The sequence below is a fragment of the Nicotiana sylvestris genome, chromosome 3 (assembly GCF_000393655.2).
Source record: "Nicotiana sylvestris chromosome 3, ASM39365v2, whole genome shotgun sequence".
In the NCBI taxonomy this organism is placed as follows: domain Eukaryota; kingdom Viridiplantae; phylum Streptophyta; class Magnoliopsida; order Solanales; family Solanaceae; genus Nicotiana; species Nicotiana sylvestris.
Window position 1 is genome coordinate 11956319 of NC_091059.1, and position 72089 is coordinate 12028407.

General features: G+C 38.5%; 3 protein-coding genes across 3 annotated transcripts; 2 read left to right on the top strand and 1 right to left on the bottom strand.

The window, feature by feature from the left end:
* The first annotated feature begins 5936 nt into the window (after positions 1-5936).
* LOC104226682 (pumilio homolog 4-like) lies at positions 5937-12640 on the top strand. Its single transcript, XM_009778710.2, has 11 exons — positions 5937-6034; positions 6421-7060; positions 7805-8432; positions 8515-8953; positions 9035-9176; positions 9252-9359; positions 10108-10320; positions 10399-10509; positions 11445-11639; positions 12006-12180; positions 12291-12640. Exons 2-11 carry the CDS (start codon positions 6479-6481, stop codon positions 12347-12349), a joined length of 2652 nt encoding a protein of 883 aa, XP_009777012.1. The 5' UTR covers positions 5937-6034; positions 6421-6478; the 3' UTR covers positions 12350-12640.
* Positions 12641-32554: 19914 nt separating this feature from the next.
* Positions 32555-34712, top strand: LOC104245652 (large ribosomal subunit protein eL38-like). The gene is made up of 3 exons (XM_009801287.2): positions 32555-32643; positions 34145-34328; positions 34504-34712. Exons 1-3 carry the CDS (start codon positions 32641-32643, stop codon positions 34524-34526), a joined length of 210 nt encoding a protein of 69 aa, XP_009799589.1. The 5' UTR covers positions 32555-32640; the 3' UTR covers positions 34527-34712.
* A 2285-nt stretch (positions 34713-36997) lies between these two features.
* Positions 36998-40454, bottom strand: LOC104245650 (ycf20-like protein). The gene is made up of 3 exons (XM_009801286.2): positions 40267-40454; positions 38894-39075; positions 36998-37629 (listed from the first exon to the last, which is right to left on the bottom strand). Exons 2-3 carry the CDS (start codon positions 39070-39072, stop codon positions 37185-37187), a joined length of 624 nt encoding a protein of 207 aa, XP_009799588.1. The 5' UTR covers positions 39073-39075; positions 40267-40454; the 3' UTR covers positions 36998-37184.
* Positions 40455-72089: the final 31635 nt, after the last annotated feature.

Consider the following 72089-nt stretch of genomic DNA (forward strand, 5'->3'; position numbering starts at 1 on the left):
TAATGCTCTTGCTAGATCATTTATGTTCTGTGCCTGCAGTATAGTTATTATAAATCCAATTATTCTCTTCACCATCCAACTGGCTTGTTGTGGTATTGGCATATCTTGTAACTGTTGTTTGATATAATATGCATTGATCCATCTTATCCATTGTTTGTCTTGTTTATGTGCTAAGTCCCAGCAGGTTTTGGCAATTGTTGCTTTTTTCCACAAAGGAAGATTGATGAGATTAAGTCCACTAGCTGACTTGGGAGCACATATCTTTTCCCATGCTGCTAAGGCCTTCCTGGTTATTGTGTTAGTTCCAGACCAGGTGTAACTTCTACAGAGTGCCTCTATCATTTTCAATACCTTAGCAGGTAAGATAAACAATTGAGCCCAGTAAGCTTGGATACTAAAAATTACAGACTAAACCAGTTGCACACGACCAGCATAAGATAGTTTTTTAGCAGTCCAAGAAGAAATCTTAGTTGTGATCTTTTCAATCAAATGTTGCTACTGTATGAGAGCTATTTTCTTTGTAGACAAAAGAATTCCTAGGTACTTGAAAGGTAAGGATCCATTTTCAAATCCCAGGTGAGCCAATATCTGTTCCTTCACATCTTGCTTCACCCCACAAAATACACTGCACTTTTTCCCATATTAGCCTGCAAACCTGATGCTTGAGAGAACTGAGAGAAGCAGTTATATACTATGGCACTGAGGACACGTTATCCTTAGCAATAACAATAAATCATCAGCAAAACTCATATGAGTTATGTCCATCTTCCTACATCTGGGGTGATATTGGAAGTTAGGCTCCTTCTTAAGCTCATGTAGAGATCTACTCAAGTACTTCATCACTATTGCAAAAAGGAAAGGGGAGATAGGATCTACTTGTCGAAGACTTTTGGCAGCATTGAAAGGTTCTGTGGTTTCTCTATTCACAAGGATGGTATAGTTGACTGTCTTAATGCACTCTATTATCCACCTGATAAATCTATCAAGAAATTTAAGCTCCTCCATCACCTGTTGTAAGAAGATCCATTCTACTGAGTCATAAGATTTTTGGAGATCAATCTTTATCATACGTCTGGGCTGTAGTGTAAGATTTGACTAGATCATGAGCTAGGATGACATTGTCAGCAATCTTTCTGCCAGAAATGAAGCTTGTTTGAGCTTCACAAATGATGTAAGGCATGACTTTCTGCAATTTGGAAGCCAAGATCTTAGAGATCATCTTTTATAGGATTGAACAACATGCTATTGGTCTGTACTCTTTGATTGTGGTAGGTTTAGTCACTTTAGGAACTAATGTAACAGTGGTGCAGTTTATAGCCTTATAGATCTTTCCAGTTGAGAAGAACTCTTTTACAACATCTATGATCTGAATGTTGATAATAGATCTTTCCAGTTGAGAAGAACTCTTTTACAGCATGTATGATTTGAATGTTGATAATGTCCCATGCTTTTTTGAAGAAAACTGCATTAAAGCCATCAATACCTGGAGCTTTATCATCACCAATTGCTTTAAGGCTCTCAACAATGTCTTGATTAGTTACTTCTGCACAAAGATCAACTCTTTGTTGATGAGATAGTGTAGGACCATTCTTCATGTACATTCTGTTGATGGCAAGCAAGGAAGTGGCAACTGGTCCCATTAGGCTTTTATAGAAATCAACAATCTCTCTTTTGATAGCATCAGGATCAGTCAACTTGTCTCCTAGTAAAGTTGTAATTTCTATGATTTTCTTCTTTTGAGTTCTATCCTTCATTATTGTTGTGAAGTACTTAGAATTCGAATCTCCAAGTTATATCCATCTTGCTCTGGCTTTCTGTTGCAAAATACTCTCTTCAATTAAAGACCACATCTCAAGATTCAGTAGTGTTTTCTTCTCCATATCTAGTAAAGCATCAGTGCAATCTTGTGAGATTTTCTCTTGGATATCCCTCATTTCTATTCTAGCCTTCTCAATTTTTTGAGTGATGCCCCTGAATTCCTTAGAGTTTAAAGAAATATCGAGCAGCATAGAAGCCCTGACTTCAAGCTTAGGTTTTTTTTAAAAGGGAATTAAGGCAACTTTTAGGTGCAGGGAAAGAAAAAGGCTAGCGTCCTATTCCTTAAGGAGTGATCTGGAATTATGCCACGTGGCAATACCCGCCAAAAGAAAGGGGGCCTTTCGTACGAATTGGAGTACAAAGATAATTATTCAGCACACTAAAATCTAGTGGATAGGATTCCAATCAGGTTTCAGGTCTTTCAATCTTGCCCAAACTGATTTCAAAGTATCTTGTGTACTATGTGAATTCCACATGCTAGCAACTATTTGAGAAAAGTCTTCATGTACTTCCCATATGTTAAAAAATCTTAAAGGCACTCTACCTTTCCATGTGGAAGATGTCGGGGTTAATAACATAGGAGCATGGTCTGAAATTTAAGGCAATCCGTAATTTATTTTTACATGAGCCCAAGACATCATCCATTCATAATTGTCAAATACTCTATACTATTGACCTTACCTGCTCCAGGCAACTTATTAGACCATGTATAGTATTCATCCTTCCAAGGTAGTTTTGTCAATATAGTGTGTTGAAGGCAGGCAGCAAAGTCTTGTATTGTTTAGTAGCTTACTAGGATACAAGACAGTCTGTCATTGGGGTATAGTACTGAATTAGAATCTCCAGCTATCATCCATAGTACTTCTATACTCAGTGATAGTTGTTGTAAGTTATCCCAGAGGGCTCTTCTTTGTTTCAGCCCATTATGGCCATACACTACTGTGAGTAAGCAATCAATATCATCTCTTCTACTTTTTACCTGATAATGTATCATTTGAGCATCATCTTTAATACCATTAATAATCAAGTTATTGGTATCTCATAATATCCAAATCCTTCCATTCATGGCATCCCTGCAGTTTGTTAGTACATTCCATCCAGATGCAATAGCTTTTGCAATCCTTTAAGCATTCCCTTTCTTCACTTTAGTTTCTATAAGTCCTACTAGCTTGATTCTATTTCCCCTAATATACTCTCTAACCTCCTTTTGTTTATACATTTTATTTACACCCCTTATGTTCCAGAACAACCACTTCATCATTGTTGTATGATATTTCTACCTCTATCCCTAGGTGGAATGTGCTCCTCATGTCTACTTATTGATACAACTTCAAATCTATTCTTCACTGGGATGGGAGTTAAAGGTGGGAAGTTGGTGAAGTTAATTTCAGGACGTTGCACTCCTTTGCCTCTGTCATCCTGCTTCTCCTTTGCAGTTATAAGTATCATGTTGTGTTGGTCATTAGTCCCTTTAGGATCATGCAACTTTGTTGTTCCTCTTTGATCAGCAACTTCCACTTTGTTGCCTTCTTGTTGTTGTTCCTCAGATGAAGTTGCATTCTGAGATTCAGTTGCATTAACTATAGGCCCATTGGTTCTCCATTCTTGTGTGATAACTTTGTTACTCCTTGTTCTCCTTGTCTGATTGGGTTGGTGTATTACAGGTCGTGCCTGGTTAGTGCATTTGTGTCCCACAACCAAATATTTATCATAATAAGTAGGTTTCCCGTCATAGGTTACAGCTTGTAGAAACTTCTTTCCATAAGGGTCCATAACCATGATTTCAGTGGGTAATTATTTTGTAATATTAACTTCAATAAGCATTCGAGCATAGGATACTCAAGTCTGTTTAGTAGTACACTCATCAACAAAGACAGGAGTCCCAATTACACTGGCAATTCTGCTTAGAGGGCCAACTCCTCAGCACGACATAGGTAACTTAGGAAACTTTACCCACAGTGGCATAACACTAGGGAATTCTTTTGTGAAATCAAAATCAGGAGTCCATGGTTTTAGGATGATATGTTTATTAGCAATTGAGTAAGGGCGAGTTCATAATATCTCTCGAGCATCTGTTACAGATTGAAATCTAATGATATAATAGCTTTCATCATGGTAGAACAATTTAGGTTCAGGGACATGTGACCAATGCAAATTGATATATCGCTTCATTGCATTATACCCTGGTCCATCACCTATGATATATGTTATCAACGCAAATCTCCATTTGTTCTCTTCCTCTTCTACCTCTAAGTTATCCAATTGAACCATAGGTTGGCCATCAACAATTTGTGGTGGAATATAGGGTAGTGACATATCATTGGTGGCAAATCTATTCTTCTAAAACAGAGTTGTCCGTGGAGCTTTAGGTCTAGTAGCCTCATTTGTTATCGCCACCTCTTCCACTACTGATTTCTCCGATGGACCTTGGATACTTACTTGCTTTTGAGCTTGGTTGGAATTTGCTAATTGACCAATTGTCACTAGGGTACTTATATTTAGCCTCTTAGAGATACCAAAATTTGTCGATGAAGATCCAAATTCACATGCAACGCCTCCATTTGTTGCTGGATCTACAATTGAGACTGACGGCGGTGGAGTTGTTTCTTGCGTTGGTTTCTTCATTGGTGGTTGATTACAAGTTACCACCGAGCTTACAAAGGTAGCCAATGGTTTCTTCTTAGGTCGTCCACGTCCTCTGCCTCTCCTTTTCTCCATGGCTGACACAGGCGGCATAGGTTAATTAACGTGCGCCGAGAGCGTGAGGAAGGAGAGCTCCTGAGGCATTTTTACCATGTGACAAAAGAATTTTTTATTATTACCTTATTTGAATTTACGGAAAAGTTGCAAATCAGAAAAGATTCCTTTTTTTTGGTCGTCAAAAGAACTTATGTTAATTAAGTAGTAACATTATAAGGAGCTAGTAGAACACTATTACAAAAGGAGTTATCAAAATATTGACCCAGTGGATGGTCATTTGCCAAGGCTGACGGGTTGTAGAGCAAATCCATTGCATTGCATGGTTTGATAAAATGCCTGTAGACAGTCCCTTCTTGATCAGCTAATAGTTGAGGTAGCAAAAAGTCTGGTGGCTGAGTGAAGGTAGTTGTGATGTCCCGAGCTTGAGTAATTGAGCCTTGTTGAGCTAGATAATGTGTTGCGTAGTTTTGCTCTCTGTATGTGTGAGTGATGAGTGGATTACCCAGCTGTTGGAGTAAGTACCTGCATTCCATTAGAGAGGATGAATAGTGGAGATTATCATTATTAAGCATTGTTATTACCTCTGTAGAATCCACATTTACTTCCAGTGGTGTGAGTTGATGTTGTCGTGCAAGTTGTAAACCTTGTAGCAAGGCTTTTAATTCCATGCGGAATTGCCTGTTGAGGATAAACCCATGAATCCCATTAAACATTAACCTTCTGAATTCCTGAAAATACCCCCAAGACCATTGATAGTAGGGTTTGCTTTGGCCGCTCCGTCTGTGTTAAGCTTAATTGTGCCCACCACTGGGGGATGCCATTTAATATACATTGGAGTACCTATGTGTTTTGTCAGTTGATCTTTTGGGTTTTGATGAATAAGGTAGTGGAATTCCACTGTTTGGGAAATTAATTGCTTGGTAGAGGGTGGCGATTTGGTGTATTGGCGATTAAAAACATAGTGATTTCTTAACTTCCAGATGTGTCACACTATGTGAGGGATAAGAGTGACTGATGGTAAGTTATAAGGTAATTCTTTTGCATGTTGGATTATGTAGTGGATTGCTTGAATAGGTTTTAAGAGGTGAGTGTTGCAGTGTTGAATGTAAGGTTCTAATCCTAGTTGAGTTCACATGGCATTTGTGCGCGAGCAGTTGAATTCCTTAACTACAGTACTACTTTGAAGGAGAATTTCTTTCCAAAATTCTCTCCTCCTCCTGAAAAAGTCTTTATTTTTCACGTGCTTAATTATTTTATTATTAATGTCATCACGTTTTTCACGATTAGTATATTTCTTTACAACAACATAAAAAAAGGCCCTACCCCATGCACGTAAAAGGTAACACCGTCATAAAATTTTCCTAAATCTTAATCCAACAACCTTAATTAATCATAATTAGCGTTTCAATAAATATTCGTTTTTCTTCCTTCCCATAATATATATACACACACACCCTTTACGTCGCTAGCTCAAAACGCATCACATCACTTGTTTCCCTTCCTCCTTCCCTCTCCGGTGAGTAATTTTTGTCTCAGCCCCAAATAATTAAAACACTAATCTTTATAATTTCAGATAATCTATGATTTTCTTTAATTACATCTGATTTTTCAAGATTAAGCATATGTGATCATCTTTACGTGTCAGCATTGTGTTAATGCCATTATATAATGTGATTATAATGTTGGTAGAGCCTGTTATTGATTTCTTTCTTTGAAATCAATTTGGGTGCGAATACATTGTAAAAATTGTCGCTCTTTTATGTAGATTCATGGTAAAAGGAGCTTCTTCTTTTTTCAATTTGCTGTGGTAAATTGATTTATTGGAATGTAATTCTGTACTACCATTGATATAATTCTGTTCATAATTTTAATTTTTGATGATTTTTCTTTCTGGGTGAATAGGGTTAGTGAGAAGGAGTGGGGAAGATAATATTATCATACAGTTTAATGTGAAAACAAGATGGTAGGACCAAATTCAAATGGGAATTTAGAGGGGAAGAACAGTATGGAGAATGAGCTTCAGTTATTGCTACTAAGACAGCAACATAGCCGTAATTTTGGCGGCGTAAGGGAGAGTGGAGATTTGAACATAATTAATAGAAGTGGCAGTGCTCCACCTACTGTAGAAGGAGCATTGAGTTCAATTGGAGGTTTGTTTAGAAATCCCAATTTTCAACAGTTTAGTGATAATGGCAATAGTAGTAATGCAATCTTGACGGAAGATGAAATTCGATCACACCTGGCTTACTTATCGTATTATTATTCGCACGAGAACGTTAATCCAAGATTGCCCCCGCCATTGTTGTCTAGAGAGGATTGGAGAGTTGCTCGGAGGGTTCAAGCGGGTGGAAGTGTATTAGGTGGGGCTGAGGGATGGAGGAGAAAGAATTTGACGGATGAAGGTGGTAGTTCATCCTTGTTCACAATGCAGCCTGGTCGGGCAGAAGATGAATTGATAATGTTGAGGAATACTGCTAGCTTGACGGGAGAACTAAGCTCTGGATTTGGTGTTAGGAGAAAGAGTTTCGCAGACATAGTTCAGGTGACTTCTCTTGTCTTCTGCTGGATTATGTACTTCATCCCTGCCCTCTTTATCATTGCTCCGGTAGTCTATTTATGTTCATTCAAATGAATAATGTTGCTGATATTTTGCATCTCTTAATGTGTACTTGTGTTATATATTACTCCCTCCTCCCATGTGGCGGTGTTTAACTCGGAACAGAGTTTAAGAAAGTAAAGAAAACTTTTGAAACTTGTGTTCTAAAACAAACTATAGATATTTGTGTGGCTGTAAATCAATTCATTAAGGGTAAAGTAGAAATTCTAAAGATAAATTGTTTCTAAATAAGTAAAGCTGACATTCTTTCCGGGACTGACTAAAAAGGAAAAAGTGACACATAAATTGGGACTAAGGGAGCAATATTCTTTTTGCGTTTGCTTTGCTCAAGTGTAGTAGTCAAATAAAACTTCTTTTCATGAATAAGTATTCTTTAATTATCAGTTATAAAACACAGTGAATAGCATAAGATGATAGATGCCATTTTGAAATCGCAATGTCTCGGGAAATCTGTTTATATGCTGAAAAGCATTAAAAAGAAAGCGGTCCCAGTGTATGTATTTGGTGTGATGCAATTAACTAAACTAGGCACTTGTGATCATTGTATTCGAAGATATGAACATTCTTAAAAAGAGATATCAATCAAGAAAAGTTAAATGGACGCTATGAACATCCCTCTCTTGATATTTTCTGAAACTTCTAAACTAAAATGAGATTTTCGTTACTCAGGAAGGACTTGACCGAAGTGCATCCCCATCAAATCATCTAGCACATTCAGCAACCACAGAATCTACAGAGGCATCACATACTGTCAAAGCTCCCCCAGGCTTTTCTGGAGTTAAAAAAGTTCAGAATCCCAAGCCATGTAGCCCTAATTCTTTTGCACCTGCCATCGATCCATCTTTGAGAAGAAGTATTCCTAGCTCAAAGGGACTTAATGGTCTTTCATCTGGGATGAGTGCAGTTGCTAATGCTACTGTCTCTTTCTCCGGCTTAAAACTTCACTGTGATGATAACCTGCCGCTTCAAAGGAACGTACCAAACAGTCATAGTCAGAGTTTGCAGCAACAGTTAATTGAAAAGTCTGAAGCTGAAAAATTGGCTGCTATGACTAATTTTTCTGGTATTGCAAGGAATAAAAGAGTTGTAAATGACCTTGCTGCTTCTACCTTTGACCTTAATGCACATATGAATTCCCTTAGGGCGCCGCCTTCTAACATTCTTCAACCCCAGCTGAATTCTTCTGAGTTTGCAAGTCAAAAAGATTCTAAAGCCCTGCAGCAAGTTGATTGTACTGGATATGTACCTGGTGGATATGTGTATAAGCAGAAGATGGAGGCATTGAATAACAATCTAGGTAAGGATTTCAAATCAATTAATGGGTTGTTTTTTTTTAATCACTAGTGCTTTTCTTGCTCAAATTGTTCAAAATCTTTCAGGTTCTAGTTTAAATGGTGTCAGGGGGAATGGTCGGCATTCGAAGAGTGAAAGCAAGGATCTTGAAAAATTGTATCTTGAGACGTTGCTTGCCCAAGAGGAGCAACAGCTTCAATCATCCCTTCTATCAAATTATGGCTGCTTAAGTGATTGTTATTATGGGAATCATGCTTTTGGCACTGGTATACCATGTCAAGGGAATAAGATGGCAAATTCTTCACACTTGACAATTGGATCTAGAAGTCATATGTACCAGAATGCTCCGCTCAGCCAGATTCCTTCTGTCTTAAGTAATTCTATTGAGGAATCTGCTTTTTCATGGCATTCAAAGATTGTTGCTGACATGGATGGAAGGTTTGCACCGTCTCTACTCGACGATCTCAAGAAGAAGAATAGGTCCTTGGAACTTATGGATGTTGTTGATCATGTTGTAGAATTCAGGTTTGGCATAATCTCCGCATTCTAGGCACTCTATTGCTTGTCATTTGTATTCCTCTAAATTTATCTACTCCTCTTACTCAGCACTGATCAGCACGGGAGTCGATTTATTCAACAGAAGCTGGAAACTGCCAGTGTCGAAGAAAAGATGAAGATATTCCCGGAAATTATTTCTCATGCTCATAGTCTAATGACTGATGTCTTTGGCAATTATGTTATACAAAAGGTATGTAATGTCATAATCTTATAATGATCTAGATGAATGTTATTTTGATGATGAAATTGTTTGTTCATCATACAGTTTCTTGAGCATGGCACAGAGAGTCAAAGAAAGGAATTAGCAAGCCAACTTATTGGTCACGTTTTGCCTCTGAGTCTACATATGTATGGTTGCAGAGTAATTCAGAAGGTTGATCCTTATGCTTTCCTCTATAAAAACAACTTCATTTACTCTCAGCAAATGTATTTGCATAGGGTCATGTCACATGCGTTGCATAGTGAAGTGTATTATCATAACTCTTAATCTGTCTATTTGTTCAGAATGATGGCATACAAATGCACTTTTTATTCATTCTTTGAATTAAATGCAGCAGATACAGTGGCCAACTTGGTTTGTGCTAAAGCCATGAAAAGGAATAAAAAGAACTTCTCTGTAGCTTTTTTCCCTTTGAAGTGGTGCTTACGCACTTCTACTTGAATGGACCAACTCTTTAGCATTTATTCGAGGAAGAAAAGAAGGGTTAAGCCACATATCCCTTCCTGCCTTCTCTTGTATGATAGATCAGGGTTGATTACTTCTGGCTATGTTTCGAAATGGACTATTCTCTGAACTTCTTGCTTGCACTTCCTCAGATTTGAGAATCAACCCTTAAATTAAAGTTCAGATATCAGTGAACATTTTAGAATCCGTACACAAAAGGATTAACCAAAATCTGATTGTGAAATCATTCGAAGAGTGTGACAAGGAAAAAGTGTGGAGGTGGACGAAAATGGGTTAAAGGAGGACGAGAGAGACAGATGTTTTGCTTTTGATGAGTTTATAAAATATTTTATTGTATATGATGTCGAATTAATATGAAGACGAGATAGATTATTAAACACAACCGCCTAATATTTCATTCCTTTGTCCCATTTAACATGTTGTGTGATGATCATAGGCTTTGGAGGTCATTGATGTGGAACTGCAGAGTCAAATGGTTACAGAATTAGATGGCTCTGTAATGAAATGTGTTCGTGATCAGAATGGTAATCATGTTATCCAGAAGTGCATAGAATGTGTTCCGCAAGATCAAATCCGCTTTATTACAGCATCCTTCTTTGGGCACGTTGTGTCTCTATCTACTCATCCCTATGGCTGCCGTGTAATTCAGGTTTGGATAATTTATTTTCTTGGTAATTTGATTTGATATTACAGTCCCTTTGATCACTTTCTGTCTATCTGTTGTCAGAGAATCCTTGAGCACTGTGATGACCCAGCAACGCAACAGATTATCATGAATGAAATACTGCAGGCTGTATGTACTCTAGTGCTGGATCAGTACGGGAACTATGTCGTTCAGGTACTGCCTTTAAAAAGGGATTTTCTTTCTGATACGCTATCATAACTTGACATCTGCGCCCACTAAATCAGTCCTTTTACAGATATTGTTATGCGGAGCCTTTTTATTTATTCTAATATTTTTGTAGTTGTTTCCTGTCTGCCGCTTATCTTTTTGTAAGAAGCCGGATATGATGTTTTATTTGTGAACTTAAAATATCTCTCTGATGCTCATAGATTTCCTTGGTGCCCCAAGGGAAGGAGAATAGGGTGTGAGGTAATAGTTTGCAGCTGATGACATTTTTGCTCACACATCTGTTTTCTTGATCCCATCTCTTCCTTTACATTCTATACTTCTCTTTTAAGATATATGCAACGAGAATGAGCAAATAATTCTCAGAAACAGAAGTGAGGCAAATTAGAGGTAGTATCTACTTATGTGTACTGGAAATTCTGGGGCCTGCGCAGTTTCTGATTAACATGAGGGTTGGAGAATTCCTTTGCACTGTTTTCCATTTCTGGTTTTCTAGGTAACAGTTTTCCTTGTCAATTAAATGATCTCCGATTTATGGGAGGGACAAGTACTAGAAAAGTAAACTAAATCTGGAAACAATACCAATGATTTCCTTTGACAATCTACAACCTAGCCATGGATGTCTTCAAACTCATATATATTGATGACATTGTTACTATGCGACATGACACTTTCCTATTGCATATAGGATTCTTCTGTGGATATTGCTTTAAATTTATGTCTGCATATATTTCTAATAATATATGTGTCAACTTCTATTTGCTGCTAAAGTGATTACGGATACGTAATTTCACTAGGGTATCAATTATCACTTTTTTCAGTAGTATTAAAGTCTGAAGTAGATAGCGTGAATTTTTTTGCTTTCTGTATTATAAATTATTCTTCCATTTTGGGTCGTGAAGTTCATCTTTCCTTTTGATTAGCATGTGCTGCAACATGGTAAACCACATGAGAGGTCTACTATAATAACCAAGCTTACTGGACAAATTGTGAAGATGAGTCAGCATAAATTTGCTTCTAATGTCGTCGAGAAGTGCTTGGTATTTGCCAGTCCAGAGGAACGTCAGATCCTGGTGAATGAAATGCTTGGTTTGACTGATGAAAATGAGCCTCTACAGGTGTGTGAATATTCTATCTTTTTAATGGATCAATCTCTAACATGCCCTTATAAACCTGAAAGAGAAATTATCAGTGTTTTGCTGCACAGACCCCTTCTCACTGGATATCAATTTTTTTAAAATATTGGTAGTATACAAGATCATTGAACTTAACTCCTCCTCTTGTATGATATTTAGGAGTCTACTAAGTCCAACATATATATTTTTAGTGTCATTTACAATACGGGAAAATTGCACCTCTGGCCCTTGATATCAACAAATTCTTATTTGGTCCTTATGATATATGGTTATATACATTTAACCTTCAATCGATTAAAATGTGCACTTTTGAATGTTCATTCAATTCTAAGCTATTGTTGAATGTAGGCTATGATGAAGGATCCATTTGGAAACTATGTTGTGCAGAAGGTTCTTGAGACCTGTGATGAGCAAAGCCGTGAATTAATTCTTTCTCGCATTAGAGTACACCTTAATGCTCTCAAGAAATACACTTATGGCAAACATATCGTATCTCGTGTTGAGAAGCTCATAGCAACAGGAGGTCAGTAGCCTTGTTTGTCGAAACTCTCTGAATATGCTTACAATAAGTGCCTTTTGGCACACATTCTTCAAGCTGCTTCTCACAGCTCTTCATTATGTTCTCTTTTCCAGAGAAACACATAGCTTTATTGTTGAATTCTTCTCGAGGCAATCCAGTTTTGAAGAATTGAAGTTACTACTTATAGTGTACAGCTGACAAGCATGGTGGTGTCTTGACTTCTAAAAATGATCTTTTTTCGGCATTTGCTTTTATGGGAGGCTGATAATAGTTTTAGTTGTAAATAAGCAGCATTCCGATTAATGCTTCTGCCTGAATAAGACTCTACCTTTCTTAATGTAAATACCACTGTAAGTATTTACATGAAGAGAGAGGGCCATGGCTGTTCTGCCATTTTTTGCTGTAAAGATTTACGTTGTCTTAACAACTGTAAATAAAGTGAGTGTTAAATTTTGATGGTCAATAGTCACTACTATCTTGGAGCAGAAATTTTTTCATAGTATATAAGGTGAATACGTCGCGTATTTCTTGTAATTTTTTTACAGGTAATTAGATTATATAATTCTTATTTGGATATTGAGTATAAGACCTGCTTAGAGAATCATGATTTGCATAAGAAAATCAGTTAATGTAAGTAGAGTATTTTAGAACAATTGAGGGATACACAGCTTGATTCGTTATCTATATGTTTGTTTCTTATTTTGTTATTTTTCTTTTTGTTATCCAATTTCTGCGCTTAATGCAATAAAAGACGTACCAATACTTCAATTTCTGATAAATTTTTATCTTACATGTATAACTATTCAATTTTTTTTTTTTTTTGATGTTTTGGTTGAAAATATGCACTTATGGACCGATGATTTGGACCAGCAATGTAATCCAAATGTAAAAATTGCACAAGCGCCCTATTTGGTCGCCCCCATTTAACCTATACCCATTTTTTAAAATTTTTTTTAACTTGTCCCTATTTTTTAAACAACTTCAGCCCCCTTTCTCCTCCTCCTTCTCCCAGTGATCTACATATCTCTCCGGAACTTAACATTGATGTAACAATATCTCTCCTTCTGTGGCTTCACTTAATTCCTCAAACCATAGCATAAGGTGACGAGGAGGATGAAGAATAAGCGTTTGCATAAGAACCAAAAGAAAGCTATTGGTGATGGAGCTTTTGTTTGTTTTAGTTACCCATGTAGTGCTTCCTTTTTTCTTCGATATTGTGTACCTTCATATGTTAGAAAGAGATGTTATTAGCAGAGGTTGGGAGAATGTTTTGAAGCTTGGATTTTGCACTGATGGTTAGAGTTTTGACAATTTGTTTTTGAACCAGACGACATGTTATTTAAGTGATTGAAGCGAGTCCAGCCTCGCTTCAGCCCTTTTCTTTAGATAGACCATTAATCTTTTTACTCTGAGATTGCATGTCAGTGTTGTAGAAACTGTTAGATCTGGAAGTCTGGATTTTCTATTTGGTTGGACTTTTGGTTTCTGGCAAACATTCTTCAGTCTAGAGCTGAAGTTCGCCAGTTACAAAACAAAAACTCCAGCTCTAGAGCTGAAGTTAGCTGAAGTTCGCCAGTTACAAACAAAAACTTCAGCTCTAGAGCTGAAGTTCGCCAGTTACAAAACAAAAACTTCAGCTCTAGAGCTGAAGTTCGCTAGTTACAAACAAAAACTTCAGCTCTAGAGCTGAACTTCACCAGTTACTAGAATGCTGAAGTTTTGCGTGATTGTCTTTACTACTTCAGCCTCGTATGCTGAAGTTATGCGAAAAAGTGGGTACGCTTGCAATTTTTTTTACAAAGCGGGCACAAGTTAAAACGTGACATAAAAAGCGGGTATAGATGCAAATGCCCCAATCCAAATTGATTGCAACAATTACTATGGATTTGACGTAAAAATTGCACGGGACGCCCTATTTGGTCGCCCCATTTAACTTACACCCATTTTTTTTAAATTTTTTTAACCTATACCCACTTTTTAAATAACGTTAGCCCCCTTTCTCTTCCTCCTTCTCCTCCTTCATTTTCTTCTTCTTTTTTCTTGTGCTTCAAGTGTTGAATCATGGTGAGATTGTAGGCCAATAAGGTAGAGTTGCTGCTTCCACAAGACTCTTCATAAACAAATCCCAGATAGCATCCTTGGAATTTCATTTCATGGTTGACATATAAAAATCCTGGTAAGCAAGAACAAGCACATGTGCTGCTGCTGCTGCCATTTCTTGCAGTACAATAACTGTTTACACCATAGAATCCCCTCGCTTGGCATTGATTTTGTAGCGATGACCAATTGATTTCCAAGCTCGATTCATCTCTTCCTTCAAAATTGTGTGTATAAAGCCTAAAAATACCATCAGGATCAAGAGTAGCGCGATAAATCACTGTCTTATTTATTGTTCGAGTTGAGCTATTTGCTATTTCATTCACTTGAAAACCAAAACCATTAGAAGCATTTCTAAACAGGTGGCCTCTTGAAGTAAGAGCTGAAGTTCGCCAGTTACAAAACAAAAACTTCAACTCTAGAGCTGAAGTTCGCCAGTTACAAAAACAAAAACTTCAGCTCTAGGCCAGTTACAAAACAAAAACTTCAGCTCTAGAGCTGAAGTTCAATGCAAATAGAGAACAAAAACTTCAGGCCCGTCTACTAAAATGCTGAAGTTTTGCGTGATTTTCTTTGCTACTTCAGCCCTGTATGCTGAAGTTATGCGAAAAAGTGGGTACGCTTGCAATTTTATTTGCAAAGCGAGCACAAGTTAAAACTGTTACACCCCAAGTTTTCATACGTGAGAGTACATCGTAAGTCATTGATGTAAGCTCGGAAATGAGATTCTATTTGGAAGCAAATAAAGTAAGTTAATAATGTTACCTTGGAGGTTACAAATATTTAAGATCATGAATAACGATTACCAAGAGGGTTGGAAATCTTAGAAGTTAAACCAATTGAAGAAAATAAGTTTCGTCGAAAGTCGACAAGTTTCGAATGTTATAACATGTACTTTGGGGTGAGACTAGGGTTATTAACATGATAAGGAGGTTATTATATGAGTTATTTTAGTCGTATGATATTCATTTTCTACATTTTGAAGGCAAGCAAGTTGTGGAACAAGAGTTGGCAAAGGTCATCACAAGTTACATTCATAAATTTGTTGAAATTTAGGTCAAATGTATCTGAGAATATCTCCAAATATAATTGGAATAATGGGGTGTTCTACCTACAAAATTGAAGGTCTACGAGTCTAGTTTCTAACGCATTAAACCGTTTGTCAATACGACATCAGAGTAGAGAGATATTCGCATTTTTGCGAGACCGCGCAAGCAGCTCCCAATGGGACCCACTTAGGCGGTGGTTGACCTACTTCAATTTATAAACGATTTGGACGCCTATTTTTGCTCATTTTTCAACTAAAGTTCGTCTCCAAACTTCTCCTAACCCTCCTAAACATATATCACAAGGGTTTGAAGTGATTCCAAAGTGATTACACCATATTTCAACATCAAAACTTAGTTCTAGTGAAGAACAACACCTCTTTGAGGTTGTGTTGTCATTGAGGATTGTTGTGGGATGTATTTGGATGAAATTCCAAGTTGTTGCTGCTGTCTAAGGTGAGTATAACAACCTACTAATTGTGCTTAAGCTTGCTTGTATGTTGGTTAAGTTGTTAGGATGATAAACTATAAGATAATACTTGGACTAGCTTAAGTCACTTCTATGGTGTTGTATTGCTATTAAGGGTTGTTGTAAAATGAATATAACTTGGATTTTGAACTTGAAGTTACTGTAGGAGGTATGTATATTATGTTCTTGCTTGTGCCTAAGGTTATCTTGATATTGATTAAGTTAAATGGATGGGCTAGACCTGAACTAGTGAATAAAGTTGCTAGTTGGGGATAGTTGAAGTTGTGGATTATTTTCGTTGTTATAAATATATGGTATAAGGCTGGAATCATTGATTAATGACTTCATTATCAAGTTAATGATACTTTTATGTTGAAGTAAGAAGTCTATAAGGATTGATAAGGGGTATACGGATTCCAATCGGAGTTTGCCGCTCGTCGTAATGTAGTTGTGACTTGTTGTGGTTATATGGTGTCTTGATATTGATAATTATGTATTGATGGATTGCTCTGGTCATTGTTGTTGGTATATGGTATTGGAGGAGGCCCTTGTTACAATGGAGATGCTGCCCAAATTTACGTAAACGAGCTACTAGCTTAAGTTATAGACTTAGCCTTTGCTCAGCACTGATTTTGAATCTCCTTATACTATGATAGATTGAGTTGACTTGTTTGAAGAGTTGCTTGGAAGGGATTAAGGACTCAACGGGTTTAAGGTATGTTAAGGCACTTTCTTCTTTCTTTTGGCATGGTCTAAAATGAAATGAACATAAACGATACGCTATTTCATAATGACTCTACTCCTAGCAACTAAGGTTGTCCATGTTGTTCTTTCCTTATAAAATTATTCTAAACAAGTGTGTATGATCCTTAAATCCTACTAAGGTTCATATTGATGGTAGGGATGTCCATAATGTTCTTAAGTCACTCCAAAAGGTTTAGAAGATGATTCCATGAGTCTAGCATGCATTATATATAGTATCTATTTTACTCTACCGAGCCGCGCTATAGTCGGCCGGGTACGGCACCTATTGTGCAACCACTGATCAGTTGGGTTTACCGAGCTCCACGTGGCCGGGTACGATTCTACCGAACCTTATGATGGTCGGGTACGCTTTTACCGAGTCCTCTTTGAGGCCGGGTACGATATGATGATGATGATGCCCACAGAGGCGAATGTTTTAAAAAGTTTATGTATATATATGTATTATGCATTTCATATCAGTAACCCCCAGAGGCACTCTGATGTTACAGGTTGTATCTCCTCTATCTCTCTCTTTACATTACTGTTCTTGTTTATGCTTTCCTGCCTAACATACTCGGTACTTTATTCGTACTGACGTCCCTTTTGCCTGGGGACGCTGCATTTCATGCCCGCAGGTCCCGATTGATAGGTTGACAGTCCTCCTAGTAGGCTATCAGCTCAGCGAAGGTGTTGGTGCACTCCACTTGCTCCGGAGTTGCCTATTTGGTCAGTATGCTTTGGATATGTATTGATTGATATGGCGGGGCCCTGTCCCGACCTTTATGATTTTATGTACTCTTAGAGGCTTGTAGACATATGTCAGGTGTATGGATAATTGTATGGCCTTGTCGGCCTATGTTTCGAGTTTACTAATGGTCATGTCGGCCTTATAGGCCCGTATGTCACATATATTAGTTTGTATATCATGTTGGGTCTTCATATGTTGACTATTCCCTTATGTTTTATTCTTGTTATCTCAGGACGAGTTTTCTAGCTCATTTACTCATGATAACATGATAAGAAAGATATGTTACGTTGGTACTCGGTTGAGTAAGGCACCGGGTGCCCGTCGCGGCCCTTCGGTTTGGGTCGTGACAAAAACGTGACACAAAAAGCGGGTATAGATGCAAATGCCCCGGATTTGACTCGATTAATATGCATTTTAAAAGGAATACATGACTAATCTAACTCGTTTAGTGTAGGATAAATTGGACGAGTTAAACATTTGTGGCTTAAAAATAACACTATAAGTAGGTTTTGGACAAAAACAATATGAGATATGAAAAAAGGTAATTTTTGAAGTTAATTGCAAAAAAGTATTTGAAAATTTGAATTATATTTGGACATGTATTTCTTCTACAAAGTGGTGGTTAAACTAACATTGTTGTATGTGATGGAGTGTTGTCCAGTCAAGAACTTTCATGTTCAGAAAATGAAAGTAGTTGAGATGCATGTGCGGGCATACCAAGTTAGATAAGATTAGGAATGAAGTTATTCGAAAAAGGTAGGAGTGGCCCCGTGGAGTATAAGATGCGAGAGGTGAGGCTGAGATGGTTTGGGCATGTGAAGAGGAGAAACACATATGCCCCAGTTAGGAGGTGTGAGAGACTGGCCTTGGTAGATATGAGGAGGGGTAGAGGTAGACCAGATGTGATTAAGCGGGATATGACACAACTGCAACTTAGAGGATATGACCCTTGATAGGAGGGTGCCAAAGTCAAAAATTAGGATGGACGGTTAGTATGCAGCTGCGTGTTTCCAATTTTCTTTCTAAGATCAGCAGTAGTAGTGTTAGCATGATATATGTTTATTCTTGAATTGGTCGTACTATCTACTATTTGATTGCATTCTTTCATTTTAGTTTTCGTGATTGCCTGATTCGTAATCTATATGTTGTTTCTTATTTTGTTATTCAATTTCTGCGTTTAATGCAATAAAAGACATACCAATACTTCAATTTCTGATAAATTTTTATCTTACATGTATAACTATTCATTTTTTCTTTTCTTTTGTTGATATTTTGGTTAAAATATGCACAAAATAGCATGGTCTAGCCAGTTTTCGGACTGGTCATTCAAAAATAGTCAGCTTTTGCCAGGTCATTAGAAAATAGCCACTATTTTGCTGCAACAGAGACCGGTCCAGCATAATATACTGGAGTTCTAGTATAGTATACTGGAACTCCAGTCTAATATACTGGAGTTCTAGTATAATATACCGGTTCAGTATAATATACTGGAGACTGGAGCACCGGCGCTCCAAACTCCAGTATATTATGCTGGACCGGTATATTATATTGGAACTCCAGTATATTAGACTAGAGTTTCAGTATACTATACTAGAACTCTAGTATATTATGTTGGAGTATTTTTCCGGATTTTGAACAATATTTTCGTTCAAATTTATCTTTATATAAAAAGTAGCTAAATTTCAATTACTTTTGAAAATGTGGCTATTTTTGAATGACCACTTGTAAATCTGGCTATTTATGAATTTCTCTCCTTGTAGACTGATGATTTGTATCAGCAGTGTAATCCAAATTGATTACAACAATTACTATGGATTTGACTCGATTAATATGCATTTTAAAAGGAATACATGACTAATCTAACTCGTTTAGTGTAGGTTAAATTGGACGAGTTAAACATTTGTGGTTTAAAATTAACACTATAAGTAGGTTTTGGGCAAAAAATATGAGATAGGAAAAAAGTAATTTTTGAAGTTAAGTTGCAAAAACGTATTTGTAAATTTAAATTATATTTGGACATGCATTTCTTCTACAAAATGGTGATTAAACCAATATTGTTGTATGGGATGGAGGGTTGTCCAGTCAAGAACTCTCATGTTCAGAAAATGAAAGTAGATACATGTGCGGACATACCAAGTTAGATAAGATTAGGAATGAAGTTATTCGGAAAATGGCAGGAGTGGCCCCGTGGAGGTGAAGCTGAGATGGTTCGGGCATGTGAAGAGGAAAAATACATATGCCCCACTTAGGAGGTGTGAGATGTTGGCTTTGGTGGGTATGAGGAGGGGTATAGGTAGGCCAGAGGTGATTAGGCGGGATATGGCACAATTGCAGCTTAGAGGACATGATCCTTGATAGGAGGGTATGGACAGTTAGTATGCAGCCACGTGTTTCCAATTTTCTTTCTAAGACCGATAGCAGTAGTGTTAACATGATATCTGTTTATTCTTGGATTGCTGGTACTATCTACTATTTGAGTGCTTTTTTCATTTTAGTTTTCTTGATACCTTATTGTTGTTACAACTTGTTGCACTGATTCTTTTCATCTTGTCTTTAGTCTAGTGTATATCGAAAATAACTTTTATGTCCTCCCAGGATAGGGATAAGGTCTGTATACACGCTACCCTTCCCAAACCTACTTGTAGAAACTTATTGGATTTATTGTTGTTGTTGTTGTAGTATTAGGACTTGAATTTCACTTGGTAAAAAAATGCAATTTTAAGAGAAAAAAAATATTATTTACTTAAAAAAAGAGGTAAAAGTCACTTTTCAAATTTGGAACTTATCAAAAAATTCAAAACCCATCTTCAAAAAATCAGTTAAATATATAACCAAACAGTATTTTAAAGATGAGTTTTGGAAAAAAGAAAAAAAATTGCATGAATATTAAGAAATGTAGCTCAAAGTAACAATATAAAATAAGAAGATAAATAATAGAATAATAGAGAAGAAGAGATAACTTTCTTACTTAATCAAGTGTTTAAAAATATCCCATATCACATTTCATGTCTCTATTTATACTTTTACATATAAGGTTACAAAATGATCATCTTAAACATGATATTAACAACTGAAATCATGGGAGAATATCATGGGAGGGGTTATGGAGGTGTGGGAGTTACAATCATAATAATAATGAGTAGTAGAAGGTTATTTACATCATGTGTGAAAGTAGTAGGAGTAGTGGACATCCCCGTTTACTAATAGTTTTACAACACTCCCCCTTGGATATCCAAAAATAGATAATATGCCTCTTTAAAATCTTACTAAGAAAAAATCTTGTGGGAAAAAATCGTAGTGAAGGAAAAAGAGTACACATATCCGTAATACGCTTTATTTGTTGCTTCGTTAAAAAAACTTACCAGGAAAATTTAGTGGGACAAATTCTAGGCTAAGGGAAAAAGAGTACATATATCTTACTCCCCTTCATGAAAACATCACTTTATTTCTTGAAGACGGCACATTCCAATCTTCTGTCTCAACTTCTCAAATGTTGAGGTTGGTAATGCCTTAGTGAACCGATCAATCAAATTTTCACATGAACGAATTTATTGAACATTAATTTTACCATTTTGTTGAAGATCGTGCATGAAAAATAACTTTGGTGAAATGTGCTTTGTTTTCTCTCCTTTAATGTATCCTTCTTTCAGTTGCAATGCAAGCAGTATTGTCTTCATATAGTGTAGTCGGATTATCGTTTTTCATAATAAAACCATACATTTCCTGAATATACTGAGTGATTGATCTCAACCAAACATATTACCGACTAGTTTCATGAATGGCTATTATCTCAGCATGATTTGAAGATGTGGCAGCTATTGTTTGTTTCATTGAATGCCATGATATAGTTGTGCCTCCATATGTAAACAAATAGCTTGATTGAGATTAGACTTTATCTGGATCAGACAAATAATCTACATCTGCATCGCCGATCATTTCTGACTTGAATTCGTTAGAATAAAACAATCTCATATCTATAGTTCCCCGAAGATATCTAAAAATATGCTTAGCACTATTCCAATATCTTCTTGTTGGGGAGGAGATGAATCTTGCTAATAAGCTTACCGCAAAGCAATATCTGGTCGGGTATTGTTGGAAAGATACATCAGTGCCCCAATTACACTAAGATATAGAGTTCTATCACCAACGAGCTCTTCATCATTTTTGAGGCTGAAATAGTTCTTTATTTATGTCACGCAATCTCACAACCGGGTATTCAATAGATATGCATTATCCATCAATCACATATCAAGCTTTTCATGGACTACCAGATTTATTAGATATATGAAGGTAATTGCATCTACCATAGGAGAATATGTCTCCATATAATCAATACCAGGCCTTTGTAAAAATTCTTGTGCCACAAGTCGTACTTTATATCTTACGACTTCACCTTTCTCATTTGTAACCCACTGGCTTGACACCTTCAGGCGTACGGACTATTACTCCGAAAACTTCACATTTTTCGAGTGAAGCTAATTCCGCTTGAATTGCATTTTTCTATTTTGGCCAATCGTTTCTCTGTCTACATTCATCGACAGATTTTTGGCTCAAGATCCTCATCTTGTTGTACAACATTATATGCAAAAATGTTGTCCAACAATAATATTATTTCGGCTCCACCTTTTTTTTTGTAGAGACATAACTTATTGAGATCTCTTCATTTTCATCATTTCCAGGTACTTGAACCTTCTGTGAGGTCTTATAAATTGTTATGTCTTTATGCTCTTCTTGAGCAATTGCCTCCATGTTATGATCAACATTTTGTATATAAATGATCTTTTGAACTTCTTGTTCACATTGATTTGTACGAGGATCCAAATGATATAGAGATAATAATGTTTATTTTCTCCCCCTAATGTTGGGAAAATTGATTCATCAAAATGACAATCAGCAAATTTAGTTGTAAATAAATCTCCTGTCATAGGCTCCAGATATTTAATGATAGAAGGAGATTCAAAATCAACATATACTCTCAACCTTCTTTGGGGACCCATTTTTGTGTGTTGTGGTGGAGCAATTGGAATATATACTGCACATCCAAAAATTCTTAGATGGGATATATTTGTCACCTAACCAAAAACCAACTGTAATAGGGAGACTTCATGATAATTGGCTGGCCTTATGTGCACAAGTGTTGTTGCATGCAAAATAGCATGTCCTCACACTGAAAAGGAAAGTTTTGTCCTCATTAGTGATGGTCTAGCTATTAATTGGAGGCGTTTAATCAACGATTCTGCTAGACCATTTTGAGTATGAACATGAGCAACCAGATGCTCAACGTTTATTTTAGTGGCCATACAATAATCAGTAAAGGCCTGAGATGTAAATTCACCAGCATTATCAAGACAAATTGTCTTAATTGTGTAATCTAAAAATTGTGCACTTAACCTTATTATTTGGGCCAACAATCTTGCAAATGCCATATTACGAGTTGACAATAATCATACATGTGACCATCTTGTAGATGCATCTATCAAGACCATAAAATACTTGAATGGTCCACATGGAGGGTGTATAGACTCATATATATCACCCTAGATACATTCCAGAAATGCAGGGGATTCAATCCCAACTTTAGTTGTTGATGTTTAATAACCAATTTTCCTTGAGAACAAGAAGCACAAGAGAATTTCTTAAATTGAAAAATCTTCTTGTTCTTCAATGTGTGCCCATTTGAATTCTCTATTATTCTGCGCATCATGTTAGAACCGGGATGTGCCAACATGTCACGCAAAATGATAAAATCATTAGAAGTAGTAAATCTTTTGTTTACTATGGCATGTGATTCAATCATACCAATATTTGTGTGGTACAACCTAGAAGAAAATGCGGGTAATTTTTTATGCACACATTTTTTCACGCTTTTATTATAATAATATAAAGGTATTCAACCTTTCCTTTGTTAGAGGTCTCAAATGGTAGCCATTTTGGCGAATAACTTTGAAACTCAACAAGTTTCTTTGAGACTTACACAATACAATGCATTATTAATAGTCAATATCGTTCCTCCAGGTAGTAATAAAGCTGCACTTTCAGAGCCCTCAATTAATTTTGTACTACCAGATATTGTATTAACATAGGCCTTTTTCATACCCAAATAAGAGAGAGAAAAAATTCTCTTAATATTGTGTGAGTTGTAGCACTATCCAAAATGCATAAATCTTCATTACTCATCTTGGATCCAATTGAAGAATGGAATTTTTTTTATTTTATTAAAAGATAAAAAAGTGCACCATAAGAAATACGAAAAAACTAACAACACTAACAACATAAGACAATATAAGTACTACTTAAAAATAAAAAATAACTTCGAAACGAGACCAAAAAACACTATAAATAAAAATAACAACATAATTGCATTCCCTAGTAAAATGATCAAACTTTAGTTTTGATCCCCAAAGAAGTTTTCAACTTCCAAATGAGTAAGATCATCGAGGCCTTCAAAACCATCATCATTCAAAGCAAGATTTGTCTCGGCATTATAATCATTTTTGTTTGAAGGCTCTGCCTCAAAATTATTTTTAAAAGTCAAGTGAGACTCCACTAGGGCATTAGCAGAAGTTGCTCCAACACTATTTTCCTTTCTTTTGATGGAGTTTTGATAAAGCCTGACAAAATGCTCTGGTGCACGACATTAAATTTTCCAGTGACCTTTCATGTCGTAGCGGTGGCAGTTATCGCTTTTGCCTTTTGAAAGATTGTTTTGAGAACCCATATTATCCTCTTGTTTGCCAAGACCACCACGATGACGATTATTATATCGTCTCTTGCCATTTCCATGCCCACGTAAATTCATATGGCCATGATAATTATTCTGTCTTTTTTTTCAAACTTATCACGTCTTGCTACCACATTCGCTTCAGGAATTGAAGGTGACCCTGTAGGACGGGCTTTATGGTTATTCATCAAAAGGGTATTATGTTGCTCAGCCACTAGAAGGCATGAGATCAATTTAGAATACTTTTAAAACCCTTTTCACGGTGTTGCTGCTATAATACCTTATTTGAGGCATGAAAAGTCATAAGAGTCTTTTCCAACAAATCCTCATCATTCATAACATCCCCACATAATTTTAATTGAGAAGTTATTCGAAATGCAACAAAGTTATACTCACTTACAATCTTAAAATCTTGCAACCATAAGTGTATCCACTCATATCGAGCCTTTGGCAATACTGTAGTCTTAAGGTGATCATACATTTCCTTCGGGGCAATCCACAATTCAAGTAGATCTTTCATTGCCAAATATTCAACCTTCAAACCTTCATCCAAATGATGATGAAAGAAAATTATGGCATTTGCTTTGTCCTGGCTTGATGCCTCATTACCTTGAGTAATGGTGTCATCAAAGTCTTCAGCGGCTAAGTGAATCTCAATATCGAGAACCCATGATAGGTAATTCTTTCCAGAAATTGTATTGGGAAAAATATGGCATGACACGTGGTCATTTAAAGGAAGGACACGTAGAACCTAAGACGAAGATGGTCACCGAACGCAGCTATCCCGCTTGTCATCGGAAGGGAATATTCATAAAAGTGTATTAAATGCTTTGCATCCGGTAAAATTTAATAGGGAATATTCTGCAGCATTAAGAACGGAGCCCGCTATAGGGAATTTGGCATTTATTCCCACGGTTACACCTTCATTAATGACCCTTATAATTGATATTAAAGGAGGGCATGATCCTAGGACCTCCTTCCCTAGACACAACTATAAATAAAGAGCTCAGTTATCATTGTAAATGAGAGGATTTTTCTAGCTAACTTACACTATATTCTATACAAAGCTTAAAACAATTTCACTTTCTTGCTTTTGATCCATCATTGCTGCACCTAGAAACCTTGTTCCCGGATTTGTCAACTCTGCTATTTCATCTACAATCTAAGGCTAAGTATCATACATTTCTTCGATTATTTTATTATTTCAGGATCAAATTAATTTAATTTTCTATAAACCATGTATAAATTCAACTGTACAGTTTTACGGGTAAATAGAAATGTCAAGTTCCACAAACTCAAGCTTTGACAAATTCGTCATAGTGAAAACTATCAAAGAAGATAAATAATTAGAAATCATTAGGATAATAGCGTCAAGAAAAGATTGACATAATATCAAATTTGTGATCTATATACACTAAAGTGATATTTTCATAGAAACAAATACTATTTTTTCAAATTATTAATATATCTTTGATGTTTACTAGAACAAAAATGTCTTTTAACTTTAATACAATTTCAACTGTCGAACAACGTAAAACAAGTATTCTTCTCTCAATTCATTCTGTTAACTTGAAAATTAGCAACTTTCACGTGACAATCATGCAAACAACTTAAAATAAGGAAACATAGAATTATTTATTTTTACACATGTCCAGAGATGTGAAAAATTATAAAACTGCGTGTTAAAGACACTAATCATGAAATCAAAATATACAACGAAGAAAACAGAATGAACAAATATACCTGAACAACGAAAAGAGTTCAACTTCGTGCTAATACGTATTAAGAAATGTAGCTCAAAGTAACAATATAAATAAGAAGATAACTAATAGAATATAGAAGAAGAAATAATTTTCTTATTTCATCCAGCGTTCAAGGGCATCCAATATCACATTTCATGCCTCTATTTATACTATTACATAGAAGGTTACAAAAGGATTGTCTTAAACATGACATTAACAATTGAAATCACGGGGGAAGTTCATGGGGAGGGATTATGCAGGTGTGAGAGCTACAATCATAAGAGTGATAAGTAGTTAGAGGTTATTTACATCATGAGTGAAATAATGGGAGTAGTGGACATCCACATCTATATCTATATATACAAGTGGGCAATAGAAAAGTGAGTGGCACCTCTCTTAAGCGAAGAAACACATTATCTTTTCCCTCCTTTTTTTGGGGTTTTCACTATTTTTTTATTTATTTATATTAAAAATTCTATCTTCATAACTCATACCTTTTTATCTTCATAACCTATATTTTTAATAATCTCAATAGCTCCCATGCCTTTCATATTCATAACCTCTAAATATTTAATGGGTAAGTTTATGATAATTTATTATATGTTCCTCCATATGTACCTTTATAAGGACTTCTATGTTTTAAACAAATATGATTGATACTAACTTTATATTTTGCATATAATGATTTGAGCTATCTTTGTGTCAAAGGCTGTAGTGGAAAGAGAAAGTATAACTAAGGTATGATATGATTTCTATTCTTTATTTTTTGTTTAAGATAAATGCACGAAGATATTCCATACAGGTGTGAATCTTAGGAAGAATGTTTAAGACGAAGTGCCAAATAATGAGGTCAAGATCGAAGTAAAGCGTATTTCACAATTCTCATTAATGGTCTTTGATTTTGTGTCACGACCCAAAATCTGGCCCGATCATGATAGCGTCTATCGTAGAACTAGGCCAGCCATTTATTCCAATTTTTCATTTTATCCACATTATTAACTTTAGAAAACATCAATTTTTAAAGTGAAATCCAATAATAAAAGATAGAAGTATCAAAATAGCGGAAAGAAATACAACCCTGGCCTCGGATGTCACTAGTCATGAGCAAACTATTACAACTTTCTGAAATACAAATCTAGAATAGTTTGAATATATCCAATAAGTAAAGCTAGAGGAAGATAGGGAAGGAGAAGGCGGAACTGCGGTCGCCAAGCAGATACCTCGCAATCTCCAGTGGAAGTCCGCACAAGGAAGATCAACAACTGCTACCGTGATCAGATACACCTGGATCTGCACACAAGGTGCAGAGGGTAACGTGAGTACACCAACTCAGTAAGTAACAAGTCCAACCTGTGGACTGACATTTAGTGACAGACCAAACCTCAACAAGCAATTAGCAATTAACAGAACAGAAATGTAGATATGCTTACAATTCAAGTAAAACTCAACAGTAATAGATGCAACTGATCAGTAAAGAGTTCAAAACTTAGAGATTTCATATATGTACTAATGCACAACTAGGATGATCAATGTCCCACAACCTCCACTCATACTTGCTCAACCACTCGGTACTGTATATGGCCATCCGGCCTAGGGAAGATCCATCCCGGAATATATATCACTGATCGCAGTCATTCAGTACCGAGGACACAGGCTGATCCAGCCTCTCAGAGAAGATCCATCTCCCAGTATAGTACTTCAGACAAGATCCATGTCCAGGGAAGATCCATTCCCCAATATAATCATCTACTGCGCTCACTGGGGGTGTAAAAACTCTGGAGGAGTTTCTCTGAGCCCAAGCGCTATATCAATGCCAGCGAAGGCATGATCAATATCAATGTTGCGACGTGCAGCCCGATCCCATACTGTCAATCAATATTCAGCTCTCGGCCTCACTCAGTCAATACTCTCCAGTCTCACACACATGCACTAAGATGTCATGACACAAGCCCGAACAATGATATGATATGTCAAATAGCAATAATCGAGACTGAAGCATGATATAATATGCATGAACATGACTGAGTATAAAATAAACTTGAATCTAATGACATGATATCAAGAAACGACTTCGCGGGTCTCAACAGTGTTGGCATGAAGCCTTAACATGATAATTAACATGATTTGCAGCTTATCAACTTAATCACATGATTACAACACAGATATCAACAAAAAAGAGTAGCTAAGCGGTGCCATGGAATGATCCAGGCCGCATTTCTCACAGTGCACGCCCACACGCCCGTCACTTGGCATAGCGTCACCTTCATAATAATCATAAAACACATCGTTTTGGGGTTTCGAACCCGCAGAACCAAGGTTGGAAGCGTTACTTACCTCAAGCCAAGCCAAAACTCTAGCCCGCGATGCCTCTTCCTCTCGAATCGGCCTCCGAATGCCTCGAATCTAACCAAAATCAGTTTATAACCGTTAACATACGCTAAAAGAGTAGAACCCATACGAAATTAACCAAATTACAACACAAAATTCGAAATTGACTGAACCCGACCCTCGGGCCCACGTCTCGGAATTCAAAAAATTTTACATCAATAGAATCCTTATCCCGCCACGAGTTCATTCATACCAAAAATATCAAAATCGGACCTCAAATGATCCCTCAAATCACCACTCAAATCTCTCCAATTAACCAAGATCTAACCCCCAATTTACCACTAATTTTCCCTTGAATTTCATGCTAACAATGATAAAAATTACCATAATAATGAGCTTAGGAACCAAGGACCTTACCTCAATGAATCCCTCTGAAAATCTCCCCTGAAATTGCTCCCAAAAGCTTCACCCTGAATGAAATATAAAGAAAAATGGTCAAGAATCGCGAAGGAAATCTTTTATACTTTCTGACCCAGCAAAATCGCACCTGCGGTTAAATGGTCGCACCTGCAGATCCGCACCTGTGGTCCCAAGTGCGCACCTGCGAAAGTGACTTAAAATCCTCAATACCGCACCTGCGGTCACACTCTCGCACCTGTGCTATCGCAGGTGCGCCCAGATATGCACTTTGCGGCTCCGCCTGACCTCTGTCTTGGTCGCATCTACAGCTTGCCTTCCGCTTCTGCGTTCATCGCACCTGCGGCCTCCCAACCGCAGGTGCGGTTATGATAGTAACAATAGACTTCAACTGCCCAACTCAACTCCAAAATCTCCTGTCAACCATCCGAAATCACCCCGAGGCCCCCAAGACCTCAACAAAAAACATGAACAAGTCATATACCACTATCCAAACTTATACCAATCTTCAAAACACCTCGAATCAACCAAATAATATCGGATTCAAGCCTAAGGTTCCAAAAATCTTCCGAATTTCACTTTTGATCAAAAAGTCTATCAAACCACGTCCGAATGACCTGAAATTTTGCGCACACATCTCAAATGACATAACAGACCTATTGCAACTCCCGAAATTCCATTTCGACCCCTGTATCAAAATCTCACCTATCAACCGGAAAACGCCAAAATTCCAATTTCGCCAATTCAAGCCTAAATCTACTCCGGACTTTCAAAACCCATTCCGAAGCTATATGAACCATCGAAATTCACATCCGAGCCCTTTTTCACGTAAGTCAACATCTGGTTGACTTTTCCAACTTAAGCTTACTCAAAAGAGACTAAGTATCTCAAACCTTACCAAAACCTTTCCGAACCCGAACCAATCAACCCGATAACATATAATACAGCTGAAAAAAACAATAAGAAGCAGAAATGAGGGAAACGAAGCAGTAACTCATGAAACGATCGGTCGGGTCGTTACATCTTGTCATTTTTAGGTTTATGTTGTATAAGTTGAAGTAGTGATTTTTTTTTAAAATAATACATAGAGATTTTGATATCTGTTTTTTGTTGTATATATTTATACTCTACAATTGCAATAACTATGAGTTGTGATTTTCTCCGATGTCGAAATGAGATTTTAATGTATTTTTTTTCTGTTATATATAGATTTATCATTTTATAAATATATTTTTCTATTTGTTCTTAATTTTTTTTTGCCTCTATTTCTTTTCTTCAATGAACTTTTTTGAATTGTTTTTCCCCTTTTAAGTTGTTTCTCTTATAACACTACTTAAATTTTCTTCAAATAGGTTTTGTAAATTTATAACATGTTTACTCTAATGTTCTTTTTCAAAATTCTCAATTTCTTTCTATGTTTTTAAAATACTCAAAGATTTATTTATTTTTGGTGTTCAAAAGAAAAAGAAAGAAACCAAAGCAAATAAGAATGAGATCAAAAGAAAAATGGCCCCACAAAGAAAAATTGTTGTGTCGTGACCTTTCTTGAGCAACGAAGATATTCTACCACCATCATCGTAAAAGCTTTTTTGTGTTATGAAGATTGTACCAAAAAATTCAAACGTTCAATTCACTAGGCATTAATCTATTACATTTACAATTTGTAGATAACTTTAAGTTAACATATAATGTAATCTAATTAATTAAGAAATCAAATGTAATAATAGGTTATTACTGATCAAAATTTTTAACACTATGAATGGAGTAGGCTTTCAATAGTTTGAAAAACATTAGACAATAAATTATTAACTTTATAAAATAAAGTATTTTTTATTTTTGGATTATAGAATCGACGATTGAAAACTTAGTGAAGTTCAAAATAAACTTGCAGATAATACTCATTATTCTAATGTTAGGATTTACACACAGTTAGTTTTGGTTCTTATTTTATTATGTGTGTTATTGAAAGATTTTTTTATTAAAAAATAAATGTTCCTGTGAATTTTTGGTCAATTTTATTCTTTAAAGTGTGTCATTATCTCTAATTTAATGTTGTTGTTACTCAATTAAATGTGTCCCATAAAAACATGCTTTAACTACCAGAATAATACAATAAATTAACAGAATAAAAGTTTTAACATTTATGTTGCAAGATAAGAGGAGGAGGTCTTCCTAATGATCTTTTGTCAAAAGTATATTTTTTCTCATAGAAATTTTCAGCTTCTCAATATACAACTAATAATAATTTATTTTATTTTATTTGTGTAATTAGTAGTTTTAAGAATCTATGCAACTTTTATTTTAATTTTAGTTTTACTTTTCTTAGTCTTGGACTTTCTTAATTAAATAAAACTTAAGTAATATTCATTGATAATATACGGTTAACTATATATCATATAGATTATTTGCTACAAATAAACTAAATTTATGAATTAAACCAAATGTATTTTATTTATTGGTGATTTTTTTTTCTCATAAAAAGAGGGATACTATCTACATTTGTTATTTAACTCGATAATTTTTTTAAATTTTATTGATGTTTAGTTTACTATTACAACAAGGAACAAAAATTTTGTTCATTGAAAAGTTACTAAAAAGTTGGAATATTTCAAGACGAAAGAGTTAGGGGTGTGCATTCGAATCGGTTTATCGATAAATTAAATTGATTATTTGTTATCGGTTTATCGATTTCGATTTCGAAATTTTCCTTATCGAGTTATCGATTTCGATTTTGTCCTCTTCGATTATCGGTTTATCGATAAACTGATAAGATATACTAATTTTTTTTTAAACCCTTATTCTATAATATCCTTTCCTTTACCCTAAGTCCCTAATCCTTCAATTCACTTTTCAGCTCTTGGTTGGTGTTTTCCAAATCAAACAAAGCCTGTTCAACAAAAAAATTAAATCTTCATTCCACAATCACAAAATTATATAATGAAATTGAAGATATACAATAACCAGAACGGTCAACTAAAAACAAAATAAAACCTGTGCAACAGACTCCTCGAACTTAGAAGGTTCGACATCTTTGTCTTTGTGAATCTTTTGCCTTGACGTGTACATCTTCACAGATCTAATCAATCAACTGATTCAGCTTTAAACCCAAAACCACTATAGAAACTAATCGACTAGGAAATTTTAATTCAAAAAAATGAATTTTTTCCCGGGAATTCTCAGGCTGATGATACAATATAGGAATGACTTCCAATCAAACAGGCATTGACATATACACCTAGTTTACCTGCTTAATTAACTATTGCTCAGAAATATGCGCATTCGTCATTCGTTCTTTATTTATATTATATGGAATAATACTTAGAAATATTAAGATAACACACTTGAGCTGATTCAAGCATTTCTAATCAAATAAGTAAAATGCATTTCTCAGGTATCTTATTCTTCGATTTTCCGCGAATTTACTTACTTGTAAGACAGAGCTAATAAATTACTTTTAAGTAATGGAAATTTGGCATACATTTGAAGAGAAATCAGATTTCGGGAGGCAATGGAAGGAAGGGGAAGAGTAACTCTGAGTGTTCGGCAATGACGGACATATCTGTGAGTGTATTCAAAGCTTAAAGGAATGAAGTTCAAATTAATGGAAAATAGAATTAGCCGTGATGATGTATTTTTATTTTTTTTATACCGTTGGAGTGTTGGTGGCATACATTTGATCCCTTACTTTAGTTTCGTTGCATGTGCTTGTTGACACAATTTTTATGTTATAAACGGTGTTCGTCTTATTTTAGCTTCTTTTTGTCCATATTAGTTAGGCGTGTTTATAGCACTATACTTTCCGTGGAATCCCGCAAATTTTCTTATTGGTGTAATTTTTAACCGAATCGATAAAACCCAAAAATCGATAAATCGAAATTGAAAAAATCGAAACCTTATTGAAACGATAACGATAAGCATATGTACAAATCGATAATCGATAAGTAATTTTCGATAAGGCTCAAAATCGAATGCACCCCCAGGCAGAGAAGGGAGCAGGGAGGGCAATTTTGGAATATCACGGTAGGGACAAAATTGGAAATCTGCCACTAGGGTTTTAGGCACCCTTTTTATAACACCACCATTATTACGTCTTCCTCTTGCAGGCAACAGCGGCGCTAGAACTTGGTATCCTCCCCATCTCAGCCCCAAACATGGTACATTTTCCCCCAATCTTTCACCCTGCTTTCTGGATATTTACTTGCCTTGTTTTTTTTACGGTTCAATTTTGATAATGTCATACTCCTATTTTTTTTTTTTTAAAAAAAAATTGTATCGATTCCATTTTCGATTTTTAGATGAGCGCTCATCTGTAGCATTTTTCAGTTGCTAATTGCATAGCTTGATTTTCTGGTTTAGTATGATTCGGGAAAGTTAGGCCAAAATCGGGCCAGAATTGGAATTTACTAATTTATTGGACGTAAACCTTAGGAAATTGCCAGACTGCGAGATATTATGTGATATTAATTTTTTTTTTTAATTTTTTTTCTCCTTTCGCTCGCAGTAATTATGTTACTTTCTAAGAAAACATTGTGCTATTTGGGATGGTTCACGAGATAGTATGTTCCTTTCATTTTGCTGATATGTTTTAAGTAATTGATGAATGGGTTTCTTGCTTTGACAAATGCAGGTTTTTGTTCTGTCTTTTATCTGTACTAGCTATATGCACCAACTGATAATTGTATGTCATGTTCTACTATATTTATGCAAACCTTGTCACTTAACCACTACAACAACATACTCAGTATTATCCCACAACGCGGGGTCTGGGGAGGGGTAGTGTGTACGCAGACCTTAGAGGCTGTTTCCAATATACTAGTAGATCTTCATTAGTTAAAGTGAAACACATGAAATTCATTATAGACCTTTATTATCAAAAAGGGCAGCCTTGTGCGTGAAGCACCCCGATTTAACGCGGGGTCCAGGGAAGGGCTGCACCTTATGAGGTGTGACATAGGCAGCCTACTTCGATGCAAGCATCAATGGTTGATTCCACGGCTCGAACCCGTGACCTATAGGTCACATGGAAACAACTTTACCGCTGCGCAACGGCTGCCCTTCCAGACTTTCTTTATTATCAAAGAGACAACAACAACAACCACCCAGTAAAATCCCATTAGTGGGGTCTGGGGAGGGTAATGTGTACGCACACCTTACCCCTACCCCTATGGGGTAGAGAGGCTCTTTCTGAAAGACCCTCGGCTCAAGAGAACAAAAAGACAAAGAAAGTAAATTAAGAAAAAAACTTTGTTAAACACTGACTCATTAATATTACTCTTTTAACAAGTTAATGGTTATTACTTGGTTTATGCGTTCAGGTTCAGGCAGTAATCTTAGGTCCCTTTGTCTTTTTCACTTCACGTATAACATGTATATTTACCAAACAAGTCTGTGTTTATATTGACAAAAAAATTGTTGTACCTAGTAGCTTTTTACACCGTTGAGTTGGATGAAAGCAAACTGATGATAGTCCATAACTGGATTGATGTGATTCATTATTTTTGTTCTGTTGTTGTTTCAACTCAATTGATTGGTTTAACAAATGCTTTGGTTAGATGAGATTATGTCTTGGGTCCTACTGAGAGCTCCATTTTTCTGTCTCTTGTCTTTTAATCTGCTCTACAAATGTGAAATTTTAACCAAACATTTTAATACCAGCCGAAGCAAATACACGAGATCAAGGATTTCCTTCTCACAGCTAGAAGGAAGGATGCACGGTCAGTCAAGATAAAGAAGAACAAGGATATGGTCAAGTTCAAGGTTCGCTGCTCCAAGTACCTTTACACACTTTGTGTGTCCGACTTTGAGAAGGCTGACAAATTGAAGCAATCACTTCCTCCAGGTGGGTATTTCCTGACATGCTAACTTTGTGCTATTTATTTTGATATTCTCTACACAACACTGTATGTCTCTGCCTTCTGCTATATCTAAGTCACTGCACTTGCGATGTATGAACTTTTTATTTGTGTGTACATGATTTCATGAACTTAACAGATGGAATCTTTTATGATTTGTAGGTTTGAGCGTGCAAGACCTCTGAAGATGGAAAGCATCAATCTTTTTCCTTTATAAGTTATTAGACAATGGAGAATTTTGAAAGAACTCATATGTTTGTTGTTCCTTCATATTTTCTTGTCTTTCTGCCGGTGTCCTAAGTATTGAGCATTTAGAAACACATTGCTTTTTTGACCCCGCTTACATTAATATGAACCATTTTCGTGTCAAATGGATTTTGATTGTTAGATGCCAAGATTTACTTAATTACTTTCTCATTGAGTTCCTTGGGAAAATTTCAGCAGAACCTTTAAATTCTTGAGGAATGAGGAAATGTAAGCATCTTTGGAACCTTTTAAATTCTTGAGGAATGAGAAAATGTCAGTATCTTTGGATTCTTGATGTGCATCACCATCCGGTCATAGAAAGGAGGTTTGCAGGATTTCCTACCAACTCCTGAACTTTTCGGTGACATGGTCAACATTTAGACTGCCTGATACCTGAAAAAATGAATCTCGCCTCCTGGTATTAAGAGTTTGGTGAAGTAACATATGGAATGCAACCTTTCTGTTGGTGGAAGAACAGGATTTGGAGATAACCCTATGGCCGTAGTATTTCATTAAGTATTTGTGAGTCCCTAATGTTTTGGAAGGCCATTCCCCTTGTAAACGAAATGAGCAAGGCTCAGCTAATGCTAGAAGAGCATTTAGAACTTGAGTAGAACATCAATAAAAGGTTCTGTGGTCCGGAATTAGTACACCCTATGTTTTTAAATTCTCCCCGGGTTATTGTTTTAAAGCCTTAAATCCTTTGCAGCTCAATAACTCCATTGACGTCTGTCTTTTATGAGGAGATACGTATACATCTATAATAGGTGAGTTTCTGTACTCAATACTCTCAAGAGATCACCACCTTCAAGTTAGTTTTTGCTAAAGGATATCAGCGCTCTTATACAGAAACTTCTCCGTTAAGTGCCTTTTTACAAGGTAACTCTTTTAGCAAGCATCAATGAACTGTAGTTAGTCTCCAAAAGAACTTTTTTTACTGTACTCGTATTAATGTATATGAGTATAGTTCATAGGAGTCCAATAGATCGTATGTATCTATCAGTCTATCTATAGACTTCATATGAGTCTTATGTGAATCACTTACGATTCAGAGAAGTCTATAACTATAATAGGGCTGACAATTGACAAATGATGATGAACTTCACTTGACAAACTCCATTCAGAAGTACAATGAAATAATTATCTTTGTACGCAAGCATAAAGCAATTGAAATTCAAAAGTGGTGATTTGACGCTAGGAAGGCCATTTCTTTACCAAGTATCTCTCTCGCTTTTTTTCTTTTTTTATTCAAAGTCACGACTTTATTACCGTATGAGCAAAAATAGGCTTTGAGGGAAGGGGGACTACGCCTGACCTTCCATTACATCTGATAATGACGGAAGAACAAATTTGCCTCATGCACATGATAAATGAAGCTAATCATATGTAATCTAATGGGGCGGGTCATAAAGCTGTGAAGATTCAGGGCGGCTCAAAAATCACCACATTTGCTCCTCTTCTTGACTCTCAGTGTTCAATAATCCTTTGAGTTGCCTAGGCATTGTGTCAAAGTATGTGTAAATATTTATTTCATCCAATTAAGAACCCATTTTATCTGCAACTTGATTGGCTTCCCTGTTAATGAATAAACCATGACTGGCACCAAGTGTCTAATCTCAGCCACAATTTCTTTAATCCTCCATGGAATAGACCACCAGTCCAGGATGTATTTTTAAAGAAGCAGAGAGTCAGTTCTCCAATAATCAAGACGTTCCCCGTGCTGATGCATCACTTCAGTCCAAACAGAAGCGCCTTAGCCCCAGCCATGTTACTAGTACCTGGTCCAAAGGTAAAACATATGTCTCCCCCAAGCTTTCCATAACTACCCCACCATCTCCACAAATCCCATTCCTGGAACTACCATCAATATTAATCTTGATAAATAATAGTTGTGGTGGTTTAATCCATCTAACCACTGTGAAGGATCTTTCAATCAGGGGAGTCACAAACAATTTACAAATGTCTTCCCAAAGGTTTCCAACAAAGATGCTTCTAAATTGCAGCTTCATGCTTAAGAGTATGCAAAGGAAACTAGATGGAACTACAAAGTACTTACTGTTACTCTCTACTTAGTTCCTTTCAACACATTCAATCATCATATATGAACCTTCCTATAGTACAATAGTTACTTAAATATACTAGAGTAAAGAAAGGCATTTAATATTTCTGTTACGTTCTTAACTGGATATATTGGAATGCTGCATGAGAATCAGAATGAACCAACATACAGATGGAAATTGACACCAATACACATTTTTAGCACCTCCTGATCAGCATATGGCACATATCCAGAGAACTTGCTCTCAGCAAGAATTTGAAAATTAGCTATAAAATAACTTAACATATAAATTAGCTTCAGGTTAATAAACAAGTATTGTAGGAAATTGCAACAGTAGTGACATAAGATATACTAACAGAAAGGTATCCTCAAGTGAATTGGACAACAATTTATTAATATACATGTGCCCTCAAATAGAAGAACCTCAGTTCTAACACAAGTACATAGGAGCAGTCTAGAGTATGATACATACATGGAACGATGGAATTGAGTGGACAATCGTTTTGGACAAAAGAATTCAAGGTTGCTAGAGAGAAAATCAACTTCCTAATTTGAAAGCATCAACAAAGAGACCTAGAATAACACCTGCTTTCCAGTAGTTCACCATTGAAACCAGAGATTGCAACCTCCTGGAAGGCAGAGAAGGAGGCTTTTTATACATCAGCATTCCGATTCCCTCAATTGCAGCTACAACGACTCCTGCTACTAGTACATCCCAATCACCAGTCTGTCCTAGGATCGTAGCCAAGGCATTTGCCGTATAAAAACCTAAGAGAAGCAGAAATACTTTCATCGGAAAATTTTTCCGAGCTGAATTGAGCTTCTCCAAGAGCTGCCTGCCCCCACCACCAACTATCCTCCCCAAACGAGTTCCACCTAAATCGCCGCCATCACCATTGAGGTCATCTTGATCATCACTACTGGGAATTCTGCCTGTATCCAAAGCAAATGCTATTCTTGATCCACGTCTTCTTGTCTGCGACCTGTTTTTACAAAACGAAGGTTATATAATCATGCAAAAGAAAATATTTTTCCCACAAGCTGCAAGGCAAACAGATAAATAAATATTTTTACGATAACTGCCTCTTGTGGATTTTCTCTGTTTCAGTCCTATGATTTAGAACTCAATTTCTAGAAGATACAGTTCCAGCATGTTATTGACATTGTTTAAGAGAAAGCAATTTAACATTAATTGGAGAAATCAAAGCCATAGTTCTTATTTAAGTAAGCCTTCATATGTTGATAAGAGGACTAATTCATCCCTAGTACAGGCTAAACTTTAAACAGACTTTTAGAGCATAAAAAGAATTAGATATCTCAAGTAGCAGACACAAACACTAGCATCGGGTTAGATGCCAGGACAGATAGGAAGATATAGTTGTTTCGAAAATATGAGGGCTCTAAAGATTTAGTATGGGACTAAGTCGTAGTTGATTGATATTAGTGAAAGACCAACTAATGCACAGATATGCGTACAGGCACAGAGTTTGAAGTGCAAAATCACAAGCTTGTAGCTTTAACAAGGCATAACGATTGTTTTGTCCAGGCACTACCAAAAATCACGATGTCCAGGCACTAAACCAAAGAACAGGGCAGCGAGAAAACCACACCAAGAAATTTTTTGTTAGGCTGTTGATTTACACTGCTATGCCCAGAGCAAAGATCTCCCCTCACGTTTTTTTTCTTCTTCCATAAAGGTGGTGTCTGGGCCAGCTTTCACTCGCCTATTCCACTGAGTACCTGCTATCTCCCACCAGCACAAGTAACAGGTAACTTTGAACATCTTAGGCAGATGGGAGAAAATCACCGAATGTTTTTTTTGTCTATGTTGGGATTTGAATTCTAGTCTCCGAGGTTTGCATCCACTTCATTTGACTACTAAACCCTCACATGCCTACTTAACTCCAGGCCTACCATAGCTAGAGACAGAGTTTACTACCTGTGGCAAAAGTGAGGAGGAAAAGGGAGGGGGAACCGGAAGAGCTCTGATACCTTCAAATTTCTGGAATTAAGAACATTGATTTGCAAAATTTGCTTCTGCTTTTTCTATCGATGTGAAATGACAACAATTGCATAATAAGATATACCTGAATAACTAGTTAATTTATAAAGGATTCCACTGCACATTGGAAATGCAACTAACAATGTTTCGAGCAGCAAAGTTTAAACTATGAAAGAAATTATTTTTCGGACAAAATAAAATCAAGTAGATATCCCAAGATTCAAAACCAATAATTTGAATGTTACCTAATATTAATAGATGGCATACATTTTACACCAAACTTTGAAATTTGTTCAGTTACTTCTAGTCTGTTGGAGAAATCCAGGATAGCAGAACTTCTTGAAACTGCAAACAAATGTCCAACGCTTTCATTTTCGGCTGCTGGCAAAGACTGCAGTATTATTGCATCCATTCTAGAAGCCATGAACTGTAAAGTATATAAAAGAAGCAATCAGAAACCAACTTAACAATAAGATATTATGAAAAGAGAGGAGAGGGCATGAAAGAATCTGTGGGGATCCCTCTGTGTGTACATATTATTCAAAGTTTTCATAGTAGAAAACCTGCTGCAGACATCTCATGGCTCAAAATATATATCACTTCATCAAAGTGTCAGACTTTTATTAGTATTTGCTACGCAACCTTATCTCTGCCCTTCCAGGGTAGGGGTAAGGAGGCGTACATCTTAGTATCTTACCCTCCCCAGACCCCACTCGTGGGAAACTACTGGGTTTGTTGTTGTTGTTGTTGTTGGCATGATGATGACATGAGTAGAGGCGGAGCTAGGAATTGAAGTTTACGGGTTTGGAATTCTGATTTTTTAAAGTTACTAGGTTCTAAATTCATAATACGTACGTATTTAATGGATTTCTTGAGATGAAATACGGGGTTTGGACCAAAGCTGCTAGGTTTGAACGAACCCGTAAACTACATGCTAGCTCCGCCCTGGACATGACTTGAACTTAAATGGAGAAATATGGTCAGCAAGGATTGATATAGCCACCCCAACTTGTTTGGGACTAAGGCAATTATTGTTTTTTTTGTTGTATCCTAGTGTCAAACTATATGCAGGATTAGATAAAGTACTCTTGAAGGTATTTTTTTCTTGTCTCTATATTTGGCAGACAAGTGAGCGGCTGTAGCATCCACCGGTAATGTGTGGAAGAGGGTAGGATTTCTATGTGGATAGGGCATATCAACACCTTTTGCATCTTTTCATTTCCTTCCTTAAGTGCAGATTTTAGTAATGAAATAAAATTACTTATCCAAAGAAACAGAAGTGCCTATTCTGCATTCTGTATTTAATCTGCTTTGGTTTTCTTTTCCTCTTTGATAAACCATAAATTTGATTACACCAAAACTTTTTAGATTTCATAACAAGCTGAACGAGGCCAAGTCCATTTGCAATTACTATTAAACCATCAAAAGTCTATTTACTGCTAGCAGGATAACACTATCAAAATTCAACTTCAAATTGCAGAATACCCAAATAATTTTACAAAATGCTGCATAAAAGAAAAGGACCCAGGCACCAGCATTTACAACATTCGAACAGAAGCATACATAATTGTGCTTTTGTGTGTGTGTGTGTGAGGTTGGAGGAGGAGTGGGAGGTTACCTTTTAGGAAGAATAATAAATCTTTTTAGCTATCCCACAACAAAATAACTGTGCGCCTTTTTCCTATGCATTCAGAGAAACAAGTACGGGTCACTGGCTGAGTCTAGCGACTCAAGTTTCTTTTTGTGTTGAAGGAAATGTTGACTGATATTTCTTAAAAGCAAAACTGAACCTGGACAATCGGAAACAAATTAAAAAAGAGTAATACCCTAAAGTTTCGTTTTAATCGGTTTCCTACCCAAAATATATTTCCTTTAGTTATTGCCCCCACGTTGATTTTTTAAGGTGCATATGATGCACGCCTTTAGATGTGCCAAGTAAGGCTGGCAACTGGGCCAGCTGGGACCGAGACCGGTCCGGGACCGCAGGCTAAATAAGCTAAACAGGTTGGGATCATTTGGCTCGCTAGAGGTGGGCTCGTGTCGGTCTCGTGGGCGAATTTAAGCTAGGAACCGTTAGGACCGGGCCCGTTTGGCCGCCCAAGAGACCGGGACTGGACCAGTCCCTTGGCGGGCCAAAAGGGCCCAACGAATATAAAAAAAAGAGCCGTTTGGCTTTTGAAAAAAGTCGCCGTTGGGTGTTTAAAAAATAGCCGTTGGGTATTAAAAAGTAGCCATTTAACTCCTCCAACTAATTTTTAGTCTCAAATTTTTTATTATTACATTTTTCCCTATTTTCTACTATGAATACCTCCTCATTCTTTCATTTTTTTTACAAAATCAATCTATCAAAATCTCTCTCTCTCTTTCTCTTTAATTTTCTTCTATACTTGCTACAATTGTTTACTTTATCAAAAAAATAGTGAAGTTGCTACTATTACTTATTTTATTTCATAAAATAGTCAAAAAATATTGAGGTTGTTACAATTTGTGAAAAAATTATGAAGTTGGTGAATTGGAGTCTTCAAATCTTCAACAATAATCAATTTTCAACAAGTCGTACGTTAATTTAGGTAAACGCGTTCCAACTCTTAAGTCTTAATATTATAGTTTTGTTTGTTTTATTTATTTGCTATACTTGATTAATTAAGATGTCTTCCTTAAGAAATATTTTTGGTAAAAGTAAGAATAAGGGAAAATCCAAGACTAGCGAATCTAGTGGTACTGTTGTTCCTCCTCCCCTGCCCCTGGCTCCCCGAACAAAACCCATAGCCGTCTTACACCTGCTATCTTGATATCAATAATAATTTATTACAATTTAGCGACACTTTGAATTTTGCCATAATATTGCACCCGGTGATTTTTTAAACCATGAATTAGTGAATGCTCTCTATTCTAATAATTATAATACTATTGATGAAAATGATGATGTGGAAATTGACCTTGATGAAACTCAACCGGGCGATGATACACCCACTAGTCCTGCTCCTGATGTTGACCCAACTAGTGATAACTCTGCTAATCCAAATGATGACCCATCAGATACTCCTGATACTGCCCATACTTTTCTAGAGAACATACCAAACGACAGGAAATATCTCCTGTTTGGCTATTTTTTACTCAAATAGTTCCAAAAAATAAGGCTAAGTATAAAACTTATGGTATGGAGTTAGCTTTTAAATAAGTGAGATCGTGGTCGGGTATGAGATCTTTGGATAGACAAATAAAAAAGAACCCTAAAGATAACGTCAAATATCAACGTCTGAAAAAAACCCTAAACCCTAAAACCCGCTCTGTTCTCTCTCCTCAAGGGAGATTCTTGGCGATCAAAAGAGAACCCCGGCGAGTGCCCCCTATGGCCACCATGGCTGGTGGACAGCCACCCCCAGTGGTTGCGCTGCCTCCCCAACCTCCCCCCACCATTGCCCAACCATCCACGACCACAAACAACAATCCCCAACCCATGGATTATTCAAAAATCTTAAAACCTATTGTCGTTAATGCCCCTATGCAAACCCTAGCTACGTTACCATTGAACCGTTGAGTTCCTTCATGGAGAACCAGTTGTGAAGTGGAAGAAACAAGAAGTAAAGCAATCCATCGTACAACAAGGGCTTCAACTTGCAGTTCTTGGAAAATTTTCGTATGGTAAGCCTATTATTGGTGAATTACGTAAAGTGATTCCAATTCAATGTGAGATTAAGTGTCATTGTTCAGTTGGCTTGATTGAAGACAATCATGTGTTGATTAGGCTGCCATTATTGGAGGATTATATTCATCTTCTGTCAAAGCCAACTTTTTATTTAAAGGCTCAATCAGACATGTGACAGATGCGTTGTACAAAATGGAATCCATGGTAGACACCTGATGAAGAGACTCCCAATGCCATAGCTTGGATTAGCTTTCCTGAACTTCCTCCAAATTTCTTTGGTAAGGAATATGTATTTTCATTAGCTCGTGCAGTTGGTAATCCATTACATGTAGGCCTAGCAACTCAAAATGGGATTAGACCTAGTTGTGCTAAGGTGAAGGTGGAAGTGAATTTGTTAGGTAAGTTCCCTCAACGTATTAAGATTGTTGAAGAAGCTGATGAATCTGGGCCAGAAGAGTTTAAATAGATTAGGATTAAGTATGATTATATGCCAAAATATTGCAATCCTTGCAAGAAACAAGGGCATAGTGAGGCAGAATGCTGGGTAATTCATCCTGAATTACACAAGAGATTTGATGAAGATGTTGAGGACCAAGGTAAGGAGAAGACAGTTGTGGTGAGTACTGAAGCAATTGGTACATCTGCAAATTCAACAAAGGTTCTATCAAGTGGAAAGGTGGTTGGTAAGCCTGCTACTAACCATGCCAAGCAAGAATGGATGCAAGCAAGGAAGAAAAAATACCAACAGGATAATAGGGGTCACATTGTTGATAACAAACAAGGAAATGAAGCTGACAAGGGTAAAATGAAGGCCAGACTTGAGGAAGTAGCAACCAAGAACAAGTTTAATGGATTAGAGGTTGAGGAAGTTCATCAACCTACTCTACAAATTACTGAAGGCAAAGGTGAGGATCATAGCAATGGTAAGAAAAAGGAACATGGGGAAAAGCAATCCAAGAAGGGCCAAGAGAAGTAAAAGGAAGGCAACACTAGAGTATCAAGCCCTAATCCGAAGGCTTCTAAGGTTAGGGTTGGGAAATATACTAATACTAAACCAGCTGGAGAAGGTAATCAACAGGAACTTAAGCGTGTGAAGAAGGAAGCAGTTGAGAAAGTGTTGGAAGATCAGCATAATAGGAACTTAGCTAAGGCTAATTCTATTGTTCCTAGTGATCAAACTACTAATGAAAGGGCTAATAAGGAATCCACAATCGATTGGGTTCGTAGAAGGTTTGGAACTAGCAAAGAGGAGCTAAGGCAACTCAATGTGACTACAAACCAATCATGTCAAGATATTCCATCTCAAACATTTGCAGATTCTAGGCAGCTTGAGGACCTTGATGAGGTAAACTCAACAAAGGTTTTATGGAGTGATGTAATTGAGGTAGAGGATGATTAACTAGGCACGACAAAGACAACATGAGACAAGGTGAAGAAGGACAACACTCAACCTGGCGATAGGCTGGCGATGCCAGGTTCCCCAAGCGTTAGGCTGGCGATGCCAGGCCTAGCGCCAGGTTCACCTGATGAGGCAGCTATAATAAACCCTATCCCTGGTGCAACTGGAGAGAATTTGGCCTATATAGATGGTGTTCCAGTGTATGCATTGGAGAACAAACTTGATGGAGATGATAATGTGAAGGTTAGGGATGATACAGTGGGGTCAGACCAAAACATAGGCAATGGAAAGGGTGGTGATATCAATAGAACAGACATTTCTGAGTAGACTGCTACAGTAATTCCTGGGCTATGCAGTGTCTATGAGCAGCAATTCAAAATGATGCAGGATGCTGCTTCTTCTATGGAGAATAGCAAGGAAAAGGCTGATGAGTAGGCAATTGTTCCAAGAGCATCTGGAGAAATAGAGGAAGTGCCTATAGAATCTGGCACTAATCAAATTATGCAGCTGCATCTTAATGTTCCATTGAAGACTCTTATGTATCATTTACACGATTTAGTTACACACAATGTGGCACCAATTGATGAATACTTATTGAGACAAAATCCAATGGATGATGAAGGAGATTATGAATCAACTGCAGAAAACTTCAAACCAGTCTCTAGGGAAGGGGATTTATCACCTACAACTAGTTCTAAATGAGGTAAGAGAACAAAGAAAAATCAGAATAAAGAGCCACAACAACCTTCAACAATTATGCCCAGGAGGGCATCTTCTCTATCTAAATGATGATCAAAACATTAATATGGACCATAAGGTCTGTGAATACACATCAGGCCTTTCCTAGGGTAATCAACATGAATAGGGAGCATAGTTTTTGTGTAGTTGTATTGATGGAGCCTTTTCAAAAGAAGGGATTCATTGATAGATATAGAAGGAGGTTGAATATGGAGACTGATTATGCAAATATTAATGGGAAAATATGGTTGTTCTTTGATGCAGTGGTGGAATGAGAATTAGTGGAGGATACTGAGCAACAGGTGACTGTGAAAGTCTTTCACCATAACTTGGGTCAGCACATGATGATGACTTTTGTTTATGCAAAATGTTCAGCAATGGATAGGTTGGAATTGCGGGATCACCTGTATTACCTAGCAAGTGATATGGAATTGCCATGGTTGGTAGGAGGGGATTTCAATATGGTATTGCATGAAGATGAGAAGATAGGGAGACTTCCAATACACCCTCCTGAATATGAGGATTTTGCATTTTGTGTAAATTCTTGTGGTTTTTTTGAACAAGGGTACAAGGGAAGTCCATTTACACGGTGGAATGGGAGACCCAATGCTGAGTGTATATTCAAGAGATTGGATAGGATATTTATGAATTTGCCATTTCAGAACATGCTACCAACTATTGAAGTTAAGCATCTAATCAGAACTGGATCAGATCATGCACCATTACTAATGACATGTGAGGAGTAGAATACTAATTTTATCAAGCCTTTCAGGTTCTTGAACTTTTGGACAAAGCATGCTACATTTATGGATGTGGTGAGGCAGAATTGGGAAGCTTTCATATGGGATCCTTTTTTGATGTTCAAGCAGAAGCTCAAGAGGGTGAAGGCAGCACTTTCAAGATGGAGTAGGGAAACATTTGGTGATATCTTCAAGCTGCTGGCTATTTTGGAGGACATTGTTAGGGTGAAGGAGATGTTGTTTTTTGAAGAACCTACAATTGAGAATAGGATTGTGCTTCAAAAGGCTCAATCTGAATTGAAGAAATACTTAAGTATTGAGGAGCAGTATTGGAAGCAAAAAGCTGGGATGACTTGGTTTGCTGAAGGAGATAGGAATACAAGCTTCTTTCACAATCATGTCAATGACAAAAGAAAGAAATTGCAACTAAAAAGGATCAAGAATGGCAGTGGAGTATGGATTGATGATCAGGAATTGGCTACAGCTGCAGTGGACTTCTATCAAAAATAGTTCACAAATGAAGGTGATGCTTCTGACTTTTCCCTACTCAATAATGTACCTTCCATGGTGACTATGGATCAGAACTTGGAACTTAGCAGAATGCCAACACTTGAAGAAGTTAGGGCAACAATTTTTGAGCTTAGTAGTGAGAGTGCTAGTGGTCCTGATGGATTCACTGGCCTGTTTTATCAATTATGCTGGGATGTTATTAGTGTTGACATTCACAACATGGTATTACATTTCTATGGAGGAGTTGCAGTGCCTAAATCCATTACTCATACCAATCTTGTGTTGCTGCCAAAGAAACCTAGAGTAGAGTAGGGGTGGGCATAATACCGACCGAACCGAAAAAACTGGTCGAACCGTGAATTTTGGTTTTTCGGTTTCGGTTTAATTAGTTTTTCGGTCGGTGCACGGTTTTAAAATTATTAATTTTTGATTTTTCGGTGCGGTTTATGATTTTTGTATTTCAGTTTTCGGTTAAACCGAAAAATCGAAATTCAGGGGTATTAGACTATTAGTTCAAAACTTATAAGTTAACAGTTATAACCCAATGCCAATAGTCCAAGCCCAAATGCCAATAGTCCAAGCCCACCCCACCCAATTTGCCCCCACAGACCCACAGTCACTTACGTTAGTCGTTACTTCCCAAGTTCCGAATGTAGATTTAGGGTTCCTCAGTTCCTCTCCTCTACGACTTTTGTGATGCTTTCAGAGGCTCCTGCTGTTGGTGATGCTTCATTTGGGATGATGATCTTTTTAGATTCTTTGACTAGAACTTGTAGTATCAATTATCAGATGCTTCCTAAACATATGATGTACAAGCTTACATTATCAACATAATTGCATTCACATGTCCTTTTTATATGTCAAAAGCTTGAAGTTTAACTGAATAAATCAATAGTTGAAGAAATTTGATCAGCGGCCTACACAATATGATTTTGTGAAAAACCGCAAAATGTTCTAAGCAGGTTTGTGGTGTCAGAAGTAGGCATGTCACAACTCCATTTTGCGCGCCCCGCCCCAGAGGGTAAAAAATGCACGAGGGAGTTTTTCCAATTTAAGTGACAATATTCGAAATGGGATTATTTATTTAATTCAGAGTCGCCACTTGGGAAAGGTTTGGCTTTTGGTGTCCCAAGTCACCGGTTTATCTTGAATCCCAAATCGAGGAAATTTTTGACTTTTCCAAATGAAGTCTGCGAACCAGAAATTCTAAGTAAGGAATTCTGTTGACCCGAGGGAAGGTGTTAGGCACCCTCGAATCCCGTGGTTCTAGCACGGTCGCTTAAATTGTTATAATGGCTAAATATCTGATTTAAATACATGTTATGACTTATGTGCTTTTATTAAGTTTAAACCGCTTTTATTATTATCATTTATTTTTTATAGAATTGCAACGTCGTGAAAATGCATCTCGAACCACGTCACAATCAATGCACCCGTAGTTGTTAACACATTTCGACTCCGTTGAGATTTGGATTTGGGTCACATCAATGTGCACCCGTGTTTAAGAAGGTTAAATTATTAAAGGTGCCTAAAGAGTCTAACGTGTTCTGGTCTTTGGAGAAAGCAGGGAAATTCACTAGACTGCCCATCTCCAAATTCTACATGTTTATTATGATTAATTATTGAGGGCCTCGCGATACGTATCTTTCTTTGAACGGGGCCCATCTCATTATTTTAAAAGAGATATGCTAAAGTGGCTACATTTTCTATTATGTTTGTCTCTAAAATAGAAAGGGAAAAGATACGTGCTAATTTACTTGCATGCTTTTTAACTAAATCCGGATTTCCTGTCAATCATTTGATTCATTTGGTTAATTGTTCGCAAGATGAAGGATGCAGTATCTCGTGGAACCTGCTTTTAATTTTAATGAAAATTACATATAAGCTGGTGAAACGCTACAACTACTCTAAACATTTCTTGAACTTAACCAAACTTATTTAGGCTAGATTAAAGGAATTAGCTACTAGACGTTGTTATGAGTGGGACTTGAACGTGATCCTATCATATGTACTACCTAACGGAACCCGACAAAAGGACTAAAATGAAATAGAAACAGGATTGTATAAGGTTGGGGTACGCATACCCCGTACTAACAAACAACTACAAACTAAAACACAAAGGACTAAACTCAGTCGAGTATCAGTATATACTTTCATACTATTGAATTATAAACTTATCAATTTTTACAGGCCCATTAATATACCATGAATATTACAACAAATACTTGAACTTCTTCAACCTTTTTCATTTCATGCTTTCAAGCTGTTTCAGTTACACCAATATGGGACTCGAAATGTGTACCTAGAATGTTGAAATGCAAAGAAGAAAAGGAGAACAACAGGGAAGATCAGCAGCAGCAGGAATCAGAGTAACAGCAACAATCAAAGCAACACAGCAAAACAGGTTCTAGTGCAAGAAATGGAGCTATAGCTGACGGAAAATAACCAAATGATAGCAGCACACAGTGTAGTAGAAACCGAACTCCAGACAATCCAATTCCGAGATAAACCAATGCAACAAATACTACCAGCAATCTCGATTGAAACTTAGAAGAAGCAATGCTACCTAACAGATTGACAACAGATGAACTTCAAACAAACAAAAACCAAGTTTCTGATTTCCTGTCTGTTTTTATTTCTTGCTCTCTTTCTCTCTATCTCTATCTCTCTGTATGTGTATTTTAGAAAATCCAGGAAATGTCCCTCAATGTGTATTATATCCCCTCCATCTCTCTCTTCTTTTCAAAATTCAGTCCCCAAAATCAAACTCTATCCCCCCGGTGTCTAATGGAAGTCCCCTCTTTTATATCCTAACATCAGGCTATTCACAGCCTGTTAAAACACATCAGAAACCTTCCCCTTTTCAGTTGTTTTTCCACTCAAACATTTAAAATTAGGAACCCCCCATGATATTCCCTGACAGTCCCCCTTATCCTTTTATTAAACTAAAAGTCGATATGGGCAGCAGGAATATAACCTGACAGCATATGCTGTCAAACTATTTTAAACTTTAAAAAGGCCTTAATGCACATGCTGTACACAAATGCACATGCCATCAATTTTAAACCAAAATCTGAACTGCAACTATAAACTAAGCCCTGTAATGTTTCGGAATCAATTTGAACCACCACAAACAACTATACTTAGTTCCTAGTTGCATTCAAACAAAGCTTCAACAGAAAAGCCAACAATATGAATAAAATTGTTACCATTTAGCAACTGAAACTAATCGACGACGTATGTCGACTCGATTATACTAATTGTAACACATACAATCGTAGCCAAAGATCAGAAATCCAACAGTATCAAACAAGAGGTTCAGATTGCAATGTCAAAACACAGACGACCTTGGGGACTGATTAATCGAGCAACTTCAAATTCGATCGACTATGCAGTTTACACGCACACACATTATCAGTAAACGAAAGAAAGGCTTGATCAGAACAGAGGTGGACGAAAACAATTGATAAAATTTTAAAGACACAAATTAAACAAAAACTTTTAGCCACATAAACAAACATTCAGATACAACAAACAAAATGAACTGATAAAGAAAACAAAAATTACCTCGAAACTTAAAAAAAATCAGAAAACCTTGTCTTGGATTTGAATAGATCTTTCTTGGGGTTGAACGGACTTTAATCGAAGTGTTCTCAACTGAGAACACTTCGACTAAGGTCCATTAGACCCTAATCAACTCGGCTCAAACAGACACAGACCGGTCATGAGGATTCCTAGGGTTCCTAGAGGCAGATTTGTTTTTTGGGTTTCTTTGGTCAGATTCGGACCAAACCAAGCATGGTTTGGTCACGAGGGAGGTCCGGGGACTGTCTGGTATAAATCTAGGGCAGATCAGTATAGATCGGGTTCTGCTCGAATCTTCAAATGAAGATTCGAGCAACTAGGATCTGATTCGAGGGAAAGGGATAATAGATCTATGCTCAGGGTAATGAGGCGGTCCTATGGTGTCAAGGAGGGGGTCACCGGCGTCCATGCCGCCGGGTTTTTGGTGAGGGGAAAGGGGGGCGGCCCTAGGGTTCCGGGGTTGGGTCTGTTGGAAGGGACGAGGACGAAGGAGGGGTATTTGGATAGGGGGTGGGGTATGAGTTTGGATTTATATAGTTAAAGATTGAATAGATCCTGGCCGTCGGATGAGGTGAGATGAAAGGCCAGGATCCTTCAATTAGTGGGGAACAGTGTCGTTTCAAATGCCACGGGTTGGGTTGGGTTGAAGGTTGAACGGGTCGAGTCTGTATGCGGGTATGGGGTATGCAATCTTAGCCGTTGATTATCCTGAGATCAACGGCCCAGATCAGACCAGATCAAAACGATGTCGCTTGGACGCTCTTGGGGTCAACTGGTCTGGACCGGGGCAAACACATGCTTTGGGCCCAATTTGGGCTTCAGATTTTGAATGGGAACGAGCCCAAACCTGATTTCAGGCCAATTTTGCACCTTTTTTTTCATTTTTTCTAAAACAAAACCTAATTAAACAAAATTAAACTCCATTAATTAAACACTTAATACAATTATTCACGCATATCAAAATGTTAAAAGTAGGTAAAATTGAACAAGGCAAAAAATCAGGACAAAAATGCATATTTTATGATTTTCCATTTAATAACCGGATTACAGTTTATACTACGCATGACACACATTTTTTTGTATTTTGTTTTAATAAAATAAAATGGGCAAAAAATCATAAATAATTAACAACATACCACGTAAAAATCCAAAAATTGTACAGCAAGAGCAATTGCTATTAATTTTATTTCTTTTGGAGCGATTATCGCGTAAAACAAAAATCACGTGCTCACAAGGCACACACTGTTTCGGTCTGTCTAAATCTACTGTAGAAACATTAGATGATTTGTTTCTGTCTAAAGTTACTATGTTGTTGGGAGGTGTTGGGTACTCTATGTGTTAGTTGAGGAATAGTTAGAAGTGTGCACAAAAGGTTGGACACCTCTTATTTAAATAAATTTAGATTTAGGGTCACTAACGCTCATAAGCTGACCTTGACAAATTCCAATTCTAGCCTTAAATGATTGGATACAACTACTGTAGGATACAACTACTGTAAGAAGCATAAAATTTTCTTGAAGGCTTGAACCGTTTAAAACCGAAAAAATAAATCGGATATAACCGAACCGAACTTTGAAAAAACTGCACCGAACCGTATATATTTTAGTTTGATTTGGTTATTAATATTACAAAACCGAAAACCGATAAACCGAGCCGTACTTTCATAATAACCGACCAAACCAACCGACGCCCACCCCTAGAGTGGAGACCTTTTCTGACTTAAGACCTATTAGCTTGAGCAACTTCATTAACAAGGTATTGTCTAGGGTGTTACATGATAAATTGGAGGGATTTCTGCATTCTCTAATATCTCCAAACCAATCCGGACTTGTGAAAGGTAGGAGTATATTTGAGAACATCTTATTGACCCAAGAAATTGGGATTGATATAAGGCTAAAGGGAAAGCTAGCTAATGTGGTGATCAAGCTTGATATGGCTAAAGCTTATGACAGGGTTTCATGGAAGTACTTATTGCATGTGATGAGAAAGATGGGATTCTCTGAACACTTCATCAACATGGTGTGAAACTTGGTGTCAAATAATTGGTATTCAGTGTTGGTGATTGGGCAGTCTTCAGGGTTCTTCAAGTCAACAAGGGGTGTGAAGAAAGGGGATCCTCTATCCCCAGCTCTATTCATATTATCAGCTGAGGTACTTTCCAGGTCTTGAATAAGCTCTTTGAAGACAAGTCATTTGTGGGATTTAGAATGCCTAAGTGGTATGATCCTTTAAACCACTTGGCATATGCTGATGATACTATAATTTTTGCTTATGATCATCCTCCATCATTGAGCAAGATTATGGAAGTTTTAGGAAATTATGAGAAGGTATCTGGCCAATTGATCAACAAAGGTAAGAGCTCATACTATATGCACTCTAAGGTGGCACATGGTCTACTTCAGGCAGTAGGTGATATTATTGGATTTGCAAGGGGTAAATTTCCTTTCACATACCTTGGGTGTTCTATTTTCTACACTAGGAGGAGGAAGGAATACTATGATGTCCTTATCAAGAAGGTGAAAGCTAAATTGCATTCATGGAAAGGGAAGCTACTCTCATTTGGTGGAAAAGCAACACTCATCTCTAATGTGTTGCAAAGCATGCCAGTTCATATGGTATCAGTTCTTGACCCACCTAAAAACATATTGGAACACTTACATAAGCTCTTTGCTAGATTCTTTTGGAGTACAAAAGAGGAAGGTAGGAGCAGGCATTGGGTGTTTTGGCAGAATCTTTGCTTACCTAAGGAAGAAGGGGGCCTAGGTTTTCGGTCCCTTCATGATGTTTCAAAGGCTTTATTTGCTAAGCTATGGTGGAGATTTAGGGCCACAAAATCTTTGTGGTCTAATTTCACGTGGAATAAGTACTACAAGGAGTTACCAATAGTGGTGTAGTTTAGAGAAGGGTCTCATGTTTGGAGACAAATATTGAATGCTAGGGAAGAAGTGGAACATGAAATCTTATGGGAACTGAAGAGTGGAACAACTAATATTTGGCATGAAAATTGGACTTGATTGGGTGCTCTTTATCATGTACTTCCTAAATACTTTCCCATCAATGAAGATCTCCAGGAAGTGGCAGAATTGAGGCATGGGGAAGCATGGGATGATCATCTGCTACACCAGACCTTCAATGAAGAGATTGCTGAACATATTAGGTCCAATGTGCATTATGAAGGTAGTGAGGAGTATTGGGATAAATCGTATTGGATGCCAACCCCTTCAGGCAAGTTTAGTGTTAGTAGTGCTTTGCAAATACTAAGGCATAAGGCAGATCGTAATCAAAAGTACAATCTAATGTGAATAAAAGGTTTTCCATTCAAGATATCATTTTTCATGTGGAGGCAGAAGATAGCAACTGATGATATGTGGAGGAGGAAAGGGCAGATGGTAATGTCAAGATGTTGGTGCTGTCAGCAACCTCAAGAGAAGTCTATAGAGCATATCTTTCTTACAAGTCCTACTGCCTCCAAGGTGTAGAACTTGTTCATGGGAGCTGCTAGAATCACTGTGCCATTGATTCCGTTGTATTTACCGAGAAAATGGTAATAACAATTAAATTTGTTGATGGGACTCTAAAAATACGTGATCTATTTTTATGCTAGTTGTTAAAGTAGTTGACGCTAGATATATGAAGATAAAAGGTAAAATGCGAGCTAAAATAGTGTTGCGATCAAACTGAGGAGTTAGCTGTCTAGGCCTCGAGCTAACCGATGAGAGACCTCGAGGTCGATGCCCGGGCTCGGGCTCGAGCTATCGGGGATAACCGGGAAGGGACTAACAGTCAGAATATAATTAAAGGAGGCTCTTTATTGTCAATAACAAGCAATAAATGAAGAACAAGTATGAAAGTAGCAATCAATAGCAATAGTGTCGAGAGAATGTGTTAGAGGGAAAAGAAAGAGTTCTTTTATATTTCGTGTAGAATAGTTAGAACAACAACAACCCATTACAAAGTGGTAAGGATCCCCTTTATATAGAAGGGAAAATCCAATATAGTACAAGATGCATTAATTGTAAAGGTATGGAGATGGGACGGCTAGATGTGACACCTTGATACAGGCTCAGGGCAGACCGACTTTGTCAGACTTTGCCGCGTGCCTTAGGAATCCCCTGTTTCACTCTAGCCTCGATCAATATTCTCTTCAGGTCAGGCATTGACGAGCTTCGAGGAAGGGAACTCGGTCACAACTTTGCATTCTCGAGGCCTCGAGGCGTTCTTCTGAAGTGACTTAATAGCAAGAAATTGAACTCTCTAATTTCATCGCATACAGATAGTCTCCGCGTTTTCTAGAATGAAGCGATGGGAAATGATTCTGATACCTAATCCCCGAGCTTCCCATGCCGACGTCATGTCGATGACGCAACCTATGGTGTGAGTTTTTCATGATAACCGGGACATCCTATGGACTTGTCTTTTCGATGCCATTCAATGTGCTGACGATTCCCGTTCTTCAAAGTGACAACACCACCATCAATTTGGTTCTTTGGGAATGCATTAATTGTATCTGCCAGTCAGTCTTCCAAAGGCATTGATAGCCGTGTCATTATCCCCTATAAATGGGGGTATTGTGGTGTTATCTCTCTATCCAAATGCCTTCCTTCATTTATTCATTCCTTTCTTCTCGCGTTCTTTCTTTATTGCTGATTACTATGTTTGGAGTTCACAACTTTAAGGCTATTTGGCAGCATTCCCATCGGCCGTGGGGTGGCCTTTTGCTTGAACTTCCTTTTGTTGAGCGAGATCATGCCGTCTTGTCGTCGCTATTATTGTTTTTACGCTTGCTACTGTTGTCGCTCTTGGCTCGGGATGATGCTAAATGGGGGATTAACTTTCCCCATTTCAGAAAATTATTCGGACTGTACACCGCTGCTCATGGGGGGGGGGAGGGCTCGGATTATACATCGCTGCTCTCCTTCATACCCCAGCTCGGCATGGCGCTTTACCCCAGGCTGGTAGTTTGCACGGCTCCATGTCCCAAGAAGGGATTCAAAGTAGCTGTGCAAGTGAGACCGACATTCGCCAGGTCCGTCGTCTCTCGAGGTTCTCTTGGCCAGTAAGGGTCCTCGACCTTTAGCGAGCTATGACATTTTTTCATCCCTTCCTTCTTCTCGACTTATCCTTTAGGTATATCAGTGTGGAAGGCCGGGATAAGGCTTCTGAGGGGAAAGAAGAAAGATATTGTCTTTGAGGATGCACGCCCGAGGAGGGGATGTCCGAAGGCGTTGTTGCAGGAGGTGGACCTTCGATAGTAGACTAGGCTCTAGACTTTTACTATGTGCGTGCACCCCTTTGTTTCTTCGTTTCTATGTAAGGACCCCTTGTGGGCTTTTGTGATCATATGTAAGGACCCATCAACGACCGTTGTAAACAAATATTTATAAATACAAAGATATTTTCTTGACTTCTGCCTTTGATAATATTCTTATATATTCTTGTGCACTTGCGAGGATTCTGAATGCATGCCTTTGTTGACGATCGTCGATATCTAACTCGGGTGAGAGCATTATTTCTGGTCTTTGGCTAATAGAAATGGCTCCTTTTCGAGCCCTCCGTTGTTCCCCGGACCAAGCCCGAAGTGGTCCAATAGACTCGGGTCATCGGGACCCTCGAGTTTTATGAAGATAGAGCATCGAACCTTGAAAATTTTGAGAGTGGTCTCTGAGCGAGGGTCAGCTTCAGTCTCCTAGAAATTTACTTTGAACTTGATATAGATAACCTTTTAAGGCATTGTAGATAGGTCCCTGAGGAAGGGTTCCCCATGTTTAGGCGATGTCTTGGGGTCGAGCCCTTATGGGTGGAGCTTAGAGCACTTACTTTTCTTCTTGAGAGGAACCTTCGAGGTCGGATACCACTTCGGGACTAGAGATGACGTGGCTGGCTTTTTGAAGCCTAACTTTTCTTTGGCGGAGATCCTCGAGGTTGGGTATCACCTCGGGACTGGAGATAATGTTGTTGGCCTTTTGGAGCCTAACTTGGACAGGTGGACCGTTGCTATTTCCCCACATATATATGGGGTTGCTCCTGCTTTTTAGGAGATTCCATTATTTTAGATAGCTATCCTTCCATTTTAGCATCGATTCCTTCGTTACCTTAGCACCAAAACGTTTGTGTAGGTTCCCGCTTCCACTTGCTAGTTCTGCCATAGCCATGACTGCTACTTCAAGGTCTACCCAGGAGAGAGGGGAGAGTTCCACTCCCAGTGCTTAGGATCCACGGGAGTTCACTTTGAAGACTATGTCTTCGATAAGAGAGGAGCACCTTGAGCTAGTGAGAAGAGACTGCGGATGGGGCAAGGGGGTAGCAATGCAAGTGCTTCCCCCGGATGAGGGTATCACGGACTTTACCGATGGGCTCCTGAACATATACTTGTACCCTTTCGCACTAGGCCCCCTTGATAGGGTCGTGCTCGATTTCTGTTTAAAGTATCGGGTTACTTTGGCATAGATACATTCGTCGTTTTGGTGAATAGTGCTGATGATGAGGTTCTTTGCAGAGAAGGCAGGGCTTGAATTCACGCTCAGTTATCTTGTCAGGCTGTACTGGCCCTTTCATTATTGAGGTTTGCTAACCTTGCGGTGCTGTTCATCTACGCCCTTTGTTGTTGATGATGAGAAAAATGGAGATCGAGAGTGGATTAGTCGGTTTGTTCGGGTCCGGACAACTGGCGTTATCTCCGTGGAACTTATGCATTCCTCAAGGAATGGAATTATACGCGTGAATGGAGTGTCTTGCGCTTTTTCAAATTTGCCCATGGTGGAAACTAGTTCATTAATCGTGTTTCTCCCTTCTCTGCAGCAATTTCATGGGCGCCGGGCAAAGTTCTTGATCTGCCTGGTTGGGTCCAGAAGCTGACGACCCATTCGACTTGTGACGAGCGTAGGTGGCGAGCAGTGTCCCGGGGCATATGGGAAGCAAAATATCATGGTATGTGTATGCTGCTTTTACCTTGCCCCCCACACATTTGGGAGGATATTTCCCCTTTTCATATATTAATCTTGCCGTCATAGGTATCGGAGGGTCTCCAATAGCGAGGCTGTGTTCCTCCAGTGAAGGGGAGGGATTGCTAGCTTCTGAGCTGAGTGACGACAATAATAAATGGGATATGCATTTGCAGTGCGATGGCACTCTTAGCAAGGCAAAATGGGGCCGAGTCTTTGAGGAGAAAACATCATCCGAGCCTGTTGCGCCTGAAGTTTCCGGTTCTGGAGAGGTGGTTCCTCCGAGTGATCGTGCTTTTGCCGGGGTTGATTCTTCCAGGGCCGAGGGGACTATATTGACAAAGGTGTGCTTGGTCTTTGAGGAAGTCTGCCGGCTTCACTTTTGCGGTGAGTTTTGGCGCAGGCCTTCCGAATCTCACGTCTTTCCTTCCTTATCGAGTTTTTCTTTTGCAGGCCTTTGACAGGGTTAGGTCTGAGCTACTCCGTCATGGGGCTAGGATCCAGAAAGCTATGGATGAGCGTAAGTTCCTTGGGCTCCTTTGCGAGGAGAAGGAAATTGAGTTGACACACTGGCGATATGAGGCGTACCGAAGCTCGAATTACGAGAGCTATTTGATGGAACAAGTAATTTCCCGTCCTGGGCGGGTATGTGTTTCGCCTTTTATCTTCTCAGGTTAACTCTTCATATATCTCAGCTACAGAAAAAGATGGAGGCCATGGATCACCTTAGGGGTGAAGCTGACTGAGTCAGGAATGACTGCAGCGAGCTAAGAGCTCTGGTGCAGGCTCAAGCTTCAGAGGAGAAAGGTGCCTTGGCTAGAGTTCCTTCCTTCGAGGTCCAACTCCTCTTAGCTCATGACAACGCTTCAGTTCAAGCAGATATGATCACAAAGCTTGAATTAGAACTTTCGAAGGTCAGGGTTGAGATCATTGATTCTCAGACTGAAGCAACACTGAGCCGGACTAAAGCCGATTAGGAGATGACGATCTATTTGAAGGATGCTGCCGGTGCCCAAGATGAGTTGAAGAGGGTCCTTGATCGTGAATAGAGGATTAAAGAATATGCTCGTTGTAGATCCCGAAGAAGGGTTCTCGAGGAGATCGGTTCCAAGGGTTTTGTTCTCTAGGAGAAGCTGGCGTGAGCAAGGGCGGACGAGCATGATGCTCGGTCAATTCTGTCCGACGCTGTGGAGAGTGAAGATGAGGCTGGTAGGCTGTAGCCCTCAGGGACGAGGCGTAGACTTTGTCATCTTGTATGTGATATTTTTAGAGCGCGTTTGTAGATGGAGAATGCACTTTTTCATGTATGTAAATAAAATAAAACTTGAAGCTTTATTTCTTATGTACCCCTTTCTGCTTCGCTTCTGACCAGGTGGACTGGTTTCAGAGTTGGTGAGAATCCTTAAATTCGCGACATGGCTCCGGGGCTCATTAGGCAGGCCCGGGGGCTCTTACACATTCGGTTGATGCATCCTTTAGTGTAAGCTGGCATTAGAGCTCTTATGCTTTTGCTCAACTGTTTTGGGTTTAGTCTCCGAGTCGGGCTTTGACTCGAGCTCATTCGACCCTCAAGATTTTGTGTCTACATGGGCGGGCGACAATGGCTCTTACGCCATGCCCTTGGGCATTTGTATTTTAACTATTTTGGGTTCAGTCTCCGAGTCAGATTTCGACTCGAGCGCAATTGACCTTCAAGTTCTGTATTTGCATGGGCTGGCGACAATGGCTCTTACGCCTTAGGTAAAAGTGACCATTTTACGTGTGTGGCCCTGAGGCTCATGAAGCTGGCGACGATGGCTCTTATGCTTTGCCCTTAGGCATGTATAGTTAACTATTTTGGATCCGGTCTCCGAATCGGGTTATGACTCAAGCTCATTTTGACCCTCAAGCTTTCAAATTTTAAGCTGGCGATAATGGCTCTAACGCTTTTGGTCGTTGCGACCTTTTAGTGTGTGGCCTTGAGGCTCGTTATGCTGGCGACAATGGCTCTTACACTTTGTCCTTAGGCATATGTAGGCTTTGTTTTCCTCTCGTTAAGGACTTTTTGAAATGATTTTGCTTGAACCATTGTCAGTTCGGGAAGAACCTCGATTTTAAGTCGTTTGCGGCATTGTTCGAGCACCTCGGAAGGTTTAGCTCGTAGGCTGAGTAGCTCGAAGCCTTGTGATTTCGAACTGACATGGTTGAAGCTCTTTTGCCTATCGAGGGTAGCCTGTATAACCAGTTCTTTTTGAAGTAGATTCAAAGTAATGGCCCATGATTTTGTAGTGATGATCGGGCATCCCCGAGTCGCGTTAATTAGGATGGTACAGCCGTATGACCGTAGTCATTTGTGTTTGGCCGGATCCATTTTTGGTCCTGAGTATAGTAGTTTGGGCATCTCTATCGAGTGTATGCCTTTTAAGGGTATTACAAATTCGATATATAGCCTAAATTTTAGGATTGAGATTTATGACTGTAGTAAGGTCTTACAAAGTTTTCATGCCGTTGAGGTCTTACAGGTTTTTCATGTTTGTTAAGGTCTTACAGTCTTTTCATGCCTGTTGAGGTCTTACATACTTTTCATGCTCGTTGAGGTCTTATAGTTTTTTCATGCCATTGCGGTCTTACAGGTTATTCATGCCTGTTGAGGTCTTACAAGTTATTCATGCCGTTGAGGTCTTACATGTTATTCATGCCTGTTGAGGTCTTATAGTTTATTTATGCCGTTGAGGTCTTATAGTTTTTTCATGCTGTTGAGGTCTTACAGATTTTTCATGCCGTTGAGGTCTTACAGTTTTTTTTGATACTTGGTACAAGTATGATTCATGCCTTGCTTGAGGTCTTACAGTTTTGTTGATACTCGGTAGTTTTTTGAGACCGAGTCTGCCCGCTTGGGGTCTTACGGCCTCAGATTTTTTAACGAATGGCGATTGGTGACAGTCTCTGAGTCATCGATTTTGCTTTGGCTTGGGAGCCGTTACTCGAGACCTCGGAATTGCCTCATCGAGGGATTATGATTTCGGAGATTCTGACCCTGAGGTCATGCAAGTGCCAAGTTATTGACGCCAGCCTCCGAGTACTCGGGGCGCTTTTGGCGGATGAATCTTTGTTGAGAAAACGTTGAGTTTTCTTTGGAGTATGAGGTGCTTTGGCAGAAGACATTCTCTAATTGCTTGGCATAAGTACATGTCGTTTTGTTGCCGTGGGTCCAGCTCGTACGGTCATGGTTCATTCGACCGTTTGGCCCAGTACATCAATTTCCTAGTTGAACCCTATTTGTCACTCCTCGGTTCTTCCGAGTGGGTGAACTTTCGAGGGACGCCCTCCAATGTTCGGGGTTGATTGCAAAGGAATCCTTGTAAGCTTGTTGGATCCTTCTTAGGTAGCGCGTGTACGTTGTCTCATTAAAAAACCTTGCCGGTGAAACCCTCTCCGGGACAAAAGCTCGACCGAAGAAAAAGAGTGCAACGGATGTCGTTAAGGCCTAGAGATCTTCGGGTTGGGTTAGCACCTTCGACTGCCCTGATCGGGCGCTTGCATATGGGTTAGTGTAAAATAATGAAAGAGGGAGGTGTTCTTACCTTATCATGGGATGTACCGACGATGTTTTGAGGTCTGATGTGTCTCTATTGTTTGGAGCAAGGACTCGGTACGGTCCTCCGGTGTGTTTAAATTGGGCTTAGCCGAAGATGTAGTTTGATTATCCTTTGACTCTTTTGAGAGTGGAGATATTGGTGTCGGCGCTACGTTACGTAACACAAATGCTTCCCTTGACGCGCGTTGTTCCCCGTAGATGGTTTTAACCCCATCCTCCGTCAGAAATTTCATCATTTGGTGGAGGGTGGACAATGCCATTCTCATGCAGTGTATCCTTGGTCGTCCGGATAAGGTGTAGTATTTCATGTCTCCTTCAATGACATGGAATTTTGGTGCTTTGGGCCGCGCCGGCCTCGCCGACTGGGAGAGTGGTCTCTTCTTTCATTATTTTGATCACCGTGCTGAATCCGTTAAGGATTCGAGAGGCACAGTCCGAGCTGCTCTATTACTCTCGACCAGTATGTTGTTATGAGGTTAGGGCGAGGTTTCTAAGTCTTCCTCGCTGAATGTGAGGGCATCTTCAGGTACGTATCCCCGGGTTCATTTTTCTATGGTCATGGATCGTTTTCCTAGTCACGGGTTCCTGGGGAGTGCCTACGCCCTTCAAATATAATGTGGATAATGTGTTGTGATTCATTTGCTTCATTCTTCTTGGCCGCCTCTCTTTCTCAGAATTGGATTCTAGCCATCGCTAAAGAATTCGCAGCAGTGACTTTTATTGAGTAGCCTGGCTATTTTCTTTCGGAGTTAGTGGCAATCTTTAGTCTTATGGCCATGCATATTATTAAGTGCACATACTGAGTTGTGGTTCCTCTAGGAAGGATCCGTCTGAATAGGCCAGGGCTATTCAGTGTCTCTGGTTTTGCTGAAGGTGAACATGATGTCCGGTTCATCGATGTTGAAGTTGTATTCTGATAGGCGAGGTGCCCTTGTTGGCCCCGTGTCCCCATCAAATCCGCCTCTGTTGATGAGTCCCCGAGGGTTCTGCTCTCGGTTCACCAATCGGTCGTTGCGAGGTGGGTTACGTCTTGGGGCATTCCTCCTATCTTCGGGGTACGACTGATACCTCTTCACTGGCTTCTTCGCCAGGAATCTGCTCGGATACACTGAGCCTGAGGGTGCTTCCAGCTGGTCAACCTCGACCCTGATCTTTGACTGGTACCGGTTGTAGACGTCCGACCAGGTTACAGCGGGATACTCAATCAGATTCTCTTTCAGCTTCCTTGAGGCCACTGAGCCTCGTTCATTAAGGCCTTGAGTGAAGTCCTGCACCGCACAATCATCAGAGACCGGGGGTAGTTCCATTCGTTCCGTCTGGAAGCGAGATACGAATTCTCGTAGCATTTCATTCTCCCTTTGCTTAATCTTTAATACGTCGGACTTCCTTGTTGCTACTTTGATGGCACCGGCGTATGCCTTTATGAAGGAGTCTACTAGCATGGCGAATGAGTCTATGGAGTTGGGAGCTAGGTTGTGATACCACATCATGGCCCCTTTCGAGAGCGTTTCTCCGAACTTCTTCAGTAAGATAGACTTGATCTCATCGTCTTTTATGTCGTTGCCTTTCACTGTGCATGTATAGGCAGTGATGTGTTCGTTGGGGTCTGAGGTCCCGTTGTACTTTGGGAGTTCTGGCATTCTGAACTTCTTCGAAATGGGTTTTGGGGCCGCTTCTTCGGGGAACGGCCTTTGTATAAACTTCTTCGAATCCACACCTTTTAGGACCGGAGGTGCGCCTAGGATCTGTTCAACCCTGGAGTTGTAGGTCTCGACCTTCTCATCATTAGTTGCTATCATTTTCTCGCCCGATTTGATCCTTTTGGTGAGGTCTTCGAGCATTTTCACGATGCTAGGGTCGGTTATCAATCCGTTGTTACTCGATCTCTCAGATATCTATTCGGCTGCCCAGTGCTACCGTGGTGGGAGTCTTCGGGTGACTTTGCAGCTTAGAGATAGCCAACTGTTGTGCCTATGAAATTTCAAAAATAACATGAAGGCTAACTTCCCATTCTTCCCGGGATGGGGTTTTTTGGGTTTCCTGTTGGTCGCCATGTTGTATGCTCCTATCGGTGTGTGAGGTTTCGTTGACCTGCTGGGCGTTTCACGAACCCGCATCCGATGGAATCGGTCCAGGCACGTTGTCAGGGTTCTGTGGTGGCGCGACAATAATTGGAACAACCACACCATTTTCTCTATGGTCTTCAAGGTTGTCGTTCTCTACTCTGTTCACTGAGCCAGACATTTTGACCTGAATCGAAGATCTTGGACAAGATAAAGTGTAAAAGATAACTTGTGTTGTGTAACGAAACCAGCAACAAAATAATCACTATTATTTTTAGCCCACCGGTGGGCGCCAAACTGTTTACCGTGAAAATGGCAATAAAAATTAAATTTGTTGATGGGACTCTAAAAATACGTGATCTATTTTTATACTAGTTGTTAAAGCAGTTGATGCTAGATATATGAAGATAAAAGGTGAAATGCGAGCCAAAACAGTGTTGCAATCGAACCGAAGAGTTAGCTGTCCGGGCCTCGAGCTAACCGATGAGGGACCTCGAGGTCGATGCCTGGGCTCGGGCTCGAGCTATCGGGGATAACCGGGAAGGGGTTAATAGTCAGAATATAATTAAAGGAAGCTCTTTATGACCAATAACAAGCAATAAATGAAAAACAAGTATGAAAGTAACAAGCAATAGCAATAGTGTCGAGAGAATGTGTTAGAGGGAAAAGAAAGAGTTCTTGTAGAATAGTTGGAGCAACAACAGCCTATTACAAAGTGGTAAGGATCCCCTTTATATAGAAGGGGAAATCCAATATAGTACAAGATGCATTAATTATAAAGGTATGGAGATGGGACAGCTAGACGTGACACCTTAATGCAGGCTCCGGGCAGACCGACTTTGTCAGACTTAGCCGCGTACCTTGGGAATCCCCTGTTTCACTCTAGCCTAGATCAATATTCTCTTCAGGTCGGGCCTTCACGAGCTTCGAGGGAGGGAACTCGGTCACAGCTTCACATTCTCGAGGCCTTGAGGCATTCTTCTGAAGTAACTGAATAGCAAGAAATTGAACCCTCTGATTTCGTCGCATACAAGTTGAAGCAAGTCATAAGGCATTGGTGAAATGCACAATGCTGTCCCAAGCTGAAGCCATTGTTTCAAGAAGCTCCAGCTATCATCACTTGGGAGCTATAGAAGAGGAGAAATGCAGGCAAACATGGAGGTTTAGTGTCCACAAATAGGGTGATTCATGAAGTCAATAGGACTTTACATTATTTGGCAAGGGTGAGTTATGATTGGCTTTCTAATATTCCATTTCTATGGCCAGACATGATCCAGTTCTTTGAAGGTTACAAGCCTATCCTGATTACAAGAAGAGTAACATGGCAGAATCCATATTAGGGGTTGTACAAGTGTAATACTGGTGGGGCTTCAAAATGTAATCCTGGTCCTAGTTCACTAGAGTTTTGTGTAAGGAATGATGAAGGAGATGTGGTGTATGCTAGGGTAATAGATCTGGGGGTGATAACAAATATTGTTGCTGAGGACTTAGAATACTGTGTGGAAAAGGATCTACACCCTCTCATTTTGGAGACTAATTCATTGGTGATGAAGAAGGTGATTGAAGGGGAATGGGATCCTCCATGGGCAATTGAATCATATGTGAGGAGAATAAGGTAGATAAAAGACAACTTCAATATGATCTTCCAGCATGTGTTCAAAGAGGGCAACTCAGTGGCAGATTTTATAGCTAACATTGTGTTTTCTTTTGCAGGTACATTTGAGTTTCACTCATTCTCTGAGCTGCCTAGTGCAGAGAGGAGGTTGATCAATTTAGACAAGTCTCAAACTCCTAAACTTAGGGTTAGAATAGCAAAGAGAAGAGACCCAGACTGATGACTTCACATGATTGGAATCTGCACATACCTGCATATTTCTTTTATGTCTCATTCTGTATTCTATTAAGGTACTTTCCAATGGTATTAGCATGGTCACATGCTCATTCTGGGGGTGCTTTGATAGTGTACAAGAACAATTTGATGAGTAGGTATTGGATGGTGCAATTTATCCTACTTCTGATATGGTCAAATGTTAAGGAAATGGCTGAATCTGTTATGTGGTATTTCTGGAGATTATTGAATCATTTCTCAGTGGTATTAGCATGTTTCCATGCTCAATATGAGGATGGTTTAGCAATGCTTAGAATGATTTCTACATTAAAGGTTCATGTAGAGAAAGATCTGAGCTTACAAGATCATAAAATCTCCCAGCTCTACAGGCCTGGCGGCGCCAGCCTAAAGCCTGATTATACCTGGCTTTACCCTGGCGTCGCCAGCTTAAAGCCAGCCTCAAGCCTAGATTTTGCCTTGCAAAGCCTGATTAAAGCCAGCCCCAACCTGGCTTTTGCCTTGCAAAGCCAGCTTAAAGCCATCCCCAACCTGGCTTTTGCCTTGCAAAGCCAGCTTAAAGCCAGCCCAAGCTGGCTTTTGCATTGCAAAGCCTGCCTAAAGCTAGCCCCAGCCTAGCCTTTGCCTTGCAAAGCCTGCCTAAAGCCAGCTCAAGCCTGGCTTTTGCCTTGCAAAGCCTGCCTAAAGCCAGGATCATTTACATGTTAATTTTGATACAGGAGCACATGATTAGTACTTGGACAAATTCATTTCATTGCATATGGAGATCATATAGTAGCAACACTTGAAGACTATGCTGGCTTCAATTCTGTGGTGGAGATGTTTGGAATTCATTTTAGCCTATGGACTGTATACCCTAGTGCCTGGTGAGAGCTTGATAGGTGATGCTTGGTATTTTCCATTGGCAATTGGATTCACATACACTGACAGGAGATGGAAGCATTCAGCTTACCATGTTGTAATAGCTAGTTCATTATATTTTAGATTTTCTATCTTTTTAGTGGCTAGTAGCTTCATGCAACTTCTATTTTGGTTTGGACATCTTGTAAACTTTGGATCTATTTTGGGATTTTATTTATATATTATCCACTAGGAAGCATGCCTAGTGGTATATTTGCTAAAAAAATATCAACGTCTGATAAATAAAAAAAAAGCGCGTGAGGGAGAGAGAGGCTCTGGCGATTTGAGGCAATTTCTGGAGATTAGAGAGAAAGTCCTCCCATGGACGTGCCGGCCACTAGCCAGCCTTCAATGGAGGCTGGTGAGTCGTCTTCTCCACCTATATCATCTCCCCAACCATCTACTGTCCCAAACACAATCCCAAACTATGAACAATTGCTTAAACCTAGTGTTTTAAATGCCCCCATGCAGCCTGTTCCTAGCGTATCCCTAAAGCCTATCAGGTATATTCATGGTGAGCCAATTGTACGATGTAAGAAGCAAGAAATAAGGCAATCCATTGCTCAGCAGGGATTAAACTTGGCAGTCTTGGGAAAGTTCTCATATGGTAAGCCTAGGATTTATGATCTACGTAAAGTTTTGCCTATTCAATGTGAATTAAAGGGTCCTTGTTTAGTTGGTCTTATTGAAGACAGTCATGTATTAATCAAGTTCTCATTAATGGAGGATTATATTTATCTCTTTTACAAACCTGCTTATTATTTGAAGATTCAAAATGAGATGTGGCAGATGAGATGTACCAAGTGGAATCCTTGGTGGAAAGCTAATGAAGAAACTCCTATAGCTGTAGATTGGATTTAGTTTCAAGATTTACCTCCAATTTATTTTGGTAAAAAATTTGTTTTCTCACTAACTAGAGAAGTAGGAAGGACATTGCATGTGGACTTGGCTACTCAAAATAGTACATGTCCTAGTTGTGCTAAGGTGAAGGTTGAGGTAAACTTGCTAGATAATTTACCTCAAAGAATAAAAATAGTGGAGGAGGAAGATGAAACTGGGCCTGAGGAGTCCAAGTGGATTAATATTAGGTATGACTATATGCTTAAGTATTGTAAATCATGTAAGAAACAAGGCCACAAGAAGATGAGTGCTGGTTATTAACCCAGAATTGAGGCAGTTTGAGGAGCAAGGCAATGAGAAGAAGAATGAACAAGAAATAGTAGGCACAACTACTGCTTCTACTAAGGTGTTATCAAGTGGGAAAGTTGTAGGGAAACCTATAACTAATCCAGCTCGGTAGGAGTGGATGCGAGCTTGAAATAACAAGTATCAACGAGATAAGAGAGGCTATATAACTGAAAACACAAAGGAGAAGCAGAATATCAATGGCAAAGAAAAGTTTAAGGCTGAGGCAGTGACTGCCAAGAATAAATTTAATGCTTTGGAAGTGGAGGAAAATGCTCAATAGATTTTGACAATTATGGATGGCAAGGTTGATGATAATGGAAAAAATAAGGTGAAGGAATCAGCAACCAAGGATTCCAACAAGGCACATGATCAGGCATAGAAGAAGAAAGCTAGGGATCACATAATTAATCCTAAGTCTACTGGGATTAATGGTGGTGAATCGGCTAAGGATTTGGAGAAGGTACAAGATCCTATATTGATTAATAAGGATTCTAAGTCTCAAATTGTTGAGAAAACTTCCTTAAATAAGGAAGATTTTGATGCGAAGTTCTGGAAGCTGAAAATAAGGAAAGGGAGGCATCATTAAAGGAGAACAAATTGAATCCTACTCCAATTGGGATTCAATCTCCAGCTACAAAGGGAGACCTAGAGGTACCTAAGGTGGCTATTCCTAGTCCTATTGGTGTAAGGAGAGAAGAAGAAGCTAAAAAAGAATCCACAATTGAGTGGGTGCATAGAAGATTTGGAACAAGCAAGGAGGAGCTCATGCAACTTGATGTAACAACCAACCATTCGTACCAAGACATTCCATCTCAAACCTATGATGATATGGGGAAGCTGGAAGATGGTAACGAGGTAAACTCAAATAAAGCCCTATGGAGTGATGAAGTTGAGATTATGGATGATCAACTGGATAAAACAAATGAAGTAGCAGATAAGGATAAGAGGAGCAACACGCAGGTACAGAAAATTGACAGTTTTGAAGGTGCTACAGTAAACCCTAGCAGTCCAAATGCTAAGGTTCTTGATAAATCAAACTCAAAGGTGGATCAATCCAGTTCATCAGCTGGAGGTGATAGAGGAATGTTAATTAACCAGGAAAACAAAGGGACTTAGCTACTGCACCATTATCCAATGCTCAGGCCAATGGAACAGTAAACCCTAGAATTTCTGGGAAGATTTTGGCCTATGTTGATGGGGTTACTGTGGATGCATTGATAAATGAACAGGTTAGGGATGTTAAGATGGAGGTAGAGAAGGATAAAGTGTGCCAAGATCAACAAACAGTCCATGGAAAGGATGTTGATCTTAATGGAACAGTAATCCTGGAAGTATTGCTACAATAAACCCTAACTTGGGTTCAGTCTATGAGCTTCAATTTAGAATGATGCAGGAGAATATAGGAGATATGGAGAGGAATTATGAGCTAAATGAGTTAGCCTTGAGACCTCAAGAACATGTTGAACAATCCATAGTTCCTAGGGAGCTTGGGGAACTTAAGACACTGCCTTTGGCATGTGCATCTGAGACTGGATCACCTATTTAGATTCAAGTAATGTGCAATTGAAGTCTCCAAATCAGGTTTTGCATGATATTATCACTCAAAAGGAGCTGCCTGTTGATATTCAAAATGCTTTGGTTGATCAACAACAATAATATGAAGATGAAGGAGATGATGAGTCTGCAGCTGAAAACTTTAAAGCAGTTGCAAGGAAAGGGGATTTATCTCCTAAAGCAACAGCTAGAAGTGGGAAGAAGGGAAAGAAGACAGAAGGATTTGCCTTGTAGCGTTTTGAGCAATACATTTCATGTGTTATATGAGGTCTTTTTGGGACATATTATATACAAAAATGAAGGTCTTGGAACCTAGTTTCCAACGGTCCAATTTATTCATACAATATCGGGGTAGAGAAATATAAATTTATAATGTAGGGTCACCAAGTCACATTGCCGCACTTCAGAGAAAATGGCAGTTTTATACGCCAGGTTGCGACGAGTTTTCTCCCAATATATTGAGAGTTACATGTATATCTTTATATGGAATTAAAGTCTTATGTGTCTAGTTTCCAACACTACAAGTTGATTGTCAATACGCTATCGGAGTAGAGATATTCAAGTGTCCGAACTGGCACTGCTCAAGCTGCCAAGCAGGCAGCTTACCCCCCTGCTTGGAGAATTGAGGCGGTGGTCTTATCCCCTTAGATCTCGTCAAAAATACAGATTTTACTCACACCAAAACACTCTCAACATCTCCAAAACCCTCTCTAATATATCCTAAGATCCCAAGAATCAAACTCAAGGAAAATCAACTCAAATCATCATCAAAATGTTAAAGACTACAAGAGAATGCTTCTATGGTGTTGTGGCGTGATTAAGGGCTATTGTGGGCTAAGTTGAGATAGGGTTTTGAGTTTTAGATACTGTCCAAGGTATGTATAAAATCTTCTTGATTGTGCCTAAGGTTAATCTTGTGTTGGTTGTGTTGTTTGAGTGAAAAACCATAAGATGCACTTGAAGGAACATGGGATATGGTTGTCTATTTGGTTGGACTGTTTTGTGGATAAATATATGGTTTGTGGTGGCTGGAAATTATGAAAATTAATTCAATAATGTTGTGGCTGCTGTTGTTAAGCTTTTATAGATGTTGATTAAGTTGATTGAATAAGGAAAGATGAAAAACAAGTGATTGACGATAAAAATTAAGGTGCTAGACGTTTGAGGCTGTTTTGGAAGGCATTTTGTGGATGTTTTAAACTAGAAATAATATGGTACATATAAGTACAATATTTTGAAGGTTATAAACCAATTATGGAATAAGATTTGGATTCAATTCATATCTTTTCATGAGTAAAAACAAGCTTTCCGCTCAATATGACTGTTAAGATAATCGGAGAAACTCATATTGGATTATATTATTGTTGGTTATATTTGTTGTTGTTGGGTTGTTGATGACCCTTGGTGGTCTTTGGGATGTAACAAAAATAGGGGAGTTTCTGCCTAATTTTTCCTAAGCCGTATGACTAGTCAAATACGATGGTACGACATTATATGTTAACGACAATATCATTTCACTTGTTGTAGATGCAAGACGTTATGTCGAGCTTGGTTGAGTAATAAGGAAGATATCATATAGGTATGATAAGACTATCCCTTCTTTCCTTTTGGCATGATCCATATGATACAACGAAATGAGCAAACACGTAAGCTTCACAAATGATTTTATTCTTAGAAGTACTAGGGTTGCCTATGTTCTTGATTTCTCATATGTCCTACTATCATATCGTCTGTTCTTGATATTTGAAAGGTCTTATTGACTTACTTCATTATGCATTGTATTCATTTATACATTATATTGACCCATGACCAGATGGCGTTATATAAATGTATAGTATATGTACATGGGGTATGGGAAAAGGTTATGGCGTTATATGTGCACCACCACCTGATCAATTGGTATACGTTGATGATTTTGCCCACAGAGGCCGAGATGATACGATGGGATGCCCTCAGAGGCTTGATGATATTATGTACGCATATACTTATGCATGATATGACATTTACATGCACATGCCTGACATTATAAATGTTTTATGATTCATAGAGCTACTCAGACTTACAGGTTGAGTACTTACTCCAAATTTCTTTCATGTATTTTATATACTACTTTTCATTCCTTACATACTTAGTACATTATTTGTACTGACGTCCCTTTTGCCGGGGATGCTGTGTTTCATGCCCGCAGGTCCTAAAAGATAGGTTGACAGTCCTCCTAGTAGGCTCAGCTCAGCAAAAGGTGTTGGTGCACTCCACTTGCTCCGGAGTTGCCTATTTGATCAGTATGATTTGGACATGTATTGACTGGTATGACGGGGCCCTATCTCGGCCTTTATGATGTTTATGTACTCTTAGAGGCTTGTAGATAGATGTAAGGTATATAGATACTTCTATGGCCTTGTTGGCCTATGTTTTGAGTTTATAAATGATCATGTTAGTCTTATAGACCCGTATGTCACATGTATAAGTTTCTATATCATGTTGGGTCATCCTATGTCTAGTATTCCCTTATGTTTTATTCTGATTATCTCATGATGGACCTTTTGGCCCATTTACCAATGATAGTACGATAATAAAGATATGTTATGTTGGTACTCGATTGAGTAAGGTACCTGGTGCCCGTTGTGGCCCTTTGGTTTGGGTAGTGACAAAAATGGTATCAGAGCAGTTCTATCCTAGGGAATCTACAAGCCCTGTCTAGTAGAGTCTTATTTATGGGTGTGTTATGCGCCATACTTATAAGTAGGAGGCTATAGGGCATTAGGACTGTCACTCTTTTTCCTTACTTTAGATCGTGTGGTAGAGCTTAGTTGTAAGAATTCAAACTTCTAAATTCTATTTTACTCATAATACAACGATATCTACATTTAAAAAGACAGCTGTTAAGAGATTGAAGGTGGCTGAGGAAGAGTTGAGTCAGAGGAACTTGATTTTGCATCATGCTTACGATGAGTAAATGTGAGGTCTTCAGTAGATCATGTATGTACTAAGATGTGTAAGCTTCTTGATAATGAGCCCTAAGGCAAGAGTATCTGTCCACTCGAATGGTAAAAAGGAATAAAAGAATTGGAAGGTAGACACAAGTTTCAGCAAATAAAAGAAGCAAGGTGAAGAAGGGTACAAGGTACCTAGTTAATGAAGATTAACAGTATTTACAATTCAAGTAGAGAAATATAAGCATTTTGAGTTACTTTCAACAGTAACAGAGATATATACAATTAGCCACACCCATCTCAATCTTGCCCTATGAGAGCTGACATGTCATGCCTCGAACCTGGGGGGCGAGACCGGTACCCGGTGCCTCACCTATTCTTGCGTACCAACTTGCGACTAAGGGACTCTAAACATATGATGTCATACTTTGGCCATGGGCCACATTGCTAGACAACTAAAATTGCTGACTAAATATCAATATAAAGCTGGGCCTACAAGGCCATCATAATTACTACAGCTGACAAACCAACCAAATATAGATACAAGACCTACAAGCCCAACATGCTGCACCAACTGACAGGATGTGTCTACAAGACTCTACTGATGGATATACTGTGATCGGAACAGGGCCTGACTTAACAATAACATATATACATATGTACACAAGATGTACATAAAGCTCTAAACTCGGCAACTTCGAAGGGCATGGAGCTTACCGATCAAGCTGAACTCGGGCAACACCTAATGAAGAGGTCTACCCGTTTGTCTGTCTAAACCTGCACGTATGAAATGTAGCGTCCTTAAAATAGGGACGTCAGTACGAAATAATGTACCGAGTATGTAAGGTAATATACTAAAAGCTGAAACTGAACTGATAATATAATAACTGAAAGCAACTGGGGGTCAAAGATAATATGAAGATATGCTCACCTGTTGATACTGACTCTATTCTCTCAATATAGTAAGTAAAATAGTTGTCTGGCCTTATAAGACTTGCTATATATAACTTCTCCACCGTCGTAGGCGTTCAACCACAATAGGCTCGGTATATAACTTACCATCTGATCAGAGGTTTCCTAATAGGGGCCTGCCCATCGATTATAGCTCGATGGTAATGAAAATACTTTCATTTTATTTTTCCACCGTTGTCATCCATGTATCACATCTTACTCATAATTCTTCCTTATCTCTCTTCTCATTACTCTGCTAATATTTCTGCCTATCCCTTTCTTATGAAAACTTCAAAAAGACATTCTTTTGCTTTTAGCTCCCCTTGCTTCATTCATTGGCTCTTCGGGTTTCTTAACGTCCTCGCTCTACTAGGGACGAGAGTCACACTAAGGTAATATTTATTCCTTCTAGGCTTTTAGTGCCTATCTTCTGAATTTTCTTGATCATGCTAGTATTCACATCTAATTATAATATTCTAGAGTACACCATCTGGGCGTCTCACAAGTAGATCTATTAGCACTTTTGTAATATCCTCTAAAAATGTCAACTAACATAACCAATCCATTCACCATCTTGGGTTACTCTAACCCCAGCTGGATCTTGATGTTCCATGCTTTTCTTAAACTATACCTGTTAGCTCCCATAGGGCATAATTGATATGGGTGCGGCCAATTGTACATACCTTTGTTATCGATGAAAATAACTCAAAATGCTTATATCTTTCTTCCTAAATTGCATATAATGTTCATCTCTACTAATTAGGTACACCGTACCCTTCTTTACCTTGCTTCTTTTATTTGTCGAAACTTGTATCTTCTAATTCTTCCATTGCTTTTTTTACCATAAGAGTGGATAGATATTTTTGC

What these genes read in the sequence shown, in the direction of transcription:
- LOC104226682 (XM_009778710.2), top strand. Translation starts at nt 6,479, where the DNA reads ATGGTAGGACCAAATTCAAATGGGAATTTAGAGGGGAAGAACAGTATG. An exon ending in ATGGCTGCCGTGTAATTCAG is followed by an intron (nt 10,321 to 10,398) that starts GTTTGGATAATT and finishes ATCTGTTGTCAG; the next exon opens with AGAATCCTTGAGCACTGTGA. An exon ending in ATGAAAATGAGCCTCTACAG is followed by an intron (nt 11,640 to 12,005) that starts GTGTGTGAATAT and finishes TGTTGAATGTAG; the next exon opens with GCTATGATGAAGGATCCATT.
- LOC104245652 (XM_009801287.2), top strand. An exon ending in GAAGCAATCACTTCCTCCAG is followed by an intron (nt 34,329 to 34,503) that starts GTGGGTATTTCC and finishes TATGATTTGTAG; the next exon opens with GTTTGAGCGTGCAAGACCTC.
- LOC104245650 (XM_009801286.2), bottom strand. Translation starts at nt 39,072, where the DNA reads ATGGCTTCTAGAATGGATGCAATAATACTGCAGTCTTTGCCAGCAGCC. An exon ending in ATGCCATCTATTAATATTAG is followed by an intron (nt 37,630 to 38,893) that starts GTAACATTCAAA and finishes TTGTAAAAACAG; the next exon opens with GTCGCAGACAAGAAGACGTG.